This window comes from Marmota monax, unplaced genomic scaffold (assembly GCF_021218885.2).
Source record: "Marmota monax isolate L192 unplaced genomic scaffold, Marmota_monax_Labrador192_F-V1.1 WCK01_AAM20220418_F8-fsc00002, whole genome shotgun sequence".
NCBI lineage: Eukaryota > Metazoa > Chordata > Mammalia > Rodentia > Sciuridae > Marmota > Marmota monax.
The window spans coordinates 17,367,123-17,439,211 of record NW_026693571.1 but is presented as its reverse complement, the minus strand read 5'-3'; the positions used below and the strand labels follow the sequence as shown (position 1 = coordinate 17,439,211).

The 72,089-nt window shown below is 36.7% G+C and overlaps 1 protein-coding gene and 1 long non-coding RNA gene across 3 annotated transcripts; one reads left to right on the top strand and one right to left on the bottom strand.

Moving 5' to 3' along the window:
• Nucleotides 1-3,864: 3,864 nt before the first annotated feature.
• Ddit4l (DNA damage inducible transcript 4 like) lies at nucleotides 3,865-8,495 on the bottom strand. Of its 2 annotated transcripts, none has more exons than XM_046459133.2 (3): nucleotides 8,319-8,495; nucleotides 7,902-8,041; nucleotides 3,865-6,147 (listed from the first exon to the last, which is right to left on the bottom strand). In XM_046459133.2, exons 2-3 carry the CDS (start codon nucleotides 7,990-7,992, stop codon nucleotides 5,660-5,662), a joined length of 579 nt encoding a protein of 192 aa, XP_046315089.1. In that variant the 5' UTR covers nucleotides 7,993-8,041; nucleotides 8,319-8,495; the 3' UTR covers nucleotides 3,865-5,659. The 2 variants fall into 2 exon arrangements, with proteins under 2 accessions (XP_046315089.1, XP_046315090.1); XM_046459134.2 differs by having other exon boundaries at nucleotides 7,902-8,038.
• A 32,795-nt stretch (nucleotides 8,496-41,290) lies between these two features.
• Nucleotides 41,291-70,051, top strand: LOC124102582 (uncharacterized). The gene is made up of 4 exons (XR_006854915.2): nucleotides 41,291-41,406; nucleotides 44,327-45,531; nucleotides 61,278-61,420; nucleotides 69,287-70,051. It is a non-coding gene; the product is annotated as an uncharacterized LOC124102582 (long non-coding RNA).
• The last annotated feature ends 2,038 nt before the right edge of the window (nucleotides 70,052-72,089 follow it).

Below are 72,089 nucleotides of genomic sequence, written 5' to 3'. Positions count from 1 at the left end.
GTATCGCTATACCGCCTGATTCACACTTCTTGCTTAGCATTGTTTTTGCTATTCTGGGTCTTTTATTTTTCCATATGAATTTCATGATTGCTTTATCTATTTCTACAAGAAATGCCATTGGGATTTTGATTGGCATTGCATTAAACCTATAGAGAACTTTTGGTAATATCGCCATTTTGATGATGTTAGTTCTGCCTATCCATGAACAGGGTATATTTTTCCATCTTCTAAGATCTTCTTCTATTTCTCTCTTTAGGGTTCTGTAGTTTTCATTGTATAAGTCTTTCACCTCTTTTGTTAGGTTGATTCCCAAGTATTTTATTTTTTTTGAAGATATTTTGAATGGAGTGGTTGTCCTCATTTCCATTTCAGAGGATTTGTCGCTGATATACAGGAATGCCTTTGATTTATGCGTGTTGATTTTAAATCCTGCCACTTTGCTGAATTCATTTATTAGCTCTAATAGTTTCTTCGTAGAGCCTTTTGGGTCTGCTAGATATAGAATCATATCATCTGCAAATAGTGATAATTTAATTTCTTCTTTTCCTATTTTTATGCCTTTAATTTCTTTCGTCTGTCTAATTGCTCTGGCCAGTGTTTCGAGAACTATGTTGAAGAGAAGTGGAGAGAGAGGGCATCCCTGTCTTGTTCCAGATTTTAGAGGGAATGCCTTCAGTTTTTCTCCATTCAGAATAATGCTAGCCTGAGGCTTAGCATAGATTGCTTTTACAATATTGAGGTATGTTCCTGTTATCCCTAGTTTTTCTAGAGTTTTGAACATAAAGGGATGCTGTACTTTGTCAAATGCTTTTTCCGCATCTATCGAGATGATCATATGGTTCTTATTTTTAAGTCTATTGATGTGGTGAATAACATTTATTGATTTCCGTATATTGAACCAGCCTTGCATCCCAGGGATGAATCCTACTTGATCATGGTGTACAATTTTTTTTATATGTTTTTGTATCCGATTCGCCAGAATTTTATTGAGGATTTTTGCATCTAGGTTCATTAGAGATATTGGTCTGTAGTTTTCTTTCTTTGAAGTGTCTTTGTCTGGTTTAGGTATCAGGGTGATGTTGGCCTCATAGAATGAATTTGGAAGTTCTCCCTCCTTTTCTATTTCCTGAAGTAGCTTGAAAAGTATTGGTATTAGTTCTTCTTTAAAGGTTTTGTAAAATTCTGCTGTGTACCCATCGGGACCTGGGCTTTTCTTAGTTGGTAGTCTTTTGATGGTTTCTTCTATCTCCTCAATTGATATTGGTCTGTTTAGGTTTTCTATATCCTCCTGACTCAATCTGGGCAGATCATATGACTTAAGAAATTTATCTATGCCTTCACTATCTTCTAATTTATTGGAGTATAAGGATTCAAAATAGTTTTTGATTATCTTCTGTATTTCTGAAGTGTCTGTTGTGATATTGCCTTTTTCATCCCGTATGCTAGTAATTTGAGTTCTCTCTCTTCTTCTCTTCACTAGCATCGCTAAGGGTCTGTCGATTTTGTTTATTTTTTCAAAGAACCAACTTTTAGTTTTGTCAATTTTTTCAATTGTTTCTTTTGTTTCGATTTCATTAATTTCAGCTCTGATTTTCATTATTTCTTGCCTTCTACTTCTTTTGCTGTTGTTTTGCTCTTCTTTTTCAAGGATTTTGAGATGAAGTATGAGATCATTTATTTGTTGGTTTTTTCTTTTTTTAAGGAATGAACTCCAAGCAATGAATTTTCCTCTTAGAACTGCTTTCAATGTGTCCCATAGATTCCGATATGTTGTGTCTGTGTTTTCATTTATCTCTAAGAATTTTTTAATTTCCTCCTTGATGTCTTCTATAACCCATTGATCATTCAGTAACCTATTGTTCATTCTCCAATTGATGTATGCTTTTTCCTTCCTTCTTTTATCGTTGATTTTCAGTTTCATTCTATTTTTATGCTCTTTATAGGATTATTTGATAGACGAAAGTGTACCTTTGCATCTTATTTAAAAAATTTTTCCCCACATCAAAATCATAAAAGTTTTATTGACTTCTCAAATGTTCTTCTTACTTAATTCTTCATTCAACTCAGAATTGATTTTTGAGGTTCAATGCGTATTTATTCAATTTCATGTTTTGCTCATAAATCATTGTTATAGCACTATTATTGAAAGCACCAATTTTTGCCTATTGATCCAAAGTGCCAGCTCTGCTGTCAATCTATTTTCCTTCTATGTATAGCCTGTGTCTGGGTTCTTCACTGTGTTTCATTGGCTAACCTGTCTCCCTGTGCTGGCAGTTCATCAAGCCCATCTCCTGCAACATGTTCCTTCTGCAATTCAAAGGGGCCATGTGATAGAGTTCTACATGGGATGTAGACAGGAACTGTGTACCATCACATGTGACTCCTGATTTCCCCATGAGACCCCCCCACAATCTTGCTCTTTTGTCTGGCGCAGATGCAGAGGATGCAATAGAGTATGTTGTAAACAATCAATGACAGGGTCTAGGTCCATACATATCAGTTCCTCCCTCTGGCATGTCACCATGAACTTCTTCTTTCTCATCTATCACCAACCTGCATTGAAGTTTTAAAACAGTATTATTGTTATCATTATCACTTGTTTAAATCTATATAGATAATTGAGAGCTATGCATCAAATCAAAGATATCTATGTATCATATATACCTATAGATCAATACAAGAATTCAGTCTCCTGAATCTGTGCACTAATGACTTGTGATTTGGAGGCAACTCTGTGAGGATATAGACTACATCATTGGTGAAACGTATTCAGGAGATTGAATTTTTTCAGGATCACATCTTACACTCTACATAATGGCTTATTTCTCATTCAGATAAGGGATAAAGCACATCTTTATTAGAAAGTATGTGAAGAAGTTACCAGTCCAGCTGTACGAGATAGGAGCAAAGGTGCTAGGTTTGAAATGTGTGACTTTTCCACATAAGGAGAGCATAACCCTATTTCAATGACTAGTGAATATTTTCAATAGTTTTCTTTTTTTCGTACATGACCAGAAACCACATTAAGAATTCCTTTTTTTTTTTAATTTAATGGCAATGTTCCTGACTGTTCTTACAGTCATGCAGTGATATGGATAGTATCTTTGTGCTGCCTGCACATTTAGAGGCAGCATGAGATGGAGAGGTAAAATAGAGTGTGGCCCGTGGACTTGGCTTGGTTTTACACTGTTTCTCTGTAGTGAAACTCGGTGTCTTGGGGCAAATTGCTTGACCTGTCTGTCTGCTCTTTATAAGGTGGAAATGACTGGAGTCCCGTTTCATATGACTGAATGCATAACTTTTTGCAAAGAACCTCAAACAATACCCAGCACTTAGCAAATCTTGTTAAACGTTGTTGGGTCTCTAGTGTGAGAAATCTGAGCGAATGACCATACATTTGAGGAGACAGAAAAAATAGCTGAAAAAGATGAAAAATCCAAGATGAAGAATATTAAGGGAATGAGAAAGATATGGTATTCAAATAGAATATACTGATAAAAATGGTTATGTACATTGGTCATATAATTTGATATATCTGTGTTTGGCCACTGGAAAAGCTACATAATAACTTTTTACATAATGAGTTTTAAGATTTTTTTAAAAAGGCAGTTGCCAAAGAAGTTCAAATTATTCATGTCTTCCCATTAAAAAGTATTATGAAAAAAGTTGAAAAATTATGAAGCAAACCAGTCTTTATTGATACATAAGCACATGCAATAAATACAATTGGAATATGATACCTGAGCATACAAGTGGGCTTCATAAAAAAGGAAATAATTGTTTGGTTATCTTTCTCCAAATACTGTCAAATATATATTAGGGTGATCATTGCATAACTCAGAAAAGACAAAGAAGACAAGATAATTAAAAATATATAACACTTTATTGTCAAAAATAGACAAACTTTAATTTCCTTTAACAGGAACATTAATTTAAGAGCCTCCATAAGCCATCACCATTTTGTAAGCATAACAAGCAAAAGACTGAACGAAAACTGTTAGTGGAAAAAGGATAACAGTTCTACATCCATGCCCGAGTAGCCTTACCCAAACAGTGGTAAGGACTCTAAAACAGCTACAGAAACACAGTGACCTTTTGAGCCCTGAACAATAACAGACATGCAAAACATTGAGAGCCTATTGGCCCAGTCCTATGAAGACTGGCTTTGTAGTATCTTTGCAAGCATTTGTAGAGTTCAATTAGCTAGAACACCTGCTCATTTGAACAGTGACATTTTAGGTCACCTCTAAAGATCAGTAACAGGATCACGCTTGTTTCTGCAACACCAGTATGAAGACATCTGTCCCTAACGCCCTGGCTTCAGGGAATGTGAAGTGGTGCTAATAGCCTGGGAAGAAGACCTGAATAAGCTCCTTATCCACAAGCCACAGTAAGAATGTGAAGGCCTTGTTGAATTGAACATTGTCATGTGGAGGCTTAATTCTTTCATTAACATAAAAAAGAAACATAAATGATCTAGTCAGTTGGAAAAAGACAAAAATAAAATAAAGGCCTTTATTATTCCCTTGAGACAGGTATCAATGGTGAAAGGGAGCTGGGCATATGATTTTCATTCTCTAGTCTGCAGAATAAACCAGATCTCTTCAGCTAAAGCAGACTCTATAAATATAAACATCTTGATAATTAAAAGTGTTAGTGTGCAGCCATCTCCTTTGACCATTGAGGTTAAGGAGAGAGAGCTCAATTCCCAGAAATGGCCAGAGATGAGATAACACCGACATGTGAGATGGTTCATCTGAGATTAAGCATATACAACATTGAGAAGAAGTTGTTAACAAATGAATCTGAGTGGATCTGAATCTAAGCATTTCTTTCCCATTGTTATAAGTGGGTATTCTTTAGGTGCTCCATGGAATCAACCACATACATAAAAAGTTTAACATTCCATTTTTTTCTACTTTAAAGATGACATTCAATACTTGGGAACTAGGAAAACTGAGCTTGTATCATACCATAAAATCATTTAGAGTAATACTGTGGTTACTAAAAATGCAGCCCAAGTTTTTCATCTATAACAGAGGAGTAGGGAGAACACCAAGACACCAAGAAACAGTGAAACATTTCTGTTGTCTCTGAGACATTTCTTATTCACTCATACCTAGGGTGAGGTTTGAATTAAGTTCACCCATTTAATTCTACCCTCTTGTCTTCAAATTTGAGTAGGAAATTGGCAGAAAATTGGTGGAGTGGGCTGGATGCTAGATGTTTTGATGGACTGAACATCATTTAGATGATTCTTCGATTGAAAAGATCACTTTGAGAACTTAGAGAGGAATAAAAAAGCCATAGGAAAGTCAAACCAGAAAAATTTGGTTTATATGACATATTAGCAAGGCTACCTACACAAAGTTGTGGTATCAAATATAAAACTGAAGCGGACTGCTTCTCTTGCTTCTTTATTCCACTCCATTCTGTAAGAAATGTGATATAAGCAGAAAATGTACACTCTCTTAGGTTATTTCTCAAGAGCCACAAAACCAGCCTGTTAGCTGTGTTGCTATGAACAAGAAACACAGAAAGAAGATGTTCTACATTTGGGGGTTCTTGTGAGGACAAGCAGGGCCAACTACAAATGACTTTAACTGAGTAGCTGCATAGTTTTATTAATCACAAAAGAATCTTTAAAAATGTTTCCTTCTTAGCACTCTTCAATGACTGTGGTTCCAATCAGAGAGTAAAGTTTTTTCTTAACAAGTCGAAATCCTGAACTGAGGATCAGAGTTCGCCTAAGGCCAGATGAGAAGCGACCTCTACTAAAGAAGTCCCTGAAGCTAGTCCATGAGCAGTTCTCCTGTTTAAACACAAGGGTCAGCTCAAAAGTAGGCACCACACTAGCATCACACACAATCCTATCCAGCTTTTTACATACATTTTCAATTTCCAAGTTCACGTGCATCACACAGCCTCGAAGGCCACAGGGTTCTGTGGAAGAAAGCCGCAGGACATCTTGAGCAATTCTCTGGGTCAGTTTCTCTGGGACAAGGACCTTTGAGCAACCGAGTTTGGTTTGCTTTGATTTGGACAGACAGTTCTCTAGCATTTTAACCAAATTCTGGCAGGTTGTCTCTTCAAATATCACCTCGTTGAGGTTGGGTTCAGGAACAACATAATCCCAGTAGTCAAAATCTGTAGGAAATTAAAGTTGTAGATAAAGGAGGAGAAAAAGAAACCTAGGAGTAGGAAAAACACTCTAAGATAACAATACAGTTTACTTTTATATATTCTATCTATCTTTTCTAGTATTTTCTGGTAAGTCAGTTGAACTCATTTTGATGTTAACTAGCTAGGTAAAACAGCAAGTCATTTCAACTCTTATTTTATCTATAAAATAAAGGTTTGATAAATAAGGTGAATAGGATATAACCACTTTTCTATGAATAGGGTGTGTGTATAAACACACAATCTTAAAGACCACATCAAAAATATATTTGTGGTTATCCAAGATTACTACTAATTTTTTTTCCTCTTTTGTTTATTTGCTTATGGGGTTTTTCCAATTTTGTTTTATAAAGAACATGCATTACTTCTGGAATAAAAATGGTTATAACTTTTGTTTTAGACTAAGGGACTCTTGCTTGCTAACTCTTAGGAATATAGATGTTGTGGAATAGAGAATTTTTGCTATAATTCTTAAATGAGTCCATCATGAGCTTGATGAACTATATCAAAGATCTATCAAATTCATGTTTTTCTTTAAAAGTCTTTACTGGAATGGTTTGTAGAACCAATTTTAGCTTCAAGCTTTTTGATTGCTCAAAGAGAGGACCTTTGAGGTTCATGGGGTTATTTATAACTGGCTGGGTAGTTTTTCTTAGCCAAGCAAAACAAAATAGTCCTAGGAAAACAAAATTAGATTTGCTCAAAGGAAAAAGATAGCTCTGCATTTGGTCACCTACCTTCCAAATTAATCCTACCACTTGGCAGCATGCCACACCACACACACACAGTCACCAGACCAGAGTATAGGCAGATGCCCTGCCTGCTTCAAATCCTAAGCATATTCGCTTTCATTGGCTACTGCATTTTCCTGTCTCTACCTCATGAATATACTTATTTTTTTTATAACTAATACATTCCAAATGATAAGGGCTCCATGTTTTATCTCTATCGAAGACAGAGAATTTTAGAGTTTTGGCCATATAAAATTAGGTCATCAACTAATTTTTCCTTCTACATGAGAAAGGTTCAAAGAGCTTAAGCAATTTATGATCACACTGCTCTTTGGTAGCAGGGCAGTATGTTAACTTAGAAACTGCTGTTAAAAGTTGTAAATGACAAAAGTCTAGCACCACTGCTGTGTAAACTTGCCTTCTGACATTAAAAATGGAATAATGGGTACATTTACAAATAGAATGCTACTCAATAATAAAGAAGAACACACGGATATAAGCAAAGACATGGAAAAATACTAGGAATGTGGCAAAGAAACCAGATATAAGAGAATGCATGTTGTATTACTTAATTTATCTGAAACTCTAAAAGCAAAACTAATTTATAGTGATCAAAAGCAGATGGATGGTTTCCTGGAGACACCGGAGAGCAGAAACTGATGGCAAATGGGCACATGAGAATTTCAGGGGTGTGATTATGTTGGTTACACAAATAAATACATTTAACTTCGCAACCATGTAGAATAAAAAAGTTAATCCCAAAGAGCCTGTTCGCAGAGGACTAGAACTATACAGCCCTCCAATATTTTACTTTTCCTACGTTTGTTTCTACTGGACAGATGATGCTAGAGAGTTTGAGAAGGGATCTCAGAAGGATTTTGTAGCATCCTATGCATTTGAGCAAGGGGTGAAGTCGTACATCAGTCGTCCGGATCTATCCAGGGGCTGCGATTTTTGGAGGACAGAGAGGTGGGTAGCTGAGAAACTCACCATTTAGCAGGCTCTCTGGATGATAGCCACGGTCCAGCAACTCTGAAATGCTGGCTGGATTCTTACTGCTCAAACTGCCAGTTGCAACCATGGTCAACGGCTCTGTTTCCCTGGTGGGGCAGAACGGCCTTTCCGGGCTGCTGGAAAACAGGAGAAAAGAGATTTGCAAAAGCAACAAGACGTGCAGAAGCTCCTAAATAAAATGTCTGGCGTTGCCAGAGCGCATTCGCCCAGACACTTTTCTATGAAAGAGAGGAACCAGCCTCCGCACCTCAAGTCTACAAAGCCCTGAGAGCGGAGACGCCAACTACAGCCAAAACCTGAAACTAACTTAAAAGTTAGTACAAGTTGCAAGCGACTTCCCCACTGAGCCATCCCCGCCCGCGCTGGCTCCACCAAAGTCGCCGCGCAGCTCACCTGCTCAGAGTCCTCCAGAGCCAGCCGCCGAGCTGGCCCGCAGCGCTGAGGGGTAAACAGAGGCAGGCACACGCCTCCGCAGCTCTAGCCCCCGCAGTGACCCGCGAACCCCGCAGCGATCCGTGCGATGTTCACCACCCCGCCCACCCGACGCTGGCTCCACTAAGCGGCTTCGCCTCTGGGGCAGCCAGCACTTTATAGGTCCAGCCGGCTTCCGCCGGCCCGACCCGCCCACCTGCGCAGCCAGCCACTGCCCGCGCCCCGCCCCTCCTGGGTCAGGTCGCGTTTCAACTCTGGCTTTTAGGGGCCCAGAGCAAGACGCCGGCAGGCAGTAGAGAGGCTAAGCTTAGGGTTGAGCAGACACCTGCTGCTTCCTGGGTAGGCCAGGGGTCACCGTGACCTTGATTCCCGGTGCAAGACTCCTGCTCCCTCCCCTCCCCACCCCGTCCCTGCCAATAACCTGGATTCTGTGGGCGCGACCCCTCCCCAGGCGCGCGTACTTTCACAGTCTGCCTGCTCTGGCTTTACTGTATCATCTCTGAAAGTGTTCAAGGAGCACCATTTATGGCTTTTAGTCCAGTCAACTGTACTCTGCGACCAAGGGTTTTAATCCAGTGCCAAAGGGTTGCAATCCAGTTAACTCTGCCCTGAGTCTCAGGGTTTCTATATTTTTGCTTCCTTCAGGTGGTCATAGCTAGAGAAAGGTTTCCAGCATTTTAGAAAGGCTCTCAATTTCTCTGCGGGTTCCCTGGGCATCCTTCTTGTTGCTGTGTCTGTGACTAAAGCTTTTTCTCCGTGGGAAGGGTGAGCCTGGCACTCTTCTATTAGACCTGGCCGCAGAACGCAGGAGCTTGAATTGAGGGCTTGTTTGCCAAGAAACTAAACAAAACCATTAATGGGATCCTGGCTGTCTCTTCCACCAGCCGGATTGTTAGGAGCAATTGCCATTCCCAGAGGCAGAAGTTCCAGGCGGGCCCTGTTGAGAGGAATTTGGGCTTTGGCAATCTTGAAGGGGCTTGAGGGAATGAGAATACAGTTTTTATATCTTGCTAGGGATAATCCCTGTGGGGCGGGGAGCGCAGTCCTGAACCGGAGCACACAGAGGAACAGAGGAGCCCTGTAAAGAGACTATATTCTTGCAAAGCCATCAGCAAGAAGCCATACTCTCCCCGGCCTCCAAGTTACTAATCCACCCCATTTGTCTCTTTGGTGTTCCAGTAGCATTTGATTTGTTAGGGCCAGGCTTTCCCAATGAGGTGGACATGCCTGGAGAGGGAGAAGGGCATTTCTACAAATAGGGAATGTAGTGTTGGCTGCCAGGTTCTTAGAATTACACGTGGAAGGATCTGCAGGTTAGGGCCTGGAAAGGCAGGATCAGCTGTCCAAGGCTAAAAATTTAGTTCGAAAAACAACAGAAGGGATAAGGAGGGTGTGATAAACAGATCAGTGGGAGGACATTCACAGGCAGAGCAGCCCAAATTAAAGCCAGCTTGCCAGTCCATTTTTAACTTGGACCAAGGCAGCTGCACCGCCTGAAGGTCAGGCCAGCTTAGGAAGGAGATGCTGATAGGCTGCTCTTTCAAAGCAGATTTCCATTTCTATTTCAATAACAAAAGTGGAAAATAAACAAGTCCACTGAAGCCAATTAAAAAGCAGTTTCTGTGGCTGGTGTATTCAGGATGGATGGATGGACCCCTGTTTAGGTGTCTGATGCCCACTGCTGAGCAGTCTGTTCCTGGGCACGCCACAGCACCTCCTGTCCTTATCTGGGCAGCAATATTAACCTGTTGCTTCCCACCATTCCAGAAGTGTCACATGTTTAAAAACTTAAATTGAGCATCAAATACACCAGTCATGGTAACTTTTGAAATAAATATTATGTTTTTAGTATTCTGTTCTTTTGAAAAAAGTAGTTGGTGAATTATATATATATATATATATATATATATATATTATATAGTATAAAGGATATATAAGCTCTAGATTTCTAACCTATTTTAATGCACTGTGTCAATTTTATTGAAATACTTCCAGAATTGAAAACTTGGGACTTAATGGGTTAATGATGTTCCATTTTACCTTTCTCTGAGGATGGTTCTTAGAATTAAGATAATCAAAGAAATAAAGAAATCAGAAATAAAGAAATTAGCCGTTGCAAATCCTTAGGGTATTTAGTCATAATTTAGAAACTAAGTACTCCCACAGGGCCAGAAATACCATGGGAATTTTTAGAAAGCAGCAGTTAGTCTTGGCTCACCTGACTAACTGAAATTTTGCAACACCCTGTGGGATTTTGCTTCAGAAAACAATTTATCTATGTGCAGAATACTTCAACAATTATCATTTATTTATTTATTTATTGGCTGAATGAGCCTTACTCTCAGGAGTTATAGTGCATAAGGAATGATTGATAGAGAACACACACTTGGAAAAATTGGCAGACATTGTCCTTTTTTATCTACTTAAAATGGTAAAGAAATTCTTTCTATCAGGGGTCTGCATCTTTGAAAGGTTAAACAGCTGATTTGAAAAAAAAAAATGAAGCACAGAACAGAATTAGGGAAGATCAAGTTCCTTAAGTCTCAACATGAGATGATCTACTTAGTCTATTATATTTTTTTAAATATTGTAGGGACAGTTAATTTGTAACTGAAAATTCATCACATTAGTGTACTTCAAGTATTTACCAAATGCAGTGATAAAGCATGTTTTATTGTTGTTTCACCAAATCTACTAATACTACAAAAACATGGAGGCATTTACTGCAGATAATAGTCATGAATGAATAGAAAATCTGATTGGTTAAATAATTTGCTTGCCTTTCATACACCAATGTATTATAGCAAACTACCAAAATCATAAGCAAGGCCTTTCGACTTAAACATGCTTGCTTTTTTATTCCTACAATTTACTCATCTATTAACAAAAAGAAAAATAGCAGTAACAAATGACAACTATGTTTATCTGATGTACATGATGCAAATATTTAAGTTCCGAACGATTCATGTATAAGTATAGTATTCATAGTATCATTGCTTACCTAAAGTGTAAATTCAGAATACCAGGGATATCACAAAACCAAAAATGGTACTTTAATGCATAGTTATATGAAATGCTGGTGTCTTGTGAATTCATTATTTGGAATGTTGAATATTTATTATGTGTTTCACCAGTCGATTGTCTCACTCTGTCCCCTATGAGCCATTGTTTCTGAATGTTTATTAATGCATTTACATTCAGTGCATGGCTTATTTCATTTCATCAACTATGACACCTGAGATAACATTGCTGGGCTTCTTAATCTGCACAGTGGATTCAGGGAGGATTCACAAAACATGGAAGTTGATCTGTACAATATCCAAGGTATGTCTGTGGACTCACAGCATTTTTATGAGGCTTAAGAGAAACACTTTTAATCAATGCTAAATATTATCTCTTCTGTATAAACAAATATGAGATATATAAATGAATATCATCTCTGTCTTTCCCCGGTTGTGCTAAATTTGTGAATTTGGTGCCTGTGTGAAGTGCTTAGAACAAGTCCTGGTATAATGCAAATGCTTAGTGAGTGGCATTATTGTTATTGCTATTATTATTGCTCTGAAACTGTAGTTCCCTTGTTCAGTGCAATAAGCAAAGAAGTAAAAGGGGTTGGGGAAGTATTGTTAATGTAGAACAAAATTTATGGTCTTGCCTTTTTGCAGGAAATCTGGAAAATATTTGCTATTGATTAGGAAGGCCTTTTTTATTATAAGACATCCATCACTGCATGGGAAACCAGGAAAGAGAACTATTGATGAGATGTAAAAAAATAACGTGGGTGAAAAATCACATTGGTGTGAAATGCAGTTATATGTGCTAATGAAATTTATAGACAATTGAAATTACTGTCTATGGAATCTTCCACTTGTTTCAAGATATGCATTTTTCTCTGTTAACATTCTAGATGAGATATATCATCATCATGTTTTTCTTTGAAGATGCTATACCAAGAAGTTTTCCACTCAATGATTAATCATGCAATATGAGTTATTCTGTATTAAGATGGAGGATTTCACATTAAGTAAAGGTAACATGGACACTTATCTAATATAAAACAAAACAGGGCCCAATATAAAATAATGTGTAATACCTGCTGTTACAAGCTGAATCTTTCAGTAGCAGAAGGCATTGCCTCTCTAAATTTAATCAGAGAATATGTTACCATAGTGACTTGTCTCTTAAAATAGTTGTATCGTTTTGTTCTTGTCATAAACAATGCTCTGTATTATCTCTTTTTAAATAAAGAAAACTAAGAAGTTTAAATGTGCACAATATCTGCTTTTCCTTAGTTATGGAAAGATTTATAGTTCAGGTGCCCATTATCACAGAATGTCAGCCAGGAACATGGAGTTGGTCTTTTGACATTTTTCTAGGGATACATCTTAAAACCTTTGAAAATCACAAACTTGAGAATACCTTGATGGCATTTCATTTCTCTGGAATTCCTTATGTGCATGAAGATAATAGTCTGTGTGCTCATATAGGTGTTGTATCCTTTATCAGTCCCCCTTCCTGTACCAGCCAAGTATCATTCTTGTGAACTGGCCTTATATAGCATTTGACATTCATGCTACTCAGGAGACTGAGGCAGGAGGATCCCAAGTTGGAGGCCAGCCTGTCTCAAAATAAGAAATAAAAATGACCAGGATATAACACAGTGTTAAAATGCTCCTGGGTTCACTGCTTAGTACCCCACCTCTCAGATATGTTTAAACTAATAGGTCTGAGAAACCTGTAATTTGGAAACAACTCATTTGGAAGAAAGGAAGGAAAGAAGTAATAATTCTAAATTTACTAAAGCACTTAGATGTATATTAATTTCTGCTGCTATAATTATATCATAAAATATATTTTAAAATATTGAGTTGGTTTTTGAAATATTATGCTTGTGATTGGGAATGATGTATATTATGGTAGAGGAGATAAATCATAAATGCAGAAACAGCCCTTCAGGAGATATCCATGTAGCTCAAGTACATTCAGTTGTGTAACGAGGCTGATGCATCATTTCTAAGTTAAGCAATAAATGGGACTTATCAAATTAATGTATGACATTGTATAATTACAGCTGGTTTATGTGTTTTCTGCTAAAGGCTTATGAAACAGTGCTCATCTCTGAATGGGTATCAGAGCCACACAGCTTATTGCTTTCACTTTGTGCTCTTACTCTATTGGCTTGGTCTTCAAATTCTGGCTTTGCCCCGAGTAGGCATTGTGAAATTAACTTAAATCCTTCGAATCTCAGTTTCTTTCTCTGTAATATGGCATATCATTTGATAGAATGCGGTTTAAGTTTCGGGCAATGTAACTAGTATAATTTAAAAGTTCACTCAAAGGTGATCATTCTTAACACATACAGCTATATGAATTTGTTCATATTCTATAGCAGTAAATAATCCATGAAGTGAATAATTTTTTTTAGGACAGTTGTTGGTTTTTCTCTGAGTATCATGGGCAATCAAGAGTGCTCTACTTTTAGTATCTATGGTCAATTCAGAAGTTCCATACACAGTACATATTTGAGTTTGTCTTTTATAGCAATATTACTACTGTCTATAAAGAAATTTATGTGTAAAGTACTTCTTAAAAAGTATTTTTAATGTGTTCTGTATTTAAATAGTGCTGTGAAAACTTCATAAATCAGAAATATTTTTGTATTTTCTATATTAGGGAACTGTTTGCAAATAGATATTATAAAGGCATAAATCTTGTAGGTAGAATCTAACAAGTATAATAATAAAAATCAGTTTTAACATAATGATATTTATATTTTTATTATTAAGTTGTCCAGGGGAAGTATTACTAATGCAGGTCCAGAAAACTTAAAATAAAATAATAAAATGAGTAAAGAAGAATTGACTTTGAATTTGCAAACAAATAGCCAACTTTTAAGGTGTAGAATGGAAATAAAAAGATAATGATCACATGACTGAAAAAGCACATTGCTCCTGACTTTCAAGTATGAAATTCCCCCCCTCAGGTTACCACATTTACTAGTTTTTATATATCCTTCTTAAATTTCTTTATGGAAATACAAATATATATATATGTATTTTTTTTCACATATAGTCCCATTTCACCCTTTTTTTTCCTAAAGAGAAATTTTGTATTTTTGTTCTCCACATTGCCTTTTTGCACTGAGGATATAGCATAGAGATATTTTCATATGAATATATAGCTTTATCTTTTGCTCTTTTCCCCCCTCAACTATGCAGTGTTCTGCTTTATAGATATTTATCTAACCAATAAAATAAGTTCTAGAGGTACATTTTGGTTATTTAAAGATTTTTACAATTGCATACTATGCTGTGTATATTTAAAGATCTTATAAATAAGTCACTTTGAGTGTGGGCATGTATATCTATGTGGTAAATTCTCATAGGAGGGACTTCTGATCAAATAACACACAGGCAAAATGTGTTTTTGATAGATTGTGATAAATTATCCTTCATGGGGATTGTACAGTTTGGGGCACCTACCCATAAGGAATGAGACTTTCTGTTTCTTGATAGTCTCTCCAATATTTGTTCATTTTATAATTATTTTACTACTTATCTATTATACCTTTTTATATAGTTTAACATGCTCTAGAACCCTATTGGTTAATAGGTGTAATTTTTCTCATTCTGGTTAGAAGGGATGTTATCATCCTAATTTTAAAAGGAGAGAAACTAAAAATGGAAACTATTAATCCTAATTCTCAGACAAAACTAGAAATACATCATTTCCTTCCTGTTTTCACTTTTGGGGAAAGCCTGGAAACTATGTCTACAATGACCCTTATAACTTCACTGACTGGTTGACTCAGTCAAAAAAATTCACTGTCTTCCCCCTTCTCCACATACTGTATACTAAATTGTCAACTAGATGTTTTGTTGTTATCTGGGGACATTGGTGTTTAATGAAGCCAAAGTCCCTCTGATGTTTGTTAAAGAGAGAATCTTCTTCAGAAAGAGAAAAACATCCTGTAATATAAAACTTTACAAGTCACTTGTAACTAAATTTTCATTTCAAATAGATAAGACATTTACCTCCTTTATTTATTTATTTATTTATTTATTATTTTTAAATTCTAATTTGTTATATATGACAGCAGAATGCATTACAATTCATATTACACATATAGAGCACACTTTTTCAGGTCTCTGGTTGTATACTATTCGTGTCTTCATACATGTACTTAGGATAATGATGTCCATTTCATTCCACATCTTTTCTACCCTACCTTCCCCTCCCTCCCCTTTGCTCTATCTAGAGTTTGTTTAATCCACCCATGATCCCACCAACCCCATTATGAGTCAGCATCCTTATATCAGAGAAAACATTTGGTATTTTGTTTTTTGGGGATTGGCTAATTTCACTTAGCATTGTATTCTCCAACTCCATTTACCTGCAAATGCCATGATTTTATTCTCTTTTAATTCTGAATATTCCATTATTATGTATATATACCACATTTTCATTATCCATTCATCAACTGAAGAGCATCTAGGTTGGCTCCACAGTTTAGCTATTGTGAATTGTGCCACTATAAACATTGATGTGGCTGTGTCCCTGTAGTACGCTGTTTTTAAGTCGTTTGGGTATAGATCTAGGAGTGGGATAGTTGAGTCCAGTGGTAGTTCCATTTCCCAGTTTTCCAAGAAATCTCTATACTACTTTCCATATTGGCTGCACCATTTTGAGTCCCATCAGCAATGTATTAGTGTGCCTTTTTCCCCCACATCTCACCAACATTTATTATTGTTTGTATTCTTAATAGCTGCCATTCTGATTAGAATCAGATGAAATCTTAAGAGTAGTTTTGATTTGCATTTCTCTAGTTGCTAGAGATGTTGAACATTTTTTCATATATTTGTTGAATTGATTGTATATCATCTTCTGAGAAGTGTCTTTTCAGTTCCTTGGCCCATTTATGATTGGGATATTTATTTATTTATTTTTTGGTGTTAAAATTTTTGAGTTCTTTATATATCTTAGAGAGTAGTGCTCTATCTGATGTGCATGTGGTAAAAAATTTGCTCCCAAAATGTAGGCTCTCTATTAACCTCACTAATTGTTTCTTTTGCTGAGAAGAAGCTTTTTAGTTTGAATTCATTCCATTTATTAATTCTTGATTTTAATTCTTATGCTATAAGGAGTCTTATTAAGGAAGTCAGGGCCTAATTCGATATGATGGAGATTTGGGCCTACTTTTTCTTCTGTTCAGTGCAGAGTCTCTGATTTAATTCCTAGGTCCTTGATCCACTTTGAGTAGAGTTTTGTGCATGGTGAGAGAGAGAGAGATTTAATTTCATTTTGTTGCATATGGATTTCCAGTTTTCCCAGCACCATTTGTTGAAGAGGCTATCTTTTCTCCAATGTATGTTTCTGGTGCCTTTGTCTAATAAAAGATAACTGTAGTTATGTGGGTTTGTCTCTGTGTCCTCTATTCTGTACCATTGGTCTACTAGTCTATTTTGGTGCCAATACCATGCTGTATTATAGTTTAAGCTCTGGAATACTGATGTCACTTATTACACTCCTCTTGCTAAGGATTGCTTTAGCTATTCTGGGTCTCTTATTTTTCCAGATGACTTTCATGACTTCTTTTTCTATTTCTATGTGGAATGTCATTGGGATTTTGATTTGGATTTTATTGAATCTGTATAGTGCTTTTGGTAGTATGGTCATTTTGACAATATTAATTCTGCCTATCCAAGAGCAAGGTAGATCTTTCCATCTTCTAAGGTTTTCTTCAATTTCTTTTTTTAGTGTTCTGTAGTTTTTGTTGTAGAGGTCTTTCACACCTTTCATTAAGTTGATTCCCACGTATTTTATTTTTCTTGAGGCTATTGTAAATGGGGTAGTTTTCCTCGTTTCCCTTTCAGAGGATTTGTCACTGATTGTATAGAAACACCATTGACTTATGGGCATTGATTTTAAATCCTGATACTTTGATGAATTAATTTATTAGTTCTAGAAGTTTTCTGGTGGAATTTTTTGGATCTTCTAGGTATAGAATTATATCATCGGCAAATAGTGCTAATTTGAGTTCTTCTTTTCCTATCTATATCCCTTTAATTTCTTTCATCTGTCTGATTGCTCTGGCCAGTATTTCAAGAACTATGTTAAATAGAAGTGGTGAAAGACGGCATCCTTGTTTTGTTCCCATTTTTAGAGGGAATGCTTTTAATTTTTCTCCATTTAGAATGATGTTGGCCTGGAGTTTAGTATAGATAGCTTTTACAACGTTGAGATATGTTCCCGTTATACCTAGTTTTTCTAGTGTTTTGAACACAAAGGGGTGCTGTATTTTGTTAAATGCTTTTTCTCTCTATTGAGATGATCATATGATTCTTATCTGTAAGTCTATTGATTTGATGAATTACATTTATTGATTTCCATATGTTGATCCAACCTTGCATCCCTGGTATGAATCCCACTTGATCATGGTGCAGGATCTTTTTGATATGTTTTTGTATTCGATTTGCGAGAATTTTATTGAAAATTTGCATCTATGTTCATTAGAGGTATTGGTCTGAAGTTTTCTTTCTTTGATGTGTCTTTGTCTGGTTTGAAATCAGGTCTGTCCTCATAGAATGAGTTTGGAAGTGCTCCCTGTTTTTCTATTTCCTAAAATAAATTGAAGAGTATTGGTATTAGTTCTTTGTTAAAGGTCTTGTAGCACTCAGCTGTGTATCAGTCTAGTCCTGGGCTTTCCTTGGTGGGTAAGCTTCTGATGGCATCTTCTATTTCATCACTTGAAGTTGATCTGTCTAAATTGTGTATATCATACTGATTCAATTTGGGCAAATCATATGACTCTAGAAATTTTTCGATGCCTTTGATATTTTCTGTTTTATTGGAGTACAAGTTTTCAAAATAATTTCTAATTATCTTCTGTATTTCTGTAGTATCTAATGTGATATTTCATTTTCATTATGGATGTTCGTAATTTGAGATTTCTCTCTCCTTCTCTTTGTTAGCGTAGCTTAGGGTTTGTCAATTTTATTTATTTTTTCAAAGAATTTTGTCAAGTTTTTCAATTGTTTCCTTTGTTTCAATTTCATTGATTTGAGCTCTGATTTTAATTATTTCCTATCTTCTACTAATTTTGGTGTTGGTTTGTTCTTTTTTTTCAAGGACTTTGAGGTGTAATGTTAGGTCATTTATTTGTTGGACTTTTTCTACTTTTAAGGAATGAACTCCATGCAATGAACTTTCCTTATAATACTGCCTTCATAGTGCCCCAGAGATTTTGATATGTTTTATCAGTGTTCTCATTTACCTCTAAGAATTTTTTAATCTCCTCATTGATATCTTTTGCAACTCATTGTTCATTCAGTAGCATATTATTTTGGAATAGCTTTTATTTTTTATTTTATCATTGTTTTCTAGTTTCATTTCATTATAATTTGATAGAATGCAGAGTAGTATCTCTACTTTTTTGTATTTGCTTAGAGTTGCTTTGTGGCATAATATTTGGTCTATTTTAGAGAAGGATCCATGTGCTGCTGAGAAGAATGTGTATTCGCTCATTGAAGGATGAAATATTCTACATAAGTCAGTTAAGTCTAAGTTATTGATTGTATTATTGAGTTCTATAGTTTTTTTTTTTTTTTTTTTTTGGTTTGGCTTTTGTTTGGAAGCTCTATTCAGTGTGGAAGAGGTGTATTAAAGTCACCCAGAGTTCTTGTGTTGTGGTCTATTTGACTCTTGAACTTGAGAAGAGTTTTTTTGATTAATGTAGGTACTCCATTGTTTGGGGCATATATATTTATAATTGTTATGTCTTGTTGGTGTATGGTTCTCTTGAGTAATATGTAGTGTTCTTCTTTATCCCTTTTGATTAACTTGAAGTCTACTTTATTTGATATGAGGATGGAAACCCCTGCTTGCTTCTTCAGTCCATGTGAGTGGTATCATTTTTTCCTACCCTTCACCTTCAGTCTGTGGATATTTTTTCCTATGAGATGGATCTCTTGGAGGCAGCATCTTGTTGCATCTTTTTTTTTTTTTTTAATTCAATCTGCTAGTCTATGTCTTTTGATTGGTGAGTTTAGGCCATTAACATTCAGGGTTATTATTGAGACATGATTTGTATTACCAGCCATTTTGTTTATTTTTGGTATTTAACTTAACTTATTTTCTGTTGAGAGCCACAGGGAGTCGGAATGGCCCCTGGCATTTTGCCAGAAGTAATGGTTGAGAGGTGATGCCAGTGACCCATTGAGTTGATGATGGTTATGTTAAGCTGTGTATTCAGTTGTATATGGACCCCTGCTGTCCGGCAATAGAGTGGCTCCCGTGGTTCCTGCTACTTTGGAGTTCCCGTTGAGCTCTCCCTGATCCGAGTGGGGTAGGTGCGGAGCCGGGGGAAAGCTGAGGAGTCGCCAGGGAGTGTGTGTGGAGTGCTGATGGAGTTCGGGCAATAAAGTTTCCTGTTTGAACATACAAGTGCTTTGTGGCAGCTCGGTGATTTGTGCCCAGCCAGACTGTGGCAGTTTTCTCCTTTGATTAGTTTTTCTCTTAGTGTAATACCTCTCTCTGCTGATTCATCCAGGTAGTCGTGGGTATCAGCATTTTTTTTTTTATTTCAGAGTATAACTGCTTTGCACAGATGCATACCACAGTTGCTTCATCCACTTGTCCATCGAAGGAAATTTGAGTTGTTTCCAGTTTCTAATGATTATAAGTATACCCATTACATACCTATATTTGCTCGTAGATTTTCATAGAAGCAGCCATTTTTATTTCTCCTGGGTAAATATCTAGTAGTGAACTTTCTGAGTTATAGAGTAAATGTATGTTTAATTGTATAAGAAACTGCCAGATTCTTTTCCAGGGTTGTTCCATATTATATTCCTATCAAAAATATTTGAGTGTTCCAGATGCATATCTTTCCTTTGGTACTATCATCGTTTTTAAAAAAAAACTTAGTTCCTCCTTATAGCAATGTATTGATATCCCCTTACGGTTTTAACTTTAATTTTGCCAAGGATTCACAGTGTTCAAAATCTTTTTATGGGCTTATTTGCTATCCTCATATCTTCTTTGGTAAAATGTGTATTCAAATCTTTTGCCTATGTATTTTTATTAAATTAATTGTTTTCTTAGTATTGAGGCTTCAGAGATATTTTTATGTATTCTGGAAATGCCCTTAATCAGATCTGTGCTTTACAAAAATTTTTTAATTTTGTGGATTGTGTTTTTAGTTTAACAGTATCTTTTTAAGAGAAGTTTTAAGTTATCATGAAGTGCAATTTATAATTGCTTTTATGGGTCATATTTTAGTAGTATGACTAAGAAATTTTTGCCTAAGTAAAAGTCACAAAAATTTTTATTGTACATTTTCTTACACAGATTTTATAGTTTTATATTTACTTATTTAATATATTTTGAGTTCCTTTTGCTTATGTTGCAAAGTGTAGATTTAAGTGCTTTTTGTTTGTTGTTTGTTTGTTTTGCATATAAATCTATAATTGTTCTTGCACCATTTGTTTAAAATTTCCCCTTGCGTTAATTACCTCTGTATCTTTGTGAAAAATCAACTGATCATATATATGTCACTCTATTTTTTGGTATTTATTCTATTCTGTTAATTGATGTCTATCCTTTTACCAGTAATACATGCTTATAGGTTTTGAAATCAAGTAGTGTGAGTCTTCTAATTTTGTTCTTATCTTTCAGAGTATGTTGGCTTTCTGGTTCCTATGCATTTTTATAAGAATTTAGAATCAGCTTTCGGGGTTCAAAAGAAAATGACTGCTGGGATTTGAATGGAATTGCACCCAATCCAGATCTGGTTTGAGGGAAATTTGCATGTTAACACTATTCAGTTTTCCAACAGTGAACATGATGTAACTCTCTATTCAGTTCTTTGATTTGTTTCATTAGAGGTTTATCATTTTTAGCTTACAGAATTTGCATCTATCTTATTAGATTTATAGCGAGGCATTTCATGTATTTTAATGCTATTTAAAAGTTCCAATTTCCAATTGTTCATTGCTAGCATATAGAAATTCAGTGGAAATATAGAAATACGATTTAGAAATACAGAAATGCAACACCCACACACAAAAATAATTGATTTGGTTTCTTTTGTTCTTGCTAAAATCACCTATTAAGTCTACTCTATTTTTTTTCATAAATTCTTTGAGATTTTCTCCAGGAGCAGTCTGAAAATAAAGACAGTTTTAGTTTCATTCCCTTCATTCCAACCTGAATATCTTTATTTTTGCTTTTTTTATTGTTCCGACAAGGACCTCAGTGTTGAAGGTGAGTGGTGAGTGAGGACTTCAGGGCCTTGTTTCCATTCTCAGGGGAAAGTTTTCAGTCCTCCATCATCATCTGCGAGGTTGGCTGCAGGTGTGTACAGAGGCTCTTTATCAAATGAGAAAGTTCTGCACAGTTGTTTGCTGAGTGGCTTTATCATGATTGGGTGTTAAATTTTGTGAAATACTTGTCCTACATCTTTTGAGATTATTATATAGTTTTCTTCTTTAATTTGCTGATATGTTGGAATTAAAAATGTTGAACCAGCTTTACATTTCCCGATGTATTTGCTCCTAAGGTGCTATCCTTCTGATATTCCTCAGTTCTATTTGCCAATATTTTGTTGTGGGCTTTTGCTTCTATTTCATGAGTAATATTGTTTGGCATTTCCTTTCTTCTACATCTTGTGGAATATTAGAACTCTCACTTAGCCCTGGCATAAAAAAGAAAAATGTAGTCAAAATGATATTTTAGGTATTTAACTTTTAAAGATTTTTCCTCCCTCTCTCCACCCTTCTTTCTTGAAATACCTTTGTCTGGCTTGGGTATCAGGAAATGCAGCTTATTAAATGATTTTATAGTGTTTCCTCCTTTTGTGTTTTCTGGAAGAATTTTGGTAGTTGATGTTAATTTTTCAAAGTAATCTAAAAAATCACATTCTTAAAAAGTACTTTCCCAGTGTCCCAACCTAAATTAGGTAGCCTCTGTTATTAACTCTCTTAGTGTCTTTTTCTTCATAGATTTTTACTGCAATTTATAAATGTATTCAATGCTTATGTCTTTAATATCTTCATCTTGTTTTGAGAGACCAGCCCAGCACCATATATGCTTTGCTGTGCACCATGTCCGACACCTAATAGATGTTTAATAACTATTGGCTGAATAAATAACTGAATGCCTAGTAATTAAAGAATGTCATTATTCACTATTCATCAGTTGTGAGCATTTTAGTAACTATAATCACATAATGTGTATTTATGTAAACTTTTTATAATGATGAAGAAAGTACTTTCACACACAATCTTTTTTTTATTGTTCTTTTTAGTGATACATGACAGTAGAACATATTTATAAATATCGTACATACATGGAATTTAGCTTTCTATTCTTGTGGTTGAACATGATGTGGAGTTACACTGGTCATGTATTCATATATGAACATAGAAAATTATGTCCTATTTTCTTTCCCATTCCCATCTCACCTCCCTTCCCGCCATTCCCCCCTGTCCAATCCAGTGAACCTCTACTCCTCCCTACCCTCCCCCTATTGTGAATCAGCATTAGAATATCAGAGAACATTTGGCCTGTGGTTTTTGGAGATTGGCTCATTTTACTTAGCATGAGAGTCTGCAGTTCCATTCATTTACTGGCAAATTTCATTTCATTCTTCTTTATGGCTGAATAATATTCCATTGTGTATATGTACCACATTTTCTTTATCCATTCATCTATTGAAGGGCACTTAGGTTGGTTCCATAGCTTAGCTATCATCACGCAAAATCTTCATGGGTATTGAAAAAACAATATTGTAATAAAGCTAGATAATTACAACCATAGCAATTTATAAAGAAAATTTAGAATTTCCATAGATCGCCTTTGTCATAATGAAATGCTTTTGTAATTTATAGTAGATTGAATGGAACAAACCAAGATTTTGTGAAATGTTAGAACCCTTACCTAGCCTTAATATGAAAAAAGGAGAAGAATTTAAAAGAAATGATATTTTAGTTACTTGGTTTTTATTTGTTTATTTATTTTTTTTTGTAGAGCTGGGGATTGATCAGAGGGACTTGTTTATGCTAGGTGAGCACTCTGCCACTGAGCAGGCTTTAATTACTTAGCCTTTAAAGATTAAATGTGATAAATGTAAATAAAGAATTCAATGTTAAATAATACTTCAAATGTTTTCTACTTCTCTGGATCTCTCTTTTTAATACAAAAACCCCTAACTATACTTTGGTAAATAAAGAAAATAGCAAATTAATCAGAAAATGAAACTTACAGAACTTAAAGTCGAAATTTGGGGACACAGAAACTCTGCTGAGGCTTACAAAGGAAAAAAGATTATTAAGGAATTTACAAGTCTCTTGTGGCTTCCATTTAAAATATTTTTTCAGCTTGTTTTCAAACAATTGCTATAATTTCATCACTTTCAGTATCAACATTAGTTTTGGAGGATAAAAAGGAGCTAATTGAACAAATGATAGAAGGATCATGAATATGTTTTAAAAAATGAAGCAAATTTTCTCCCTTTCTAACAAGTAGATACAGATGTATTTCAAGTTGAAATGAGGTTTTGTTGCCATATATTTTAGGGTGTAACATGTGGCAAGTGCTATATTAGAAGTTGGAGATAAATCAATAAATGGACAAAGGAAATGAACAGGCACTTAATAGAAGAAGAAATAACATGAACAAAATACATGAAAAAAGGTTCAACATTTCTAGTTAGAGAAATGAAAATTAAAACTACAGTGAGATTTTATCTCATAACAGTTAGAATGGCAATTATCAAAAATACAAGTCACAATAAATGCTGGTAAGGATGTGGGGAAAATGGTACACTCATACATTGCTGGTGGGACTGCAAATTGGTACAACCATTCTGGAAAGCAGTGTGGAGTTTCCTTAGAAACCTTGGAATGGAACTTCCATTTTTCCAGTTATCCCAGTCCTTGGCATATGCTAAAGGACTTAAAATCAGCCTACTCTAGTGACGTGGCCACATTAATGTTTATAGAAGCTCAATTCACAATAGCTAAACTATGGAATCAGCCTAGATGAATGGATAAAGAAAATGTGGTGTGCATACAATGGAATATTACTCAGCCATAAAGAAGAATAAAATTATGGCATTTGCTGGTTTAATGGATGGAACTGGAGTGTTGGAGTCTGTAAACAAGTCAAAATAACACCTGGCATTTTGCCAGGGGAATGTTAGAGTTTGTAAACAAGTCTGGATGGTGCCTGGCAAAATGCCAGAGGGAGTGGTTTGAGAAGTAACAAAAGCGAGCCATTAAGTGTGGAGATTCCTGATTGGTTGACTGCTGTATCTAGTTTATGCTAATTAGATAAGCTGTGTGGAATGTATAAATACTGCTCCTGTCCTGCAATAAACGGCTCCCACTCCTGCTGTATCAATCTACACAAGTTGTTCGTCACACCCCGGTTATTTTGCTGCAGCCGGACAGTGGCAGATGGTGGCCTGTACCGGGAGCCCCGGGACACTCAGGGGTAAGTGACGAAAAAAAAAGCTGCCTGTCCATAGATAGGACAGGAGCAAATCTGCTCGTCCCTAGACAGATAGGGCGAGAGGAAAAAATGGCCATTTCGAGAAAATGGAAAAGGTTGATACAGTATGTTTGTGTCTTGTTTTGTCTCAGTGTATTGTATTGTCTTTGTGATGAAAATATGGAAGGGGTGAGAAGTAAATTACTAAGGGAAGGAGGCACCCCAGTGGAACCAAGAATAGTTAGGGCATGTGTTGATAAGAGCCCAGGAACTCTAGTCAGAAAGAAAAAGAAAGTTCAGAAGAAGAAGGATTATCAGGAAAAAAGTTGCAGCAAAAGGCTATTACTAAATACTTTTCGTTACCGGAGGGTGTGTGAAGCGGAGAGGCGGCTGCCAAGTGTGCAAGCCGGTCACAGCGCAGCAAGGATTTTCCAAGAGGCTGAGGCGACTGGCCCTTCCCCGCCTCCTGGCCGGGGAGCTGGCTCTTCCACTGCCGTGAACCCAAATCTAGACCTGACCTGGAGGCACAGTCTCGCAAGCTCTTGCTCCCTGTGCCCAGTAGCAGTTTGAGTCCAGGACACTCCCCAGGGCCATCTGGGTCTGCCCAGGCACTACAGCCAGCAGAAGCCGCTACTGGTGTCCCTGATGTTTGGTCATTTTCAATGCCAATAACTAAGCTACAATGGTTCTCCCATACCTGGAAGCTAATGAGTAATTATTACCATTAAGGCTTATTTCAAATGTAAAAAACCTTGAGATAATGTACTAAATTGTTCAGAAGGTTGTTTTCTTAGTAGAATGCTACAGGATTTTCCATCCGGTGTTCCTGCCTTCATCCCAGTGCCGGTGAGGAGGAGGGTGAAAGAATTTCTAGTGTTGCTGAAAACCAGACGAGACTTCAGATCAAGCTAGTTGCCTGCAGAACTTACCTGGACTGTGATTTAAGCTAGCTGCCTGCAGAACTTACCTGGACTGTGATTTACCTGGACTGTGAGTTAATCTATTGAGACACTGCTTTACCTGGACTGAGACAACAAACTGTAATCTACAACAAATTGTAACTCAGTATCTTTGCTAATGGTGTCATTTTTTGTATAATTTTTCCAAGGGCTTCTTGCATGGAGCCATCAATTGGCTTGGTATTGTGGCATTTTGTATCCTCCCCTTCTGTTTGTAGCAGGTTATTTATGGTGTTTCTGTAAAAACCACTATGGTCGTTATTTAAATTAAACAAAAGGGGGAAATGTTGGAGTCTGTAAACAAGTCAAAATAACACCTGGCATTTTGCCAGGGGAATGTTAGAGTTTGTAAACAAGTCTGGATGGTGCCTGGCAAAATGCCAGAGGGAGTGGTTTGAGAAGTAACAAAAGCGAGCCATTAAGTGTGGAGATTCCTGATTGGTTGACTGCTGTATTTAGTTTATGCTAATTAGATAAGCTGTGTGGAATGTATAAATACTGCTCCTGTCCTGCAATAAACGGCTCCCACTCCTGCTGTATCAATCTACACAAGTTGTTCGTCACACCCCGGTTATTTTGCTGCAGCCGGACTGCGGCACTGGAGACATCTCGTGCTAAGTATAATAAACCAATTCCCCAAATCCAAAGGCCAAATGTTCTCTCTGATATGCAGATGCTAACTCAAAATAAGGAGGGGAGTCGGTTAGGAAAAATATGAATATTTTGGATCAGGCAAAGGGGAACGAAGGTAAGGGAAGGAAAATGGGAATAGGAAAATAGTAGAATGAATCATTATGTTTCCTATGTTCTTATATGAATACACAACCAATGTAATTCCACCTAATGTACAAGCAGAAAAATGGGAAGTTGTACTCCATGAATGTATAATATGTCAAAATATACTCTACTGTCATATGTAACTAAAAACAATAAATAAAAAAGAGGATGAGTATAAAGTGGGAGCTGTGCTGATGTGGAACTTCTCTTTATAGAGTTTAGAGGTTAGTGGGAGAATATAGACTATAAATGAAGAATCACAGCAAGCAATATTGAGTCCTTTGATTAGGGATGTGTAGGGACTATGGGAGTACAAGTTGAAGTAGTATTATTTTAGTCAGGATTGGGTTATTCTGGGAAGGTTTTCTGTTTAAGGCAATATTTCAAAGTTAGTGCAGAGTGGAGTGAAAATTATAGGCAGAAGATTTGATTCTGCTAAAAATTATTAGCATTTGGGGGCATTTACTAAATGAGAGGTGCTATGTGTAGGGTTTCACACAGACAATGAGTACCATCTGAGAGGATGAGGAGTCTGGGACACAGAGAGTTTAGAGACCTGCCTCAGCGAATGCAGGTTGATCTGGGATTGTTAATCTCTGTATGGCTGGTTTCAGAAAGGAAGTTCAGAATAACTGGAGTGTATTATGTGAACAGAGGAAGGTTGTTGGTGGAAGTACATAAGGGAATGAAACTGGAAAGGAAGGAGGCTTGTATTATTCTGACAAACTGCATCCATTGACTCTAGTTTTCTTTACTGAAATATATTTTTATCTTTGGATTAGATAAAACAATGGAGTATTCTATTACGTTGCAAAGGTACATCACCATTAATCTAGTACAAAATACACAGCATTTTTAAATGTTATATACATATAGTATATATACACATGCATATATATACATACACATGCATATATATACACATATGCGTATACTATACACACACACACACGCGCGTATACAAACACACATATGTATATTATGACAATTGGCTCAGGATATTATGGAGGCTGCGAAGTCCCACAATATGCCATCTGAAAGTTGGAGAACCAGTAAAGCTAGTAGTGGAATTTGGCCTGAGTCTAAAGTCAAGAGAATTGGGTGGAGGAAATGGATGGTTAAGTTGTAGACTAAGACTGAAGGCCTGAGAACCTGGAACTCTGATGTCCAAAGGAAGGAGAATATGGATGTTCCAACTCCAGAAGAATGGGGAGTCATATTTTCTCCACCTTCTTTTCTATTTAGCTCTAAGCATATTGGATGATCCCTGCCCACAATTGTTAGGATGGGTCTTCTTTACTCAATCTACCAATTCAAATGATATCTCTTTTGAAAACTCTCACACAGACACCCATTAATCATAATTTACCAGCTATCTGAACATCACTTAGCTCACTCAAGTTGACCTATAAAGTTAACCATCACAATAGAGTCACTGAACACACATAAATGACTGTTATAGGAAAACAGAGCAAGCAACATGTTCCTTCAATGACAGGTCAGTGCTGACCTCTTTGAAAGGCACGCAGGCAAAGAATTATTACTCTAATTCTTTAGGGTACTCCTGCTCAGGATTGATGTCTACTTTCAAGTATTTTTCATAACACTGTGCTTTAGAGCCCAGCATTTTCTGAGTGAAGTTGGGGATATTCATTGACTAGCGTTGTGATTTACTGTGTCTTGAAAAATTATCAGTCTAACCCAGCTCCTCAAGCATGGATTTATACCTTTGAATGTAGCAGAACTACTTTTTTAGAGATGGGGCTATATATGTAGATCAGTGGTATAAGATCTGAGTTTGATCCATAGGCCTACAGGGAAATTTTTTTTCTTTATTAGACTACTAACAGGAAAATTTTATTGTTGGACTTCTACTCCAGTATTGGAAATCCAACTTATATAGAATTGATAGAACCCACAGAGGCATGCTTCTCATAATGATGGGGGGTGGGGGTGGTGAAAACCCTTTGGAATGGCCTAAACTCCAATCCTTTCCTTGATTTATTTAAGTGAATTTCAGAGAATTTATAGACCTAATGCAGTTTACATTTACATGATTCTTCTTCCTCTTATAAATAATATTTTAAATTATGCATTGCTTACAGAATAAGTGTCTTGGGAGATAAATTTGCCTATTTTATCTATCTTTTAAAGAGTAAACATGATCAGGTAGAGAGTTTTTAATGGGCTAAAATTTCTTTAGATGACTTCAAAGAATTATCACAGGAGGCTCTTCTGGAAGGAAATGGAATTCTTTTCTTTGTGAGCTAGAGAACCTGCTCAGGAGCCCTCATCTTTGCATTAGAAATGCAACAAATTCTATATTTGGTTTGTTTATTCAAAGTTAAGGGATGTCTCCTATGGCCTCATTTTATTGTCAACCATCTTAACCTGAAAAAAAGGAGAAACTATATCTTATGGACTATTAGATTATAGGTTAAGTAAAGTGTAGATAAAAACAAGAGAAACCCCATAATCATTAATCTTTCGTTTATGCCCAGGGTTTGTGAAGGAGTCCACAGAGTTAAGGCAGCTTTTTGCCAGTTGAGCTGATGCACGCGTTCATTCTCTTATACACTGGACTTGCCATTCATGATCATTGAAAGAGAAAAGAAAAAGAAATCAATGATTGACCATTTACCAAGATTAGTTAACTCAGTGACTAAGTAACCAATTTGCTTCCTTTCTGGAAACAAATCCAACATCGATACTGTTTTTCCTAAAAGCTGATTCTGCAAAACTAGGTTAGTGAGTCTCCGTGGACTTTGTCTCCTTTTCTAGAAGGAGAGCTTTCATCTGACATAGCACAGTTGGACTCCCCACCGTCCTATGGAAGCCCTTGAGATACTGCAGAGTTCAACAAAGCTATCGGTTAGTGCTTGCTCACTTTGAAGTCAAGATAGAGGGTCAGTCACCTTCTCGCGTAACTGGTAACATTCTTCAATAAATATTTTTTTAATCTGAATATAGAAAGCCTTTGGTAAAATCATAAGGTAGATGAACTTTATCTTTAGTGACCTTCGACACTTTATACTCATTTTTTTTTTCTGGCTTTCTGATGTCTTCAGCCTGAAAGACCTGGTTTTCTCATTTTATGAAAGGTTTGCCCTCATGTTCATGGGCTCATGCTCCAGGCCCTACCCATTTACTCCACACTCCTTTCAGAAACGGCTTAGCTTGGTGGTTCCAGTCCCTCAGTGCAACAAAGACTGGTTACTACACATGGAGTGTACTATAATTCCTCTTAACACCTTAGATTGTTTATATTTTTTTTCTCACTTGGATAACATATTGCCTTAGCCTAGAAGGTAGAAAGTAAAAATATTTCCACAAACACACGGAGAAGACCTTTATAGGCCATTTGTTTCATGTCCTTTAAATAAATATTGGTTCCACAAATAGCCAAACTCATTTTGTGAATATGTTCATGTTTTCCCTTTTCTTTAAGATATTTTTGAGCAATTATCATTTTTTGAGCAATTATAATTTAAGCAATTTAGACGTTTTCAACATAAAGAATAACAGAAAATAAATACACGAGTCCCTCCTTATCCATAGGAGATATTTTCTAAGCCCTCCAGTGGATGCTCAAAAGCTCAGATAGTATCCAACCCTAAGTTATTAGTCAGCTTTTCCTCTGTGACCAAAATGCTCAACAAGAGCAACTTAGAGGACTAAACATTTAATCTGGGGCTCATAGTTTCAGAGGTTCAGTCCATGGTCTGCCGACTCCATTGCTCGGGGCCTGAGTGAGACAAGAACATTATGGCAGAGGGTGTGGCGCTGGAAGGTGCTCAGGTACTGGCAGACAGGAGGCAGGGAGAGAGAGAGAGAGAGAGAGAGAGAGAGAGAGAGAGAGAGAGAGAGAGAGAGAGCGAGCGCACAGGTGAGGAACCAGAGACAAGATGTACAATCCCAATGCATGTCACCAGGGACCCACTTCTTCCACTCATGCCCCACCTGCCTATAGCTGCCACCCAATAATCCACTCAAATTATTAACACATCAAATGTATTAATCCACTGATTAGGTTATAGCTCTCACAATCTAGTTATTTCTCCTCTTATATTAACACAGGAGTTTCGGGGGGAATACCTCATATCTAAACCATAATACCTACATTTTCTTTCTTTTCCCCAGACATACAGACCTATGATAAAGTTTAATTTATACATCAGACACAGTAACAGAGTAATAAAAATAATAGTGAATTAGAACAATTAAATCAACATATAATAAATATAATAAAAGTTTTCTCTCATGTGTGCACTCAAGACAAATATTGTCTACTCAGGGTTGACTGTGGGTATTTGAAATCCTGGTAAATGAAGAGGAAGGTAAGGGGCAATCACTGTTCTGCCTTATATGTGCTCCAGATTAGTCTCCAGGGCCGTGAGAGTTCCACAGGCTATGCACACTTTATCCATCCATCTCAGTCGACTTTAAGATAAAGGCGATCCAATTAATTATCTCAGAAAGCCAGGAAGCCAGAAGATTCAGGGAAGGGAAGTCTTTAATAAGGTCAGAGAGATGGTTACCAACAGAATGGAACTAAGAACCCAGTTCTTATATGGTTAATAGAGTAAATTTTATTTTTAAAAAGATGGGTATCCTTAAATATTTATTATTAACCTGGGAATTTATATTTCCAGTTATAAAGATAATAGTTTGAACTCCCTTCTTCCCCATTCCTTCCTATCAGCTACATCTCTAATTTCCTTTGAAGTCTAACTCAAAATCCACCTTTCTGTAGAAAAATGTGTAATTATTTTATTCAAAATGTATTCAACCTGGCAGCTAGTTAGCATTCGTTTATTTAGAAAGAAAGCTATTGTGTCTAGTTTGTCATTTTTTCCATATGCATGTGTGCTCCTTTATCACTTCACGGCACTTGGTGGAGACTTTGAAAACACTGATGCCAAAATACTTTTGAATTCTCTCTCTTTCCCATCCTGTTTTCTCTAAAAACCACCTTAGTCTCAAAGTGTAGTGGAGGTTACACCAAACATTCTCAGGGCCGATTGTAATTGAAAATCACTTTTTTTTTTTTTTTCTGATCTCTGGGAGTGTGCAGTCTTAAGAGACATGAGTGGTTTTTCAGTAAAAGTACATTCAAGACCAAAAATATGCACGGAAATAGTCCAGAGGTATGGAAGACTGGTTGTAAGAGGGAAAAAATCCTGGGAGGGTAGAAGAGTTTTAAAATCATGGGGGAAACAGTATCCAATTTAGAGCGACCTCCTGCCTCTGCTTTTTATATCCCTTCTGCGGATTCGTGAAAATGAGCTCCTGATTTAATTGTGGTGTGGGTGTGTGCTTGTTTAGATGTGTGCTCCGAGATCTAAACTGCACATCAAATGATGTGCCCTGTAATGCCCCGAAAGAACCAGTGGTTCCTGGAATGTCCTGACCTGCTCCTTGGGAGTTTATTTCTCCCTGGTGGAATCTGATTCACCCTGATATTTATAGTGAATGTTTTGATTTCTTGCTGGTGCCTTGGGCACACAGTGCATTTTTCTAGATAGTGTTGTCATGCAATGTGACTTGAAAAACTATTTAAAGGCAAAAACAGCTTTTGTGAAATAGTCCTTTCAGGCACGAATTGAGATTGAAGACTGTACTGTTTCTTAACACATCTTAATTCTCCTCACTTCCTCTCGACCTGAACAGGGTTTTTTTGTTTTGTTTTGTTGTTTTTAATGCTTATTAAAAAACTTAAAAGTCACATCAGAACAAATAAGAAACAGCATCTGCATCTCTTATCACTACTTGAGGGCATAGAAGTTGGTCTTTCTCTCAGAGATGTTGGAAGTGAAAGTTGTTCTGATTTAAATCACTTATTGGAAGGATGGTACAGTTTTTGGGTGCTCATCGCTGAGGAGTTCCATTTCTCTATTTCTGAAAGGACAGAAAGCAAGGAGGGTTCCCCTTTTCTTTTCCTTTCTTCTTTCATTCTTTCCTGCAGGGTGGATGGAAGTGTCAAGGCAGAAACTTTGTCCAATAGCACTGAGAAATTCTACTATGAAAGATGATTGATATTAGTAAGATATATACTCATTTTTCTTTCTTTTCATTTGCTTTTGGTGGCATGTTATTGAGAAAAATAGGACTGATCTAAACTTACTCCTGAGACGTCATTGTTATGGTTTGGATAGGATGCATCTCTCCAAAGGAATATTCAGAGGTAAAATGATTGGACTATGAGAGCTGGAACCTAATCAGCCCATCCCAGTTTGAATGGGTGGATGGTGACCATAGACAGATGGCACATGGCTGTGAGGGTTCATCTTCCCTGTGTCCCTTGCCCTCCATCTCTCTCTGTTTCCAGACCCCTCCTTGAGCTGAGCAGCTTTCTTCCTGGGGCTGTGTACAGTATTAACCAGTCCATCAGGAAAGACCTCGTGGACAAAGCAGGAGGAGGTGGAGAGGCAGCTCAGGGAGGAAATGATCATGCTCATTCCTGTTTTCCTCTCAGACACTTCTCTAATTCCTTGGTAAAAGGAGTGCTAAATGAAGCCATGAACCCACTAATTCAAGGAGTACAACCAACTTTTTTTTTCCAAGGAGGCTCGTTTTAACACTGTTCTGCCAATCCAGTTTGTGAACTGGTTCACTGGACTTTAAGTTTAAAATGTAGGTCATCTGGAAGTCTAGTGGTCAGGTCACGGTTTAATAATTTTTTAGGCCTCTTCATTACTGAAAGTGAATGAAGGTGGCTTTCAAAAGGAGACAGCCATGTGTGCTCTCCCTCTTGCAGGAGTAGTGGACATGGTGACTTTGAGCTATCCATTCTTCATTTATTCACTTATGTAAAAGAGATTTTTGAATACCTATAAGGGGGCAGGGACATTATATGTACATATATGTGGAAGTTATAGGCCTCAAACTTAGAGCTCCCAACTAGAGGAAGTAAACATGCGTCACATTTATTCCCAGGGTGTCCTTATGTATTACCTGTAACTGAGAGAGGAATCAAAAGTAAATTCAAGAAAAATAAATATAGCAGAAGGCGCTCAGAGGTTCCATGTAGAAGATGGCATCTGGCCAAGTCTTTATAGGTGAGTAGGTGAAACAGGGAGAAAGGGCAGACACAGAGGGCACCCTTAGGATTAGAAAGGGTAAGAGCAAAGGCATAGAGATGAAAAGGTGCACAAAAATTGTCTTGGAAATAATAGGTTAAGTGGACAGTCTATGAGCACAAACACGTTTTTGGAAAGAAATTGCTTTAAGCTCATAGGAGTCAGGTGTGTTCATACTGTGGAATCTGGAATGACCAATTTCTCTAGCACCCTAGTGTCAACTCTGAAATACAGAACAGCATGTATATAAGCTCATGTTACTATCTTGGAGGGGCTGAGTTTTCTTTATAATACTTTTCTGATTTATAATTGCTTTAAGATTTTTGTCCTGTCAAAAGACTATCAGCCTTAAAACCCCTTCCAAGGTGTATATCTGATGCTTACCAAGGTTATAAAACCATCCTAGAATTCACTCCCATATGCACTCCTCATAATGAAACTTTCCCCTTAAATTCATCTCCTCTTATTTCTGTTGAATGTGGTTCAACTAAGATCATTACCACTTTATCCTAGAGTTGTGGTCTATCTTATCATGGTTAAGCTTTATAGAAACTATCTAAATAGGAAATTAGGTGGCAACCTCAAAGGCCAATAACTTGACAATTGTTAGGGTCTGTAAACAAGTCAGGATGGCGCCTGGCATTTTGCCAGAGGGAGTGGTTTGTGAAGTAACGCCAGCGAGCCATTAAGTGTGGAGATTCCTTATTGGTTGACTGCTGTATCTAGTTTATGTTAATTAAGATAAGCTGTGTGGAATGTATATATACCCCTCCTGTCCTACAATAAACGGCTCCCACTCCTTCTGTATCAATGTACACAAGTTGTTTGTCACCCCCCCGGTTATTTTGCTGCAGCCGGACTGAGGCCGACAGTGAAACAATTGACTGAAATTTTGATACCTAATAAAACCAAATTTTTTGCAATGTGGTGCTCAAGACCCTTTTCATTAACAACATATATACTCAAAGTCCAATGAAATCCAGTACACTGACTATTCCATAACTAAAAAAGCCTTTGGGAAGCCATACATATCACACAACTACAGTCTTCAGGAATTGCATTACTTAGTTTAAGTATTTATTAAGCACTTATGTTTTTTTTTTCTTTTTAAAATTTGTTCTTTTTAGTTATACATGAGAGTAGAATGTATTTTGACATATCATACACACATAGAGTATAACTTCTTGTGGTTGTACATAATGTGGCGTTACACTAGTCATATATTCATATATAAACATAGGAAAGTTATGTCAGATACATTCTACTGTCTTTTCCATTCCCATCCACCCTCCTTTCCCCACATTTCGCCCTGTCCAATTTGGTCAACCTCTACTCCTCCTTATCCCCTGCCTATTGTGAGTTAGCATTTGCATAATAGAGAGAAAATTTGGCCTTTGTTTTTTTGGTGATTGGCTTATTTTGCTTAGCATGAGTGTCTTCAGTTCCATCCATTACTGGCAAATGCCATAATTTCATTCTTTTTTTTGTGGCTGAGTAATATTCCATTGTTTATATGTGCCACATTTCTTTATCCATTCATCTATTGAAGGGCACCTAGATTGGTTCCATAGTTTAGCTATTATGAATTGAGCTGTGTGAACTGTTGTGGCCGCATCATTATAGAATGCTGATTTTAAGTCCTTTGGGTATATGCCAAGGAGTAGGATAACAGGGTCAAATGGTGATTCTATTGCAAGTTTTCTGAGGAATCTCTTTACTGCTTTTCATAGTGGTTGTACCACTTTTCAGTCCCACCAGCAGTGTATGAGTATACTTTTCCCCACATCCTCACCAGCATTTCTTGTGACTTGTATTCTTGATAATTGCCATTCTGACTGTAGTAAGATGGAAACTTAAGAGTAGTTTTGATTTGCATTTCTCTAGTTGCTAGTGATGTTAAGCATTTTTTATATTTGTTGACCATTCATATTTCTTTTTCTGTGAAGTGTCTGTTCAGTTCCTTTGCCCATTTACTTCGTGTGTGTGTGTGTGTGTGTGTGTGTGTGTGAAGTTTTTTGAGTTCTTTATATATCCTGGAGATTAATGTTCTATCTGAGGTGCAGGTGGCAATGATTTTTTCCCATTCTGCAGGCTCTCCCTCTCCATGTTCTTGATTGTTCCTTTTGCTGTGAAGAAGATTTTTAGTTTGATAAAATCCCATTTATTGATCTTGGTTTTACTTATTGTACTTTAGGAGTCTTGTTGAGGAATTTGGTTCCTAAGCCGATATGCTGGGAGATTTGGACCTATTTTTTCTTCTAGTAGGTGCAGGGTTTTTGGTTTAATGCCTAGGTCCTTGATCCACTTTGAGTTGAGTTTTGTAGTGTGAGGGATAGGGATCTAATTTTATTTTTCTATATATGGATCTTCAGTTTTCCTACCACCATGTGTTGAAGAGGCTATCTTTTCTCTAATGCATGTTTATGAAGCCTTTGTCCTAGATGAGATAACTGTATTTGTGTGGGTTTGTCTCTGTGTCTTCTGTTCTGTACCATAGGTCTTCATATCTGTTTTGGTGCCAATACCATGCCATTTCTGTTACTATGGCTCTGTAATATAATTTAGGGTCTGGTATTGTGATACTTTTTGATTTACTTTTCTTGATGAGGATTGCTTTGGCTATTCTGGGCCTCTTATTTTTCCAAATGAATTTCATGACTGCTTTTTCTATTTCTGTGAAGAACATCATTGGAACCTTAGTAGGAGTTGCATTGAATCTGTATAGCAGCTTTTGGTAATATGACCATTTTGGCAATATTAATTCTGCCAATTGAAGAATATGGGAGAGGTTTCCGTTTTTTGAGGTCTTCTTCAATTTCGTTCTTTAGTGTTCTGTAGTTTTCACTGTAGAGGTCTTTCAACTCTTTCGTTAGATTGATTCCCAAGTATTTTATTTTCTTTGGGGCTATTGTGAATGAGATAATTTTCCTAATTTCTTTTTCAGAGGATTCATCACTGATTCATCGGAACACAATTGATTTATCAGTGTTAATTTTATATCCTGCTACATTCTGAATACATTTATGAGTTCAAGAAGTTTTCTGGTGGAGTTTTTTGGGTCTTCTAAATACAGAATCATGTCATGAGCAAAGAGGAATAGTTTGAGTTCTTCTTTTCCTATTTTTATCCATTTAATTTCTTTCTTTTGTCTAATTGCTCTGTCTAGAGTTTCCAGAACTATGTTGAATAGAAGTGGTCTTGTTCCAGTTTTTTAGAGGGAATGCTTTCAATTTTTCTCTGTTTAGAATGATGTTGGCCTTGAGTTTAGTATATATAGCTTTTATAATGTTGAGGTATGTTCCTACTATCCCTAGTTTTTCTAGTGTTTTGAACATGAATGGATGCTGTATTTTGTCAAATGCTTTTCCTGTGTTTATTGAGATAATCATGTGACTCTTGTCTTTAAATCTATTGATGTGATGAATTACATATATTGATTTCTGTATGGTGAACCAACCCTGCATCCTTGGGTGGAACTCCCACATGATTATGGTACACTATCTTTTTAATATGTGTTGTATGCAATTTGCCAGGGTTTTATTACAAATTTTTGCATCTATGTTCATGAGGGATATTGGTCTAAAAATTTTTTTCCTTGATGTATCTTTGTCTGGTTTTGGTATCAGGGTGATTCTAGCTTCATAGAACGAGTTTGGAAGGGTTCCCTCCTTTTCTATTTTATGGAGTAGTTTGAGATGGATTGGTGTTAGTTTTTTGAAAGTGGTAGAATTCAGCTGAGAGCTTTTCAATTTGATGGAATCTTCAATTTCATTGCTTGAAATTGATCTGTTTGAATTTTCTATGTCATCCTGATTCAATTTGGGTAGGTCTTATATCTCTAGAAATTTTTCAATGTCTTCAAGATTTTCTATTTTATTAGAATATAAATTTCCAAAATGGGTTCTGATTAAGATCTGTATTTCAGTCGTATCTATTTTGATATTTCCTTTTTCATCTTAAATTTTAGTAATAAGAGTTTTGTCTCTCTCTTTGTTAGCTTGGCTAATAGTCTATCAATTTTATTGATTTTTTTCAAAGAACCAACTTTTTATTTTGTCAATTTTTTTTTTTGGTTTCAAATTCATTGGTTTCAGCTCTGATTTTAATTATTTCCTGTCTTCTTCTGCCTTTGGTGTTGATTTGTGCTTCTTTTTCTAGGTTTTGAGATGTATGTTAGGTTATTTATTTGTTGACTTTCTATTATTTTAATGAATGAGCTCAATGTAATGAACTTTCCTTTTAGCACTGTCTTCATAATGTTCCAGAGATTTTGATATGTTGTATCACTATTCTCATTTGACAGTATTTTTTTTATTTTATTTTTATTTTATTTTTTTATTTTTTTAATTTTTATTGTAATTTCTTCTGCTATCAATTCATCATTTAATTGTGTCTTATTTAGTCTCAGGTGTTAGAGTAGCTTCTATTTTTTATTTTATCATTGATTTCTAATTTAATTAGATTATTATCTGATAGGATGTGAGGTATTAGCTCTATTTTTTTTTTTCATTTGCTAAGTGTTGATAGTGGTCCAAGATATGGTCTATTTTAGAGAAGATTGCATGTGACACTGAGAAGAAAGTGTATTTAGTCTTTGGTGGGTGAAATATTTTGTATGTCTGTAAGTCTAAATTATTAATTGTAGTTTTTAGTTCTATAGCTTCTTTATTTTGTTTTTGTTTGGAAGATATATCCAGTGGTGAGAGAGATCTGTTAAAGTCACCTAGTATTATTGTGTTGTGGTCTATTTACTTCTCTTGTAACTGAGAGTGGTTAGTTTGATATACATAGATGCTTCATTGTTTGGGGCATAAATATTTACTATTGTTATGTCTTGTTGATGTATAATTCCTTTAAGCAATATGAAATGTCCTTCTTTATCCTTTCTGATTAACTTTGGCTTGAAGTACACTTTATCTGATATGAAGGTAGGAACCCCTTCTTGTTTATAAGATCCATGTGAATAATATGTTTATTCCCATCTTTTTACCTTCAGTCTGTGGATATCTTTGCTTGTGAGGTGAGCCTCTCGGAGATAGCATATTGAGGGGTCTTATTTTTTAATCCAATCTGCTAGTCTATGACTTTCTTTTTCTTTTTCTTTCTTTCTTTTCTTTTCTTTTTCTTTTTTCTTTTTTTTATGGTGCTGGGGATTGAACCCAGGGCCTTGTGCATGTGAGATGAGTACTCTACCAACTGAGCTATATCCTCAGCCACAAGTCTATATCTTTTGATTGATGAGTTTTAGAACATTTACTTTCAGTGTTATTATTGAGATATGAATTTGATTTCCTGTCATTTTGATTTGTTTCTGGCTTTTAATTTGAATTTGTTCCTCCACTGATTCACTGTTTTTCTAGTGCAGTTCCTCCCTTTGCTGGCTTTCACTTTTATTTCTCATTTCTTCTTCATGAAATATTTTATTGAGTATGTTTTATATTGTAGGCCTTCTAGTTGTGAATTCTTTTAACGTTTGTTTATCATGAAAGGCTTCTATTTCATCATCAATTCTGAAGCTTAATTTTGCTGGCTATAGTATTTTTATTTGGCATCCATTTTCTTTCAGAGCCTGGTAAATATTATTACAAGGCCTCCTAGCTTTGAGCATCTGGGTTGAGAAATCAGCTAAGATCTGGATTGTTTTCCCTCTAATGTTACCTGTTGCTTTTCTCTGGCAGGCTTTAAAATTCTATCTTTTTTCTGAATGTTAGGCATTTTCATAATAATGTGCCTTAGTGTGAGTCTGTTGTAATTTTGTATACGTTTTGTCCTGTATTTGATTTTCCATTTCATTCTTTAGGTTTGGAAAATTTTTCTGAAATTATCTCATCAAATATATTCTGTGTTAATTTTGTTTGTATCTCTAAGCCTTCATCTATCCCAATAAATCTTAAATTTGGTCATTTCAAGTTATCCCATATTTCTTGTGAGTTCTGGTTAGGGTCTCTTAACATCTTTTCTCCATAGTCAACTTTGTTTTCAAGTTTATATATTTTGTCTTCATTGCCTGAAATGCTCTCTTCCAAGTGATCTAGTCTGTTGGTGATGCTTTCTATTGAATTTTTAATTTGGTTTATTGATTCCTCCATTTCAAGTATTTCTGCTTTTTTCCCCAAAATTTCTGTCTCTTTTATTTCACTTTTAACTTCCTGTATTTTCTCTCTGATTTCACTCCTTGTATCATCCTTTGCTTTGCAGATCAGTTTAACTATGTACATTCTAAGCTCCTCTTCTGACAATGTCTTCCACTGTTGTGTCAGTGGTTTCTGATATTGGATTATCTTGGTTTCTTTAGTGTGATTTGTTACCTTGATTTTTCATGTTGTTTGGGTGTTTACCCATCTAGCACTATGGATCTAAGGCAGTAGAGTTTCTATCCTGTGGACTTACAGTGTCCTTAAAGGTTTCCTGTACTTCATGTTTAGGGGAGACAAGTAATAACAACAACCAATGCAAACAATATACAGTATTAAACCAAATATTTCCTACCATCATATATATATATATATATATATATATATATATATATAACATTTATTATCATAATAAATAGAAATGATATGATCGACTATTGCCTACAACAAAGACAGCAAGTTTGCAAAAGGATTTACAATTTAAAATGATGGATAGGGATAGAAAAGAAATGATATAAGATGTGATAATTATGAGAGAGGAGGAGAGAAATTAGAAGTAAAAAATCAAAGGAAGAATGAAAGAGAGAACAATAGAGACTGGCTGTTACCAGAAGAAAAAAGAGAAAGAGAATCAAAGGAAACAGATATGTCAGAGGAAAACTATATGTAGTAAACATTTAAAAAAATTAAAAATAAAAATAAAGACTACAAAACAAAAGTTAAATATACTAATCAAACATCCTCTTCCTCAAAAAAACTGGTTCATGAAAAATAACTTGCTTCGAACATGCTAGAAATAAGAGAAAAAACAAATGTGAATATGTATAATGTCCATGTACCATTAAGGTCACAATTGAACAGAGAAAAGAAAAAAACAAAACAAAACAAAAGAGAATCTTAATGAAAAGTTGGAGTTCAACAGATTCTCAGCTTCTCTTCTCAGCAGTTTTAGGTGGGGTCATCTGGAGTGTGATGCTCCACCCTCCAGATTGCTGGAGTGAGAGAGCTAATCCTATAGGCATAATTTTTAGAGGCACTATTTAGGTTTAATCTTCACTGAATGCCAATTGGTCTGGAGATTTTAAATCAGTGCACCTCCAGAGTCCAGTAATTGCAGGTCAATGCTGGAAGACTCTACCCCAGGGATCTCTCCTAGGTTCCACTCCTTTGGTGGGGGAGCCAATTTTTATTTTCCCTATGTCTCCTATGGCCCCCACATTTCATGGTCTTGAGTTCATTCTCCAATTTCTCCTACCCCTACCCTTCCAAATTCCCGGCCAGATATGTCTCTCCTAGCTGGTCCTGTAAGTGGCCAGATTGGAGGGAGAGGGGTAAAGCTGCATGGGTATTCATGACCAGCTGTCTCTTGTGTAACCCTCTCTCCATGTTTGATTTTCTCCTGGTCACTTAAGCACACTCTGTGTCATGCAGTGTGTATTTACTGGGCTTGGATTTCAGGCCAAATTCAGGTTTGCCAGAAGTTGGCTCCCTAAGCTGCCCGCCCCCATGCTGCAGCTGCAAGATGGTTCCTTCCTTTCTCCTCTGCACGCTGCCTGGAGAGATGGCGGCTTCTTTTCTGCACACGGATATTGTGCAGCACGTCTTTCAGGTTTGTTGGGCAATGTCCTTGATTTCTAAATGCTCCCTACCCAGACTCACCTCCGGCCTTCTAAAAATGCAGGTTCCTTTAATTCCCTTCTCCCTCCACTTTTCTTGTGGAGGAATTACTCTGGCTGGTGCTTCTGGCCTGGTGGGGCAGTGGCTGTGCTGCTGTGGATTTTTTCCATATTTTATTATACCCAATCTCCTGAGTCCATGGTCTGCTTTGAACATCCAGTTTTAAATTCTGGTAAAGCTCCCCGCCCCCACCCACCACTTTTGTATTTTTGTTCACCTACCTTGTGGAGAAGCCGCCTGTCTGCTTTCTTGATTTCATGCCACTGAGCAGTCAGGAAAGCTACGTCCACTAGTCCACCATCTTGAAAAACTCCCTTATTAAGCACTTATTAATGGTTCCAGGTACTTCATATGTTTGCTTGTTTGTTTTTAGCTTTATTACCTCATTTAATTGGAAAAGCAACTACATGGGGTAGGGATTATTATTCTGATCATATTACAGATGGCAAACTGAGGCTCAGACAGAGTAAGTAAATTGCCTATAATGTAGAGAAGCAAGGAATTCAGGGCTCTTTAAAGACCTATTTTTTTTGAAAAAGAAACTTTGGAAGAATAGGTTGTGCTTGCTCATGTTAGGAAAAGCAGAACCAATGCTAGCAAAGAAATCATATTCTTGCATTCATACTTAAAAAGTGGAATGCTCTAACTTTCTGCTTCTCATGGTACTTGATGTCCTTCATAATATCTAGGAAAACACTTAGATCTACCCTGGAATGTGATGGATGAGAAAAGAATTTTAAAGATTTTGTCCTATGGAAGAGAACAAAAGAAGTAGAAATAGGTTTTCTGACACCTAGGTCTTTCCAGAATTTGATTTACTCTCTTTGTAGTATTTGCCATATTTTGTTTTAATTTTTTTCAATTTATCTGTGTTCATCCCCTCCCCCTACTTCAAGTTGGAAAGCCTCTAAAAGATAGGGACTGTGTCTCACTCAATTTCTCATCAGACTCCATGTGATGTCCATAAGGTCTGGTAAGTAATAAGTGCCCAATAAACTCTTTTAAAATTGATGGTTGAGGTAGGCATGGTGGCATAAGCCTATAATCCCAGCAAGCTTGGGAGGCTGATGTAGGAGGACCACGAGTTCAAAGCCAACCTCAGCAACTTAGTGAGGCCTTAAGCAATTCAGTGAGATCTTGTCTCTAAATGAAAATATAAAATAGGGCTTGGGATGTGGCTTAGTGATTGAGTGCCCCTGGGTTTGAACCCTAGTACTAAAAAAAATTGAAATAAATAAATAAATAAATTGATGGTTGACTTGATTGTTTATTGTCTTTTATAAGGCTTAAATTTTAATAGGCTTAAATTTGCAATTTTTTGACAGTAAAATTTTTATTGAACCTTATCATTTTATGTTATTGTCCTTGCTCAAGTCACTGATGGATATTCACTAAATTTCTGAATCTGTGGTTTCTTGCTGGTCTATTTACTTCAGGAAACTATGAAGGATTAATGGTGAAGTGGTGGAACCTTAAGAAAGGTTTTTTAAAATTTTATTTCTTCTTTTTTTTCTGAAAAGATACAGAGTTCCTTATTGGCATAATTATTTTAAAATATTCATTTTCCTAATATATGCTCAAGGTTGACTACATAGTAATATTGTTTTTACCTAAGCAGTTTTATAAAAGATGATGGGCATTTTTTCTTAGGAGTGCCAATTTTGTGAAATAGAACTAGCATTTACTTCATTCGTTCCCTTTTTGTTTTCCTGTCTCTAGTTAGGCATTCATTAAACCATTAGAAAGAAAATTTGGGTCATCTATTTAATGTGCATTATCCTTGATGCTTTTTTCTTTTTAAGCAGTCATTTTTACTAGATTTGTTGAGGAAAGTGGAGGGTGTCGTCCAGCATTAGCTCTGTGGCATACATCAGTAGGATAGTACCCCTTTGGGAGCTTCGACTCTGTTATGATGCCACTTTCTCCTCTTTCGTGTCTTTGATTCTGCTCTTTTCTTTTGAATACCAAGGTCTCTGTGTGTTTTGTAGTTTGGGGCTTTATGTGGTTCAGTTGTTTTGTATGGATGGTCCCAATTAAGAGTGCCTCCCACTAAAAGCCCCTTAACTGACATTGCATAGTGATGATTCTAGAACTGTGATGTGGTTTGCACCCTTCCCCAAATTAAAGGGCACAGAAAATAACTTGTTAGTGGGCAATGAACATGAAACAACAGTGGCACACAGTGCTTAGTGAACAGTCTGTATGTGCATGCCTAATGTCCTCAAGTGTCTCCAAGGGAGTCCTGTTTCAGAGTCATAAAACAGAGCGGTGGTGCTGGGTGCAGTCATTATGGACTAAACTACCTATCTCTTTCCTTTTTTTTTTTTTTTTTTCTTTTGACAGAAAATTTCCCTTTCCTTTCACATTAATCACAAAATTACTTCTAAGTGATAATGTATGCAAATCTCTAGATTTCTTGGAGTAATTCCTTTAGAAGTCTTAATGGCCACAGATTATCTCTGCTCTAAATGGTGGGATAGTCTTGGAAGAATACGGTCAGTGGCTCCTTATTTTAGCTGATGGCCCTATTACAAAATTATGGCTGACACAGGCAGGGATCTTAGAGAAATTTGACTTTGTTAACAGTCTCTTCCAAGGTTTTTGTTTTCATGCAGCCAATTTGAATTTCAGGAGAAACTCAGCTGAATAAAACATGGCATGTAAATTTCTTTTGATCTTGTTTACATTTCTACTTTTAATGAGGCACAGATTCTTCAACCAGCCGACTCCAACTAATACAGCAGAAAGGCAATGCACCCTTCCACAGCTGGCTCTTCCTGTTCTGGGGGACTATGTTCTTAAAGGTTCTACTTTACTGTTTGTTGAACAAACCTGTTTTCCTCATTTTGCAGTTTTTGAGAACATTTCTGATTTCCTGAGAAAGTCTCGAGTGTGCAGAGCAGAGCTGAAGTGGAGACCCGTATCTGCCATCCTTCCCGTGTTTGGCAGCCCCTTGGTGGCTTCTCTCATTTGTTCCATTTCCCACTGCTCTCCTGTCCCTATTTTCTGAATTTTTGGTAAGGTCTGTGCCATGAGCAGCCTCATTGGTTTTCTCTATATATCTTTATTTCACTTATCCACTTGTAAAAAAGCCGTGATTCTCTTGTCTATGGACAGACAACAAACTCATTCTTTGAGGCTCAACCCAGAAGCCATCTTCTATTGAAATCCTTCCCACACAAGTCAAATGCTTCCCTGGAACTCCTCCAGCATGACTGTTGGAACCGTTTCTGTGGCAGCCATAAAAGCTGTCACTACCAAAATGGGTTCACTTATGTGAAAACCCAAACAAATGGAATCAGGAGGTCACCCATGGAGGCTCTTCATGAAGTTGCTTGATAATAGGACCTATTCAAGAGATTCTACCTGAGAACTGCCCTACACAGAGAACCAAGACCTTGCACTAAGGCAGTCACTATGAGGACATCTGCTTAGCAACGGCCTATTCACCTTGGATGGATGCCGCCTTTGTTATGAGTCCTTGTCACCAAGGATTATTGTTCCAAACAACTTATGTAATCCTCTGTATTTTGCTTTTACAAACCTTTTCTTTCCTTTTCCTCCCTGGGTACACCATGTCTCCACCATGGCTCACCATGACATTTGTACCTGGATTTGCAAAACCCTACCTTATTCCTGAATGAACTCATTTTTTCTTTTGAGTCTCCCTGTTTGTTATTTAGGTTAAACCATCATTCTCTCTTCCTTATTGTTAGGACCATTTGTGCACACCTAGTTTTCCCTACCAATCTGTGAGCTCCTGGAAGGAGGAGACTACCTCCTCAAACACTCTTGAATAGAGAGGTCAGTACCCAGTACAAAATAAGAGATTGGTTATTTCTTATTGAGTGCATGAATATAGTCCCTAAGGAGTTATGCACTGACACGAGCAAATTGCAGTCTCTCTGCATCTCTATCTCTGACCTGGGGCTCCAGAGGTAGCGTACCTGGCATGGCAGTAGAAATTATGGACTCTCCCTCTCCCTTGACTAGGTTAAACTGGCCAGAGGCTTGTCAACAAGAGCCCTGATGAAATGAAGCCACATCCTTTTATGAGGTAAGAAAATATGGGACACTTAGCTTTGACCTTCATAATGTGTTGTTTAGTAGTTTCAGAACCCACCTCATAGAAATGAAGTATTTACTTTCCTGTTTAAATTTTTTTTTAAAGTTAAGTGTTCCTTCTTTTGTGACAATTTTACTGCATCATAGAGACATTATCATTACATTTTACAGAGGAATAAAAGTCTTAATTATTAGACTGTGAAATGTCACCAAGCAAATTTTTCCTGCAATCTCATTAAATATAACTGCAAGTTCTAGACTCCAATTTGACTCACTAAAGGCAATGTACTCATGTAACTACAAAAGTTTAAGACATTTAGAAGGATAATAATAATAAAATACTAAAATTCAAGCAATTTATCCAAAGCAGGAAGTAATAAATGCAAAAGCTACTGCTGTTAAAAATTTAATTGTAATATAAATCCAGAGGGAAATGTACAGAGAAGTTTAAATGTCTAAGATACCTGTTATTTTAGAGGTAAAACCTACACACTGTGGGGTATGAGGTGTTTGATAATGATGCCTAGGAATTCTTGTAGCTTCTTTGTACTGTACCCTGGGGTAGGATGGCCAGCATTATAGCTCAAAAGAAAACTTCACAGTTAGGCAAATATTACAAGCCAAGCCTAGGGTAACCAGGCAGATATACTGAACATGGTGACACATATTTGAGGCAGTTGACTTTTATACAGATTCATTAAATAGTATGCCTAAGGAAATCTAGAGAAAGTATGATAGCAGAGACAATAAGGAAGAAATGTCCAGTACAGACACAAGAAAACATGTGGTATGCAGAAGAGAAACCCAGAGAACACTTGAAGAACAAGACTAAACCAGAATGCAGAGAAGCCTGAGAGAGTTGGAATTGAGGGTTTTCCCTGCTAATTTAAAGAAAAACACAGAAATGTGAAAATCTGAATTTGTGTCCTTAGAATTATCCTTTGAATTTATATGTTTATATGAATTTATACATAAAACATCTCTATCATAAATGGTATATGGTTCTTTTTTCAGGGAATGGGTTTATTCTTTTTTTTTTTTTTTTTTTAGAAATTTTTAGGTCATATCCACAGGCTCTGATAAAAAGCCATTATAGGGATTGAACTAACTGACAACTTGAATCAAAATTTTTGTGAGTGGGCAGATTCACAAATACAAATTACTCACAATTAGAATGTACAATATAAAAATGCGATTTCTTTATTACAACCATAATAATTGTCCTTCTTCCAGAATCCCTATTTACACATTAACAAAAAACATTTCAGTGTCTTATATGATTTAAAGCTTAATCAAATCTAATGACTTTTTAATATTGTATTTAAAAGATAATCTGCCCAGTCATTCAAGAGCTTCCTTCTCTATCTGCTTTTCTTCCTAATGTGTATGGAGAAGGCATATGACTGGTTTTTACTTTATGAAAAAGGAATGTGGACACCATATGTTTTAGTCAGCTTTTTTTTTGCTGCTGTGACTAAAGGATCTGACCAGAACAACTATAGAGGAGGAAAAGTTGGAGGGCTCACGGTTTCAGAGGTCTTAGTTCATAGAAGGCTGGCTCCATTTCTCAGGGCTTGACATGAGGCTGAACATCATGGTGGAATGTGTGGCAGATGGAAGCAGCTCACATCATGGTGATCAAGAAGCAGAGAGAGAAACTCTACTCTCCAGATACAAAATATATATCCCATAGCCATGCCCCAATTCCCACCTCCGCCAACCACATCCTACCACTTCAATTAATCCCATCAGGGATTAATTCACTGATTGTGTTAAGACTGTTACAACCCAATCATTTATCCTCTGAACCTTCCTACATTGTCTCACATGTGAGCTTTTGGGGGACACCTCACATCCGAACCATAACACTATATCAATTTCATGATGTCAAAAATTTAACATAGTATCACTTCAACATTATAAATTGCTTTCCTGTAATATTAATTAAACTATCTTTGTACTTGTATTTTATAAACCTAATGCTTGCTTATCATTTAATTCTAAGGAAACATTCAGAGAATTACAGATCACTGAATAATATGGGGATCATTGATTTTTTTTGAGTGAAAACACTTTGAATTTCTTTACTCTTTAGCAAATATTTTGAAAAATTAAATACATGGTATACTTTAAAGCAATCTGTCATTTCAGATATTTGAGAAATAAAAATGTCTATTGTTAAAATAGTGAAGGTTATTCTCCTTAACATTGGCCTGTGGAATTTAAGGTTTTCATTTCCAGTTGTAGGTAGCAATGTAATTTTTGCCTACTTATGTTTTATTATGGATACATATATCCATATTACAGGATATATGTACCCATAATAATAAATATACTAATATAATGTTTTCAAGTTTTTTGATATCAGGTATACTGTTCTGTAAAAAGTTGCCTCTTAGCTATTAAACTCCCAAGAAGTTTTTTGGATTTGAAATCATATATCTGGTGATATTTACCCAAATTCAAGCAATCTGCTGAAGAGCGAAATGTCCCTAGAATCCCTTCTGTTCAGGTTGGAAGGAACTTGTGTGACTGTCTATGCTTTCTAGTCTTAAGACCATTCTTCTCCAGGGGAAAAATGAACACAAAGGAAAGACTTCATTCTGTTGTCATTCAGAATCTGTTTTTTTTTTTTTGTTTTGCAATTGGGATATTTTCCCTCCCTGATTCTACCTGCTTTAAATCTAACTTAAAAGTTTCTTCTTATTATCTTTATCTTTTTTGACTTTAGACTTTAGTTTCTCTGAAATGATTTTAGTTCCACTTTTTAAAAATTGTGTTTTTCATTAGGTGTACATCTCTCTTCTTGGAATTTCTACGTGCATTAAAAATCTGAGTTTATCAGAAAGTAAGATCCTTTGCAGCGAACTGATTTTGTTGGCCACATCATTTGTACATTTCTTTAAAACCTATCCACTAATCAATAATTAAAATTCCACAGTCAGGTGGATATTGACTCTTCATTCAAACACAAAGATCAGGCTAACACCCTTTGCCTGATTTCAACAAAGTTATAATCATTGTGCCTGAGAATATCAGGAAAAATTTATTCTTTTCTTTTTGTCATGAATCATGGGTATGATGTAGTTATTAGGAAAAAACTGAGTAGAGAGATACAAGAATCCATGTTTAATGCTCCTATAACAAGGGTCCACTTTATGCTTGAGTATGAATCTTATTTCTCCTCCTCCTCCTCCTCCTCCTCCTCCTCTTCCTCCTCCTTCTTCTTTTTCTTCCTCTTCTCCTTCTCCCCATTCCTAACTGTAAGAGAAGTAAGATTAATATTCTCCTCATCCTAGGCTGGGTTATTTGTCCTTTAGCTCATAGTTCAGAAGAATGGAGTCCAGACTGGGAACTGGTGCAGCAGATCTGAGTCATGGCTATCACAAGGCCACAATCTGGACGTGAATCCTGTCCACTGACAGGCACACCTTGAGCCCAGTCCCTGAATTTTCCTTTAAAAAGACTTTCGGGGAAAGGCAGCGGAGCACAACAGACACTAGTATGGCAATATGTAAATCAATGGATGTGTAACTGATGTGATTCTGCAATCTGTGTATGGGGTGAAGGTGGGAGTTCATAACCCACTTGAATCAAAGTGTGGAATATGATATGTCAAGAAATTTGTAATGTTTTGAACAACCCACAATAAAAAATTAAAAATATAAAAAAAAATAAAAAAATAAAAAGACTTTCGTTCTCCCTTTGAGACAATAGTCAGTTATTCTTCTCATTTGCTAGCAAATCATTAAGACTTATTTTTCCTGTCTATCAAAATCTTGTCCTCCTTATTTGGATAAGCACCAGGGATAAGGACCACACTTTTGGTATCACTCTGGGTACTATATTCCAGAGATAACTTTTATACTGTCTGTGATCTTTTTCAATGATGGTTCAAAAGAAGGTAATGTATATTCTAATTTTTCAAGCTGCTCTTTTTGAAATGGTCTAAAAATGCCTTATGTCCACAGAGTTTTAGATATTTATGCTGGATTTTTCCTTTTTGTAATTTTAGTTAATTAATTAATTTTGCGGACAAATTATGGGATACACAGTGTGCAATGGTTGAATAAAGCAGATTAACATATTCATTCCCTTACATACTTGCCTTTTATTCTAACTATGACTTTGTACCTTTCCTCTTACCCTAGACCTTGGTCAAGATCCATTTAAGATTCCTCAAGTGAGAAAATGCAGTTTTTGTCTTTCTACACTGAGTTTCTAAGTAGCAATTATTTATGGTCATAGTGTTATAGGAAAATTTTCATGTTCTTTCTATCGTTTAGTGTTTTCTAACTTTCCTGGAAAAAGAAAACCCAAACAAAAGACTGTCATATTTAAAAAGTCATTCAATTAATACAGCTTATTTATCGATGTTGTTTATCCTAATCACAGTGAGGCTATTAATCCCTTGCCAACTTTGTTGTGGTTTCTACTACTTTGTCTTTTCTCTTTTTAAGTCTGCTTCTTAAAAAAATAAATTTTATTGAATGTATTTAAGGTATACAACGTGTTATAAGATATAAATATATAGCAAAATGATACTATAATGGAAGAAATTAGCATGTACATTGTCTAAGTTATCCATTTCTCTTCCCCCCAGAGCAAGAATAGCTATGATGCAGTTTACAATCTATACATTTATCAAGAATACTGAATACAGTGGCACTATTATTAACTTATTTCTAAAGCCCAGAAACCTCATGAATTTCTCTTGTCTGAGAGGCCTTATCCTGGCTCAGTTCATTTATGCGGTTATTTGATAACCTGTCGTCATTGACATTTTTAAAATTGAACTAATCTCAATTTGAATTGGTTCTTTTCCTAAAGATAACCAGGAGATCTTCAAACAGATTTCCTCTGACATCCAAATAAATGTAGGGTCCAGTCTTCATTCACTTTGCTGTCTAATCTGCAACTCCTGCATCTTTGCATATTCAGTCTTTTTTTCTTGGTTGTTTTGGCATTTGGGCACATCTTAAGTTGCTAGAAATGTGCTAGCAAAGAGAGTCTAACAGTTTTTATTCTTCTTTTTTCCCTTGCATCTTTGTGATAGAGACAGCACTCTGCCATTTTCAACTAAGGGCCTTTGGAATTAAAAGCATAGTTCAGTGTTTCATTTGTGTTCTAGCTCAGGACCACATTTGGATAGTTACAGAGGCTCATGTGGCCTCATGATTTTCACAAAAAATTAATCTCTTTTGCATGAAAAAGTTGTGAATGGAGAAGTGACAGAGGCCTGCCAATCATGGAGATTCTGTCCAGTGGTCCAGGATTCTGACATTTTAGAGCTGTTCACGTCATGCTTGGAGTAGTCTGTTGAGACTTGGTTGTGTCTTTTTTCAGGACATAGACAAACTGTCACACATTCACACTGGCCAACACAGCAGTTATAGAGTATGTCCATGGTATGTATTTCATTTCAGGCACCTTGATCTGCCTTTACTCATATCATGAAGAGGTAAGTGTTGCTATTGTCATTTTTATAGATTAGGAGACTGAGGAGCATGTAGATTTTATGTGATCTAAGTCATATACATTCAGGGTGTTTGTAGGATTGGAATCAATGTTTTTCTGATTAAAAGCTTCTGTCCAAAGCCCCATGCAACACTGCTCTTTACAGTGAACACAATTAGGGCTAATGGTGAATGAGAAAAGCTGATGGAACTGGGGATGGCAAGGTAGATGAAGAAGACTTGTGGAAAAGCTGTCATTAGATATTTTAAGAATTAAAATGTGGAAAAGAAGTTGCATTTGTTTTTGTTTTTATGGTTCCAAAGGATCTAAAAGGATTACAGGGTGAACATTGCCAAGGCAGAGATAAAAGACCTTTTTAACTCCATGGTGTATGGGATCAGGTTGCTTTTGGAAGAAGTAAGATATCCTTCTCTAGAGGTCTTACATAACTGGCAAAGACAGAATAGAAAATATGCATTAGATGGGTGATGGGTTATCTTTGAAAATGTTTCAGCTTTGGAATATGTGTATAAATACGTTTTGAAGACTAGAAAAATTGACCTTGAAATTCATGCATTTTAATAGAATTTGTACTTTGGCTGTTTTCCTCCTGACAGTGAGAACAAACCACCAGCGTGGTCTTCCTCAGTATCCTGAGTGTTCAAAAGTGTGAACTTCTGAGATGTTTGCCGTGGTGGTTGTCTGTAGTTGGAGAAACCCATATGATTGTTCTTAAAAGAAATCTTGTTGCTCTGGTTTCATTAGTTACATGTCCAAGTCCAGTACCTATTGTAGCCACCAAGGGGAAAGAAACTATCTATCTGTGGTTGTGCCAAGAGACCAGTCTGGCTGCTCTTCACTGTCTTTGTGAGGTAGAGGCGCTCAGTCATACTGGCAAAGGCAGACGAGAGAATGTAGGCACCTGGGACTGCATCCAAACCTCAGGTAGGCAGTAGTGATGCAGCATGTTCCCTTTCAAAAACCAAATGCACTGGGGGAAGCACACAGTTTCAATATATCTCTATAGTAAGGATTTCCTGATTTGTATGCCGTCTTGTTTTCAGTTTAGGGTGTATAAATGCAGAAGTTGTGTGAATTGCATACCCCGCAATACAGAAGTGTAATAATGAGTGTGGCTTTGAAAGCCCCAATCATGTGGAACTGGAGAAGACAAAAGCAGAGCTTGGAGCAGCTGACCTTGACTCAACAGTGTTACAGCAATGCTGGGCTGAGTCACTGAATCCAAATGATTACTTAAAACACAATGATGATATCTCTTGCCCAGAAGCTATTGTGTTATCTCTCAGTCTCAACTAAAGACAAATAATGAAAGGCCAGGAAGCAGTTTCAGATCCAATACTTCAGGAATCTACTGTGGGGGTTCAGAAAGAGGTTATATTATGATGGCTGTGGGTAGTGACAGAGCCTTCTCAGAATCTGAAGGAAAGAATGGTGGCCTCATTCACTCCTTCCCAGAGTGAGGTGGATGTGAGTGTTGTCTGCTTTATATTCTTTTTTTTTCCCTTTTTAAATTATTATCTCGTTAATGTTTAATTTTTACCAAAGCACTTAGTGTACATGATTTTCAAAGTCAAATAATAAAAAGTTTTGCCTTATTTGCTCAACAGTCTATTTTTCACTCTCCAAGTACAATCATTTTCAACTCTTCAGCTCTTGATCCCAGTAATTACCTACACATTTCTGATAGAATGCATAGAATGCTATTCCATCATATTTTATGTTTTAGATATTACCTATTAACTATAGAAGATGTACTATAGTTTAGATGTGAGGTATCCCCCCAAAAGCTCACATTGAGACAGTGTAAGGTTTAGAGGTGAAGTGATTGGGTTATGAGAGCCTGGATATGCCTTTGGTGTCTATATTTTGTCCTAGTTAAATAGAACTCTCTTTCTCTGCTTCCTGGTGCCATGATGTCAGCTGCTTTCCTCTGCCACATCCTTCTGCCCTGATGTTCAGCCTCACCTTGAGCCCTGAGGAATGGAGCCAGCCTTCTATGGACTGAGACCTCTGAAACCATAACTCCGCAAATAAACTTTTCCTCTACTAATTGTTCTTGTCATGTCTTTTGGTTGCAATGGTGAAAAAACTAATTAAAGCGAGATGAGACTGCTCTTGTATCCCTCTTCTCTCTCCCTGTGTCTCTCTGTCCCTCTCTCTCTCTCTCTCTCTCTCTCTCACACACACACACACTCACACACACACGTTTTTCTAAAAATTTGCCACATAACTTTATGGTTAAATTTGTATTTAGGGTTTTGTTTATTTTGATCATGTAAATATTTACTGCCAAGTAAATTTCTTGTGTAAACTTTTATTTTTACCATGAATTCACTAACTTTTTTTTTTTTTTGGCTTGTTTTTTTCCAAATTCCTGGCTAAGATTTCATCTAATGGCTTTGTACTTTTTATTGTTTTTTATTTATTTTTTTACTATTAATATTTTTATTTATTTTTTATTGTTTTCTACACACCTTCCTTCCTGCTTAGGTATGGCCTTGGGCTCACTTTTGTTGTCAAAGAGGTCATCTCTTGTGTTCCATCTCTGACTTCCTGGATTTTATGTCTTGATCTTTTTAGACTAATTCTATGATTTGATGGATCACAATATCCAGCAATCTTCTAAAGAAAGGGAGGGGGATGAAGTCACAGAAACAAAATCTTTGGACAACCTGGATGTCTAAAAATGTTTTCATTCCATTGTGGCATTTGGTTGATATTGATTTAGATTGGAAAAAAGTTGTGATATTGATTTGGATTTGAAAAGTTGTTCTATTTTAGGAGAAAGATTCAAAATGATGAATCCTTGGTTCCTTGACAAAAATGTTCAGTGTAGTTTGGGAAAGAGCAGTCTGAAGGAAAATTTAGGTTCTCTCATCAGTAGCCTTCTGAGTATCATTAGGACAAAATAAACTTATTCTATTACTTGGAAATATTAGCTGGTGTGCTATTGTCTCACTGGGAAACAGTGTTGCCCATCCATTTGTAGGCAATCTTCAATTTGTTATTTGAAAGAAATAGGCTACATCATGCCATAGTCTTGTGCAACCTGAATGGGGACAGTTGCCCTCCATTTTGGAAGAGAAATGTCCAGGTAGAAAGATTATATGCTTTAGCTCAGAAATTCTTGATTCTCATTCTTCTGTAGATGGTCTATGTGGGTGCTTCAATTTCCTGAACTTGAGTGCTATTTTTATTTTTTTTACTTAAATAGTCTGAGATTTAGTGACCTAATACTAAGGAGGTAATATTAAAAATTTCTCATATGGTGGGTGTGACCTCCTAATCATCCTTAGTCATGCTGCCTCTCAAACTCCAATGACAGACACAGTTCAGAGGTAGGGGTGGAACTGGAATGGGTGTGCTGTCCTTGAAGGTTTGCAGCTGTGCCCCATGTGAAGGAAGCATGCTCTGTTAGCCTGCCAGGTGTGACCAGGCTGATGGCATGTGGCTTCAGGACTGGCCAGATACAGGATTCTGGGGATCCTGGCCAGTGCAATCATTCACTGAGAGATCAACTTCACTCATGCTATTTCAGATGGATCTTGATAGTAAATAAGGGCACTAAATACTTTGCAAAGAACTGAGACAGATGGGCCAAGAAAGATTTATTAAATTACAACTCTCCTTGAAGGACCCAGCATAATGTGTTTTTTTTTTTGGGGGGGGGGGTGTTTTGTTTTTTTGTTCCTTTGTTTGTTTTAGTTAACTATATGGATCAATAAGAGTTTTCTTTAAAATTTCGATGGATCCAGGTTTTCATCTTTTAGTTTTGTCTAAGAAGTAAATTACATTTTCAGTAGCTTATACAAACAATTGCTTTTCATTAAACTTAACTTTTTGGCTTTGAAAATTTTATGAAAAGAAAAAAACCCAAACCCTCAACTTTTTACTTTGCAAAGAAATCTGCCTTGTTTCTCTCAGGACATGAAAGGCTTTGACTAATGAAATACCCATTTCTGGCTTGCTTTAAATGGAGAGGGACGTTTTCATTCTTTCTCCTACTCTTGATTTAATGTACATGGGGTTCTCTAAATACCTTGCTCATGATCAGTGCTTTGTCTTAGACAAATGTACGTTGAAGCAGCTGTAGTGGGAAGCCCATACCAACAGACACAGTCTTCTGAATCTCAATCCTCTTTGGTCCTGGTAGTTGCTGAACAGTAGCCTCTCAACACTGCTCTGGATGCATTACAGACCCAGGCTTCACCAGACCCTGAACATGAGAAAGTCCTCTTTAGCAAAGAGCAACTTATAATCTTCTGTGAAAAACATGAAAACTATCCCTCTTGGATCACACTGTGCTGAAGTCCCTGGATAATTCCCCTTCTGTCCCTTTGCACCACTGTAATTCTCCTGAATACTATGCATACTTTGATTGAGGACATTGTTCCAACTAGATGTCTCAGGAAACATTTAAAAGAATAATTAGCATCATGTCCAGCACTTACGGTTTTAAATATTTGACAACTTGCTGTTAGCCAATCTCACAATTTTTTCCATACCAACCTTATAACGATTTCTCTTATATCTAGCCTTAAATACAGTGTTTTTCACTAGTACTTGCATTTGATTTTCTTGGCTTTAATAATTTGAAGAAGGCCTCTTGGGGAGCATTTCCAAGCTTCTTTAGTCCTTAGCATCTTTTCTGCTTTGAGATGCTCTGCTCAACAGCCACCCTTGCAAGTCTCTTGGGTAGAGCTCAGAGGTAATGTGGTGGTCACCTAAGAGACTGTCTATGAATCATTGCAAAATTACTAGCCCTCATTAACTGAACAATTTAAAATTTGCTTTCATTCAAGCACTACTTCATCTATATTGGTATTTTCCAGACATCTGTATCTGTCAAGTCCAGGTACATTTCCTCAGCACTTCACTTGCTAGAGAGATGGGGAGAGAGAAAGCAGCATGAATAAACAGTTAAAGAATTGTCGGGAAATCTTGATGGATACACTGACAATATGATTTGTGGTTTTCCTCTAGTTCTGATTGTGGTTCTGAATTCTTTGAAGATTAAGGAGAAATTTCTGTATTTGACAACTGAACTAACAGCTCGAGTAGGGGAAAACATGCTGTTGAAACCTGTCAATGAATGTTGCTAACGTACGTTGCATTTTTAGACAGGGAGCAAAAGAAACCTAGCAAGTCCTTGGAAAGACGTGCAAGCTGGCTGACAGGTGTGACAATTCAGCACAACAAGTTAAAGCTCTACTGAGCAGTGGTTGTGTCCGGTGAGACTTGATTGGTCACAGATGACAATTCCGGCTCACTGAGCTGTTTCTTCAGTGTCTGCAATTAATATCAAATGTCAAGTAAGGCTGACTTCCAACAATAAGGTCAGAAATATACTCAGTTAAAACAGCATAAGATTTTAGGTTTCTCTAAGCCAATTGAGTTGTCCAGATAAATCCTCAGGAAAAACACCTTCATGTCACCACTCTTGGATGAATTACATAGAAGAGTTTCAAGGGCTTTCCTGCAGCAAGGTTTGTAGTACAACAGAATGATCCTTGTCACTCGTATGTATTTATCACTCAAAATAGTAGGAACAGCCTCTTTCAGCCAAAGACATTGGATGTTTTAAGATTCTCTAAGAAGATTTTGAGAACAGAACCTCAGAAAGCACACAATCATGGAGCTAATAATGGTTTCAATCATAAGGAAAGGTGGCTTACATATTTTTGGAGTGGATAGAGAAGAGAGGTTCTTTGAATTTTTAGTAACTATGTGTACACTTTGCAGTATAATTTACTCTAAATGTGCACATGTGTGTGCACATATACATATATACTTTTTGGTTTTTATGTCTATGAGAGTCAAGGGTCTTATAGTCATCAGTAATAAGAAAAAATATATATTTATTTTCTAAAAATATTTTTATAGGATATTGCTAAAAAATTTTAAAGGAGACTAATATGGAAATATGAATAACAATTTGTATTGAAGATGTAGTTGGTTTCCTACCTTTTATCTCTAACAAAGTGTTCTTTGCAAGCCCTAAAGTATAGATGTGCTCTTGCTTAAATGGTCAGAATTATTTTGGTGGTTTGTCAAAGTTGGTAACAAAGTTGCATTTATCATCATGTTGTGCTTTAAAAGAAACCAATAAAATTTGAATTAAGTATTCACTTTCTTGTTGTCTAAAAGCTGAATTTATGAATTCTATATCCATGACTATTTATGTATTTATTCAACAAAAATTCCACAAAGATACAAAGTTGCTTAAAACGAGACTATGAATAATAAAAATGATAGTATAGAAATATACAGTTAAGATTAAGTAATTTTAAATAAAGGGAAAACAGTTTGTAGGGAATGATTCAACATGCACACTGAAGTCTGAATCTGAACTTGATCTTGATCATTCTGAGAATGAAGATCTGCACTATGATCGTCTTCATCAGACTGGAGATTGTGTGTGACCAAGATATGCCTGTTTCATGCATTCCTTTGTGGTTGGAGGAGAACTCAATAAACCTTATATGCTCAAAGAGATAGTGAGAGTGAGATTAGTTTTAAAATTAAGTTTGCATGACACCAATGTCAGCAATTAAAAAATAAAAAAAAGATTTAGTCTATTTTCTTTATTTTTATCTGCACAAGGCCAAGTCACCTGCTTGATTCATTCTCTTAATGGAATGGTTTTGTTTTCTGTGGATCCATTCTGTGGTGCTTTCACCATTCATAGACTAATGAAAAGGCACAGTCCATAGGGCATCCTGTTTTTGTCCCCAGGCCATTTGTTCTTTTGGCATGTCAGCACAATTGGTTGAAACTCTCACCATTATGAGAAAGTCATCCACTAAGGGCTAAGTCTTAAAGCCAGTTCTCCCAACAGTGGCATTTAGAAAAGGCAGGGCTTTAAGTAGATGCTGATGCTAAGAGTTCAAGTCTACTGCTGGTTATTTAGCTATCTTCTCCTCTATAGCCTACATAGGCACTATTGTGTACACATGGGCTACAGAGGACAGTGACAGTGATTCTCTCTTTCTACTGCTTGACTTTCATGTAGTGAACAAGGGATTTTATTCTTTTTTCCACCAACGGTGTGATCATGAGTTTCTTTCTTATTAAGAAGAAGTTAAAGCCAGATGCTATATAAATTATAATCACTTCTAGTCGAGGACAAAAGTACCTTTTTTCATGAATTAAATAGGAATAAAAGCAACAAAAGAAAAAAAAAGACAAGAAAAATTCACAATTATGAGTATTATAGGAAATAGGTAAGAACTGTGTAGTCAAAAGCTTTGGAGAGTCTCATCTGCTGGTATGGCCCTGCGCTACTCCTTGAAGGAGGGGTACTTGGTGAGCAATGAGCAACAGGTAGGATTCAGGAAGTTAAAGTAGAAGAAGAAAAACATTCATGTTGTGCTGCATAAGGAAATGTAACTCATGGAAATGTAACTCATGGAGAAGCTGGCTATGAGGAAGAACTTGTTCTTCTCCTACTAGAAGCCTTTTCTCATTCGAAGAATGCCTTGATCTTTAGGAACACGTATTTCCCTAGATTACCAATTCCAAGAGGCAGACCATCTTGAAAGGAGGATTTTTAAATACAATTTTGTAATCCTTCAAGTATAAAGTATTCTCTCAAAAACTGTTTTGCTTAATGACCCTGAATTTAAGTGCATACTGCAGTTTTTGCATCTGTGGGAGCTCTGATGATCACTTCTGCTGGGATTGAATTTTATAAAATGGTCGTTAAGTGAGAATAAGAAGGCTCCTGAGACTAAGGTTAACATGAACAGTGTGGTGTTGCTTCATTCTGGATTTTGTTCTCTTCACATGTATAAATGTTTGTAAATAAGTTGAAGAATGGTATTTATATATGGTCTGTGATATATCTATTTCACTCAACCACATGATAAGGACACTTTTTTCTCCCTAGAGCAGACATAGATCCCTATTTGTTGAAAGTTTTTATTGAAGTATAACATATACATAAAAATTGCATCAATCACTAATATCCACTTTGATGCATTTTATAAAGTGAACATACCTATGTAACGAGCAGAAAGAAATAGAAAACTACCAGCATCTCTGAAATTCCTCTTGTGTCCCCTCTTCCATTTATTAACTGACCACCCTCACAGCAAAGGTAGCTACTGTCCTGCCATCTAACACCGTAGATTGACTTTTCCTTTTGACCTTTATCCAAAATGGAATCATGTGGTATCTTGTATCTGGTGTAATTTTGTGGTTTCATATTATGTTTGTGAGATTCACCCATATTCTTGCATGAAGTTGTAACTTCTATTCAACAAAATTTAACATTTAAAAAACAAACAAACAAAAAAACCCCCACAGAATGGGAGGATATATTTTTAATGCGTATACTTGATACATGAATCATATTTAGAGTATAAAAAGTACTCTTAAAATTAAAAAGAAAAAGACAACCTCATAGAAAATTAGGCAAAAAGGCCTGAAGAGGTCTTTCACAGTAGATGACATCCAAATACATTTCTGTACATGAAAAGTGTTACAATTCATTAGTCATTATGGAGACAAGAAAGCAAACCACATGTGATTCCACTACAAATGCTGGAATAATTAAAAAGGATATGAAATAACAAGTATTGATATAGATCTGGAATTACTGGAACTCATATAAATTGCTGATGGGATAGTGATTTTGAATGTTTTGCCAAACAGTTAGGGAATGTCTGCTGGTTTGAGTCCCTGAGATGTAAGAGGGCAATACAGGAATAGATATACAGGATATTTATTGTGGGTGTGGGGAAAAAGCATGAGTGGGCAAGGAGAGCCTTCATAGCATAGTGCTGGTCTGGTGGCTGTTAAAGGAGGGGAGGAAGAAGGAGAAGTGGGTAAGAAGAGTCTCAGTCTGTAGCACAGTTCCAAGAAACGTTTAGCCAGGAAGTTTGAGTCCTTGAACCAAAGTTGCCAATTAGATGAACACCATGTCCCACAGGAATGGGCTTGCTCTTGTACCCACTTTGTGCTCAGTCATTGGCTGGGAGCAATTTGAAGACAGTTTGGCCTCGGTGCAGTCCCAGTGATGAATCCAGAAAGCCAGCATCTGGGACAGCAATGAACTGTACTTCCCAGAGCCTCATATCTGAGCAGCCCATTTCCATGACTTGCCATAGGAAGCATCGACCAAATCTGAGCACACATTCCCTGTGATCCAGTGATCCCCCCTCTAGGAGTACACCCACAGAAATGTGTACATATATTCATCAAAACACATGTCTACATATGTTCACAACAGTGCTGTTTGTAATATCCTATACCAAGAAACCATCCAGATGCTCACCAACAGTAGAGTGGATAATAAATTATGACGTAGCCACACAGTGAATTCTTATACAGCAGATTGAAGCTATTTATTCTAAAAAAATTTGACATAGTTTTTAATAGTATAGGTATATTATAGCTTATTTAACTATTTATTTATTGGTGAGCATTTGGCAATGTTTTATTTTTCTCCTGTTACAGATAATCATGTAGTCTCATTTTCAATTTCTTTTCCCTTTATGACTCCTGGGTTTCTTGTCTTTCTTGGAAAACATTCTACTTCCAGTTATAGTCCCCCCCGACAATTTTCTTAGTGTTTTTTGAGTTTTGTTTTTTTACCTTTAGAAAAAGCATCCCAAAATTTATTTTAATATTTGTGGTGAGGTATCTAATTTTTTTGATATAGATACGATTTTCCAATATCATCAGCTAAATAATCCATTCTTTTCCTACTAATTTGAAATGATGCTTTTATCACATACAAAATATCCATATATATTGGGATCTGTTTTTGAGCTGAGTTCTTTTTGTTGAATCTGTCTGTTAATTTTGGCATCAGAATTATGCACCTATTACTTATAGGTGCATAATTCTGATGCCAAAATTAACAGACAGATTTTTAAATCTGGTTTTCTATTTCCTCCCTAACACTGATTTTTAAATCTCTTTTGGTATCATAGGGAAAAACCTTTAATTCTTTTTTTTTATGGTATTCAAGTCTTTTCAATGACGGTTACTTTCCAGATAAGACACATTTGTTTAGACCATCTCCTTAGGCCATCTGATTCATTCATTAAAGTATTATGGTTTTCTTCTTATAAATCTGCACCTTTTCTTCTAGGTAGATGTTTTATAAATTTTGCTGCTATTATTGATGCTATTTGTTTTTCTAATTGGGTATTCTTGGTACTAAAAGAAGCTTTGGTTTTTAACATCAGTTTGGCTTTCTAATATTTCTAATTGCTTCTAGTTGATCTACCACCTTTTGAATGTTCCCTCTAGCACTTGGCAGTATATGACGGTTTCAGTTCTGATCCAACCTCCAAGACAGCCCACATGTCTGCTCTTCTAGGACCTGCATCCTGTGTGCAAAGGCAATTGTGGCATAATGGGAAGAGTGCTGAACGGGGACTAAGAGGACACAGGTGGGGCCCTGCTTTGTGCTTTCTGTATGATATTAGCCAGGATTGAATAAAGCTGTTTGTGTCAGAAAACCACAAAAATAAAAGTGGCATAAGTACATAAGACCTTATTTTTGTTATGAAATCACCTGAAAATGGGGGTCATGGGCTGGTAAAGTAGTTAATGAAATTGTCCCTGACAGCCCTAGGACAAGAGTCTCATCCTTATGTTCTAAGAAGTTATCTGTGTGCCAGTGATTATGTCTGATTCCAAGCCAGTGGTATGAAGAACTGAGATAGCCCACTACGGACTTTTGTTTAAAGCCAATTCTTTAGAATCATTCACAATCCTTTCAGTTGCAGACCTTGGGATGAACCTTCTCTCATCGCCTTGCCTCGTAGTAAGAGTCTGTGTAAGTACTTGCTAGTTAGTACCATGACCACTAAAATCAAGGTGTTTGTTACTTAGGAAAAATGGATGGAGGAGGTATCTAGCAGGCTCTGTTGAATCACTAAATACTTATATAAATGTATGCTAATTCAACTTTTTTTCATAAAGAAAAGCACGTTTTTTTCATTATAAAACATACTTCCATTAAAAACCATTCACACAAAGCAGGAAATTTGAAGACAGAGATAAACAGTGTACTGAAATTTTACCATTTGACGATAAATTATAATCACCATTTCAGTGAATATTTTCATACTCTTTGTACTTATGTCATATAATTTTCTAGAAATGGCATTGTTTCATGCATTCCTTTTTTTTAAAAAAAAAAAACTGGTCCTTTGTTTCTGCATGTAGGTAGCTCCCTCCCTTCCTCAGCCTGACACACTGCCTCCTTTATGCAGGATGGGCTAACTCTTCACATTTTCATTAATGCTAGTTCCTTTTCTTCCTCCACATGTCTGGCTCTGTCACTTCTGCAGTGCAGCCATCTTCCTCACTTCTGTGGTATGGCTTTCTCCCTGTCTTCTGTACTGTGGCAACTCCTGACTGTCTCAGTGTGATCAGCTAGCTGCTTCACTGCCTCTGGAGCTAGTTTCCTGCTTCCTTCAAGTCTGTGCTCAAATGTCAGTGACCACTCCCTGTATAATTGTACATTTATTTTTATATTTTGTTTTAATTTTCTCCATGGACTGTATAACCTTCTAAGTTATATAATTTTGCTATTTTTCTGGTTTTCTATTTCCTCCCTAAGACAGTGGAAATTCCATGAAAGGGAAATCTTGGTCTTCCCTGCCCACTGTTTATCCAGTGCCTGGTACAGGGCCTAGTGTATAGCAGGTACTCAGCGACTCACTGCACTTCAAAACACCTGAGTCCATCAATGATCGTGAGGATTAAATGAAGTAACACGGACGACACTTAGCAAGCAAAGGGACAGTCAGCGGAGGCTCAAACGAGGACTGTTTTTGCTGCTGTGGCTTTTATTTAGACTTCTATGTCCCTCCCAGAGCGCTAACCACCACACCTCTGGGCTGTTTATTCCCATGTCTACCTCATCCACTATTTCCATGAAGGCTCCGAAGGTAAAAATTGTTTTTAAATCACTAGCATTGATGACAGCCTAATATACAATAGGTGCTCTACAAATTTGAATTAACTTGAATCATTTCTGACTATTCCTAAAACTTCAGACTGCCATACTTTCGAATTTTCAAATGTTTTCCTCCTCGCCCTGTACTGAAATATTTATGAAGCTATTTGGTACTCAGAGGAAATCAGGTCTTAGCACAGCTGAGTCTATCTTCTCTCCAGTCAGTGGCTTTGTTGAAAGCTCATTTTAATAAATTCGCCAGAGAGGCATTTTTGAATAGGAAGAGTCGTGGAGCTTTGTGAAACGTCCAGGTGGAATAAGCATTAGATGCTTTTGTTATTTCTGCCACTTTGGTTAATGAAGCTGTTCCCTTTATAATATAATTAGAGCATGAACAATTCTCTCACCAAATATAAAATGACACACATAGGATCTTGTTACTCAAGTGTCCCTCGGAAGAGTCACAGGAAATCATTCAAACACACAACTTGACCTACTAGGATAAATCCAGCCAATTAAGAAAGTGGTAAGTAATTCCAGGAGAGAAATTTTAATTCTTATTAAAGATGCTCAATGTTACCTTTGTATCAAGTTGCCTGTTATTATTTGTTTTAAGGTTCCACGGAGGCCATTATATAAACATGTTTCTTTTTGTGTCCAGGCAAGGCATTTTTATGAGTGTGCTAATGTTTGTGTTTCTCAATACAAAGTTAGAATTTAAGGAGGAAAAAAGCATGACTCTAGTGATCTTGAGATTAATGACAAAATTAGTATTAAGTTCAGTGCTCTAACTCCTGATTGTGCAAGATAAGTCAGAGAAAAACATGTCATGCCCAAGAGAAGCAATTCAGCTCTTCTTCAGGGTCTATTAGGTCAGATATCCTTCTACAAGACAAGGGATTCTTTGTTCTCCATTGTAGAAGGTGGTATTATATAAATTGTGTCCACACCACAACACTGGATTGCTTCACATTTGTATGTCCTGACTTTTCCTTCCATCTCTCCATCCCATTCCACACATTTTCTGGAATAAGATTTTTTTTTTTCGCTTTAGGACTTCATAAAGTATGTTCATTTTTCTTGGCTAAAAATTTCTACACACAGTCAAGAAAGTGAACTCAACCAAACTGAAACATCTTGAGGTTTAATTGAATTGCACTGATTTCCTTCATCAACTTGAATGGCTTGAGATCTGCATTGATCATCTGTGACTGTGTGGTTGATGTATAATGACTTAAAAAAAAAAAAAAAACTAAGCAACTCACATATCTGATTTTGGCAGAGATATACCTTACATTTTTAGACGCCTTCTACTTACTAACGTAGGATGAACACTTTGCTTTGAGTCATGTTTAAATTTGTAAAATGTGTGATATTTTAAGTTTGCCAGACTTTGACATGGTCCTTCATGCTGTTTGCAAGAAGAGGTCAATATCTAGTGTCATTTCTTTTCAAATACTTTCTCCCCTTTCACTCAAAGATGCCAGATACCTTTGGGAAGTAGTGAGCTTAGTTGAAAGGGCCTGAGTGTTAGTTTTTGAGAGAATCAGATTCATACCTCCACTGTCATTTATTAGCTCTGTGGCCTTTGGCCACCTCTTAATATATCTGAGTCTTATAAAACACAGCCAATAATACTTACTTTATAGGATGACTAAACAGGAGAAAAATCAACATTTACATTGCTTGGTTTTTTATCTAAGTTAGGGTTTGAAGAAGTAGTGCTCTTACTTTCTTTACTGCATTGTTTTGTAAAATTATTGTAAAATTATTGGCTTGGGGAAATTCCAGTAGATGGTGTTTTAGTTAAATTAAAGGAAAAGCATATCATAATTTACAGCAGGCTTTATAGAGAAAATAATAATTTTAGAGCTATGTTGATTATTATGATTATTAGTAATAGTAATTGTAGTCCCTGAATAAAGGCTATTTAACACACACATGATGATTTTGCATTTTCATAGATCAATGTCACTTTCAGGGTCATTCACAATAGCTTGTCACATATGGAAAAGTCATTCCTATATATTTCATCAAATAAAAACTTTGATCTATTAGTTTGGGAGAGCAGGAAAAAAAGAGGGCAAAGATGTGTTTGAGAGTCACGTAGAAACGAACAAAATGTGGGTGACTTAGAATGCCTGAAGAGTGATTAAATTGTTTTAAAGGTCGGTGAGTAGGTGGATAGTTTGACTCTATCAAAACTAGAGTCAATGCGAAGCTCATTGTGCAAAGGAATAAAATGGCAGGGGCAAGAGTGGTAAAAGAAGCCAGTGATTTTAGACTTAGTAAGTAAGGCTGTAGAAGGGTAAACCGACTGAAGACTCCATTTGCTTATCAACAGGCCAGCTGAGAGAAAATACCTGGACACAGAAAAGATACTTTGGGTCATTCTGCTAACTTGAAAGTAAAAACCTTGCATACACATAATGCTGACAATAATGAACTTTAATTAAGCCTGCATGGTGTGTGTGTGTGTGTGTGTGTGTGTGTTATTTTTTCCCCCTGAGTAATTTTTCAGTGGCATCACCAAGTTTTTATTTTATTTTATTGCCTGTGGTCTAATTGCCCCGACTTATTTCAGCAGTGGTGTTATTGATGCAGTGGTAATAGTTTGTAAAAGCTCTTACCTATGTCATGACCTCATTGGCATTTAATTCAAACACAGAAGCCAGAAGAGAAGAAAATTCCTGTTTTATAGACAAACTGCCAGAAATTCTAAGGTATTAAGTATTCAACACAGTAACTGATATTTTGACTTTTGTAGTCTGAAAGAATCAAGTGTGTCCAATGTTTTCATTAAAATGATGTGGTAAGACTTGCTGAAGCTTCCTGTCTGGCTGTGTTCAGTTGCAAGTATGTTAACAAATGGCTAAGGGGTGCCAAGGTGAGGTGGGGACCTGGTGGAGGTTTCAGGGGTTAGAGAAGCTTCTTCTTCTCAAAGGGACACTGATTCAGCAAGTGTGGCCGGACAGAAGGGAGAAGAACAAAAAAGTTGCATCCTGGAAGAGATGCAAAGGACCTGTTGAGAGGGCATTCTTAGGAAATGGGGTTGCAGAAATCCAATTAAGGAACCGGAACCTGCCTGCTGAAGTGGTCTAGGAGGGCTGAGGGCTACGGAGACAAAGTGCGAATCCTTGCCGTGGCTCTTGTGCTTCTAGTACATTGGCATGGACAGATCATGCTTTTTGAAAGACCCTGGGAGGAGTGATCAGACTCACCAAATGGATCCCAGCAATGGCTGTGGGCATGCGACCAACAAGCCTCACTACATGACCTGGGTCTAGTTGCTCTAAAAGGAGGGGTTTAATTGTATGATGGTTAAAGATCTACCCAGGCATTTTTATTATCATTGTTAATATTAATTAACTTACAATTTTAACTCTTATCTTTATATTCATCTCATGTGTGTGTGTTTGTGTGTGTGTGTGTGTGTGTGTGTGAGAGAGAGAGAGAGAGAAATTTCCTCTGAGGTACAGATTTACATAGATTTCTTTCTGGATAGTTCATGAATATTTTCAAATGAATATGTCTAGCTGGATTAATCACATTTCTTTCATGACATTGTCTCCTTCTCATGTTCCTGATCACAGGAAACAGCAACACTAGATGGTGTAGGTGGATTGATACCCACCCCTCCAGACCAGAAAATTATAGTCACCCTAGATCCTTCCCTCCATAAAGTCCCTAAATGAATCTTGGATCCAGACTGACCTCTCTATTTCTGTTGTGTTGTTCAGATTTATCTCTCTAGTAAGAAATTTTGACTGTATCAAATATCATCATGCATGCTGTTGCCAGAATGATTTCTCACACAAAATTCTTCACTCATTGGTTGGTTTTGTTTGTTCGTTTGATGTGTCTATTAACCCCAGTTCAGCATGAGATGCTACAGAGAGGACTGAGTCACACAGAACCCCAGGGCACACACATTGTGGCATCACCTGGTTCTCAAGGTCCTTTCATAGGTTCCTATGCGAGCAAGGAGGAAAATTTAAATGCTTCTGAGGTCATCAAGGCTGGTGCTCTCTGTTTCTCAGCCTCACTTTGAGCCACTGGCCACCTGACCCTCTCCCTAGCCACACAGGCCTCCTTGCAGCATGTTAGACTTGCTGAGTAATTTCCTGCCTGGGGGCCCTGGTATGTGTTGCTTGCTGGGGTAGACTCTGGTCCTCTCCACCGGCCCTGGTGCACATGCACATTCCTGGGAATGCCTTAGTATTTGTTCATTGTGGTTGTTCTAGGATCCCCCTTTTTTTCAGGATGCTTAATTTGGTTTGTTCATAGATAATCATTAATGTGAAATTTGGTCAATGTCTACCTTCCCTACTTCCTTGTTAGATAAAGATGATGTCAATTTTGATTATCCTGGCAATTTTGGACCAGTACTATGTACCCAGTAGGCACTTAATGAATATGAATGGAGTGAATGCTGTCTATATTCTGATACTTTGCATGACTTTCCTTTTCTTCTCTCTTCAGAAATCATTTTAAACAGACTATCCTTTACCTGGAATGAATCTACAAGGAGCAACTGTGTGTGGGGAGGCAGCTGTTTTCATAGTTAGCCAAGTTTTAATTTTGGGGGGATTTTTTTTTTCACATGCAATCCTGTTTTCCTTACCATATTTTATTCTTAGATGTATACTGTCATTATCTCATTTTATAATCTGTGCAGAAAGGGAAAAAATTCTTTCCTTTATTTACTTGTAACCCTGTTAGCATTATTTTCTCCTTAAAATAAAAAAAAAACAACTTGACTAAGTAATAAGAAAGAATTATCATAAAAATTGGTGTTTGCAAGGTGCATACAGGTTGCTGAGCCTAGGCCAATTTGGCTCCAGCATGAGGGTGGCAGATTTGTTTCCCTTCTCTTTGCATCTGTGGTAGTGGCTCCTGGAGACCCGTGTTTGAAGGATTCTGAGGGTGAGACCAGTTTCAGTGGAAAGTGTGCCAAATTCATTCAACACATATTTATTGTGTGCTATATAATTAGCATGGCTGGTCAGAGATGTGGGAGGAGAGAGTCAGCACCCCTGCCAGCCCTTCTCTGCCACATGAAGGATTAACATTGTTATAATTTCAGCCTCCCATATAACATCATCCTTTTCCATTGTTTTTTTTTTTTTTTGCTTCCTCTTTTGACAGATGTATTTTGCCCCCATCTATTTTGTACTGACAGGCTAGAGCCCCATTAAATAATCTGGCTTTTAATTCTGAGCTGTGGGGGAGACATCTAGCTGTCTATGAATCGCAGGCTATGTTCTGCTCAGAGTTACTCTATGATGTGTAGACCAGTGGTTTTCAGACAATGCCTAAATCTGAATTACTCCAGTTTGTAAAGCAGTCATTTGCCACAAGTGATTCCATTTTGGGTTTAAGGGCTGAGGTGAAATGACTCCATACCTTGTGTGTTTAAATGACCAATCACCAACTGCCTTGCACAACCGTAAGGCACAAACTGATAAATAAATTGTACTAATAAAAATGACCACCTGCGTACTTATCAAATTAATTAGAAGCACATGGATGCATGGCTATATCCAACTCTCATAGAAAAAAACAGGCCCAAGAATTTATTGAACACACCAGACCACTGAATGTGTTCAATGACCTCCCTCATGGCCCATAAAAGGAGGTGCAGTCCAAGACTGGGTATGGCCACCCTTTGACCCCTTCACTTGATCACTTGTCATGAGCTTTGCCCAAGAAAATCACCACAGTGATAAACTTCTGAATAGCTGTCCTTGGGCTCCTGTGAAGCATGGTTTCTCCTGCCTGTGACAACCACATAAGGCCCACTCCAAGTTGACATCACAAGCCGACTGCTTCAATAAGACACTTTGAAACCACCTTCCACTTTGACCTAGAGTAAGTTCCTGCTGTCACTTCTTTGGTTGGTTCATAAAATCTCATCTGACCACCCACAGTGACTCTTGGCATTTGTATCTGCTCTCTGCCTTTGCTTTCATTTCAGCCTCCTGAACCCCTGTGGCAGCCTTAGCCCTTTTTCTAGCCTTCCTGTGTTAAGTGCGATGTGTGATTTGGGGGTGTTACAGATATTAGAAATTAAGATTAAAGCAAAAAAGAACTTGTGATTTCCTGGCTCATGACTACAAGGTGACTGACAAATTTTCAGTGAACTGATACTGAGGAAAGTGATGTAGCCTGTGAATTTGTTATTCAATACCTTCTAACTTTGTGGAAAGAAACAAATGTGTTTGCTCTATATTAATGACATAGCTAGCTCACCACACTCTCCAATATTTCCCCTTCTTTTTTAACAGGATGACAAATAAGTGGCCATTGAGTGGGGAATTTTCTAAATTTTCCCCTTTGTTATTTTTAGTTCTTCTTGCTGGAAAGTAGACAAGATATCTGGAACTTCAGGAACCATCTTATGACTTTGAGACAGGACGGGATGCACTTGGTATAGTATCGAACTTAGTTGTGTTACCCTTCAAGCCCTGAACTGCTTACTTTTGTATTTCATTTTGTATGAAAGAATAGCACTTGATATGTTCAAGCTACTGTCATCTGGTTTCTATTATTGGTAGCTAGATGTAATTCCTAGCTTATTCAGCTCTGGCTTTTGGAAATTTTATTATAAGCTAATTCAGTTGAGCTCTCTTTCCACCCAGGAAGGACTCTTACATCTGTGTTACTGTAAGCTTGGGAGCTCCATGAGAAGAGGGAATGTGACTATTCTGTTCACTCATGTTTCCTCAGTGCCTAGCACACTGCCTGACACTTGGCAGATGGCTCAGTAAATACTTGATGTGTGAATGAATGAATAATACAGCATACTTTCTTCAAATGGAGGTCATAAAATATCCAACAGAATCAGCAACTATACAATTATTGGGCAGCCAATGTTTCAATGATTAACTGAAGATTCTGCTTACCTGAGAGCCTGTATATGATTACAAATCTGCATGAAATAAGAAAAAATAATATTTTTCAATAGTTTGATGTGTGATATTCATAAGCAATTTCATTAATATAAACTTTAGCTGTAGTAATAATGCTTCTTTACTATGTCTTAGTTTGAGAACACTTTTCACATCAACTCATTGATACCTGACAGCTTGGTGGTGGGATAGTAGGAACTTTTATCTCCATTTGCTGGATAAAAATAAACCTCAGAAAGGTGCAGTATTTACTCTTTCTCACTCACATCTGGCAATGGGATAAACCACAACTTGACTGAAAATATTCTGATCTCATTTCACTCTGAGATTCACATAAGTAGTTTAGGTGTTTTGTTTAACTCTAAAATGACCCTGTGATAGTCTCTGGAGATACAGTAAAGCATCTAATAAATCTCTTGTCTTAACTTATTTTTCATACTATTCACAGTGAAGAAGACAAAAAAAATGTTAAAATAAGTTTTGGTTATTATCGAAAGCATTTTTTGAAAACAAATGAAAATAGAAGCTATCTGTTGTAGGTAGGTATCATCCATTTCTTCATTTATTCATCTTTATTGGTGAGCAATGTACAAAGAAAAATTGTAAATAATCAAGGTGTATAACATGATTTTTTTCCTTTGTGTGTGTGTGTGTGATCCTGCTAATCAAACCCAGGACCTCACACCACTTAATTCTACTCAGCACTCAACTATTGAGCAATATCCCAGGTTCTTTCTAAAAAAAGTGAATTTGAGACAGGGTCTCACTAAGTTGCCCAGGTTGGTCTCAAACTTGTGATCTTCCTGCTTCAGCCACCTGTGTAGCTGGGATTACAGGTGAGTGCTACCTCTCCTGGCTTCCTAACTCCTGTCAGTCATTTTCTCTGTCTCTTGTTAATTCTACATATGTAATAACATTTACTTCTTTCTATCTAGCATTACTCAAAGTATCAATGGACCATATAAGGTCCAACATCCAACAGAAAAAAGGCCTGAGGTAGTTCACAAACAGGAGAAGACACCTGCTTTATCATTTACCCAGTTGAACAGAGAGCTGAGTACTTATGCTTTGTGGGACACAGATGAAGGGCAAATTAAGATATTTTTTGAAATTTAATTCAAGCAAGAGACACAATTACACAATTCTTTTCACTGTTTCAAGCAATTTAATTTTTCCTTTGTTTTACATATGAAAATCTTGCACCCTAATTTCTGTTTCTTTTATTCCACTTCTCTTTCTATGGGTACCTCTTAGTAAATCATAAATGGAATCTAAGAAGCATCTTCTTTATAAAGAACAATTTCTGTGTCCTGAGAATTTTTCTGTTAACTTTAGGAGTCGTTTATGAACTGGATTTTTCTTTTTTTATTTCCTTCCTTTTTTCCTATGTTACCTCCTTCTTTCTTTCATTCTCTTCCCTCCTTCTTTTCTTTCTTCTTCCTTTCAACTCTGTCCTTGAATCTGACAATTGTGATTTCAATTGAATTTGAACCACCCTAAAGATAATGTCATAGAGGTTCTTTGTGGCCTTTCCCAGACTTGACAATGTCAATGTTGGAGAATGTCCTCTTGACTTTTCTTGCTCTGGGAGTTTGATATTAAGGTCCCATATGATTCATATTATCATAAGTGCAAACCCACTAAACATTGCTAAAGAACTGCACATGGATTTCTAAGAGATATGCGTGGAATCTGCCCAGATATTATCTGGTAAGCCCTCTAAGTTCACATCACTAGGTTGGGAGAGAAAAAACCATGGGCAGATTTTCACCAGGAACTGATACCCTGTTGGTTTTCTCCTGTTCTGTCTGCTCGCCTTTAGTAGACTTGACTCTTCTTGGGCTCAAGGGTGAACTCCAACAGGTTGAATTATTCCCTGTTTGAACTCTAGTCCCAATCTTCCTATCACCACCAGACCCTCATTTACAACTATCTATGGACACCATTTTCTACTTATTAATTTACATATTATTCTATATTGATTCATAAAGATTCAGTATGAGACATCTTCATGTGAATTTTCTGAAGGCCTCAAAATGATATCCTAAATTAAACTTTAACATTTTCTGTTTTCTCATTTTATCTTTACCCATTACTAAGGCTCCAATTTCTATTTATTTATTTTCTCATTTTTTATTGGTATATTATAGTTACACATATTGATGGGATTTGTAGTTATACATCTGAATCATACATGCAATATATAATTTGTCCAATATCACTCCAATTCCCCCTCCCTCC

Bases quoted from the DNA above. Each gene is read 5' to 3' on its own strand.
- Ddit4l (XM_046459133.2), bottom strand. From the start codon at position 7,992: ATGGTTGCAACTGGCAGTTTGAGCAGTAAGAATCCAGCCAGCATTTCA. The intron at 6,148-7,901 runs GTGAGTTTCTCA...AATTTCCTACAG, and splicing joins TCCAGAGAGCCTGCTAAATG to ATTTTGACTACTGGGATTAT.